Here is a 59,849-nt window from a genome sequence, read left to right on the forward strand (position 1 = left end):
GGACGGAAGGCAATTGATGCCTTTGAGATGCGGCGAACGCTTCGTATTTCTTGGACGGAGCACAGGACGAACCAGTCAAGCATCCAGAGACTGCAGATAAAGGAACGGCTCTCAACAATATGTCTGAGACGAATTCTGCAGTTTTTTGGACATATTGTCCGGCGCGGACCGGACAGCCCGGAGAGACTGGTGGTCTCCAGAGAAGGCGAAGCAGAAGAAGAGCATCTGGCGCGCGCTGGAGCAACGAAGTGAAGGATCTGACTGGGGGGGGGGGCACTATTCATTCTGCTCTGAGAGAAGCGGAAGATCGAGAAGAATGGACAGTCTTGGTCGCTCAAAGGAAGACGAAATTCAAAGGTGGTCACGACTTTCAGCCACGAGGGTACGACCAAGAAGAAGAGAGAAGGTCTGACGCAATGACAGGTTTGAAGGGGCTCTAATGAAGAATTTTCATGTGCAATAAACCGCTATCGGATATTACAATTAAAAAATAGGTTATCAGGATTTTTAATGATCCCATTATGAAGTAAGATGTCGGAACTTTATAACGAATCGATGGCATCGTCTGCTTCACGGAAAGCAGCTGCTCTCAAATGTTGTAATATTCGTATTTGTTCCTTCATTTGCCGCCCTTTACAAGTGGGCGCCCCTAGGCAACTTATGACTTGTCTAGCCCAGCGGGATGTCAGTTGCTGACACTTTGTACTTTATAAAATGTAACAAATTTTATTTTTCATTCGAATGACTTGTTTACTAGTAACACAACAATAATTGTAAATCCGTCTACATACGTTATTCTTGTAAAAACAGCGTTCATAATTATAATTATGACTTTTTTGTAGTTGGTAAATATAAAAAAAAAAAATATTTTGAGAATATCTAGTATTTTTTATGCCGTATAGCTTAATTTATTACGCATTTAACTATAATTGGCAACACTCATGCGAAAAGCTCTAACACGCAGAACAGATTAATAAATCTAATTCAGATAATATACGAGTATAGGTAGAATCAAAGGCGACTCTACCTTAAGGGTTCATAGGGACCATCCCCACATCGTTATCATGTCAAAAATACACGTCCGATATTTTTATTATTGTCATAATATAACATCTACTTAATTACATTACATCTCGTTGTGCAAAGGATGTGAATGCATTAGCGTTAGTATACGCATACTGGAGAGCGGATCAAATAGCCCCTAGGTGAGTAAAAATTCTCGCTGTATGTCTTTGTCCAAAACTGATAATGATAAGTCTATAATAATTATTATTATTTTTAAGCACGCTTTTTAGCGTAAAATACCGACCCAGGTAATTATATTATTTATTCTGAAAAAATACTCATTTCCTCATTCATAAAATGATATTATTATAAGTAGCTTAGTGTTTAATGTACCTATAATATGAGAAAGTAGGTGGGTAAGTACATAATATTATATTTAATCCACCACCTAGAAAGTTGTCGAGCCGCCACTGGGTACAATAGTTTATTTAAATATTTGTATTTTTTCTGTTTCTCGGAGGGGGTTCGGACCCGAAAACCCCTTGTGAAAAGCCCTTGTGTGCGCGCCTGCATTTTTGCAGAAAATTTTTATGTATATTATGCTAGGACACGATTCTCGCATTTTAGTGCTGTGGCCTGACTACAGGCGGCCTTGGGGATCGCGCTTATCTGGTAAATAGCCATGTTACCTTACAGTGTCTAGTAAATCCAATATTTTGACGTTGTAATACAACCAAACAAAATGTAAAACCTCCCTCACTTTGGGAGTATCTTTCGTCGAAACGGGCTGACAGAGAAGACTATAATATCCTGAAATCCATACTGATCGAATACTCTCGAACCAAAACAATACAATAAGCATTTAGTTTGCGTAATCAATACGAAAAACCACAGAACAGATTAATAAATAGTATTCAGTTAGGCTATACCCCAATATAGTACATTTTGAAGCAGGGTTTTGAACATGTGAGTGTCCTACGAAAATTAAACACACGTTAAAGACGTGCAATAATTTGTGTTGTAACCTTCAAATACACCAATATTGAATAAGTGTCAGTGCATAAGCCGAGAGCAGTTGTCAGTACGAAGGACATGCTTAAAATGACGTATTATTGGCATGTGTTTAAGTTTATCCCATATTCTTCCACACTCCACACCCGTTAAGTATTCTAGTTCTATTAATTCTGTGTTCCCTGGTCTAGCCGGAGAACGGTGGAAACGAAGGAGAAAGGAGAAGGCCAATTATAATTATTCTTGCTCAATTAGAAATTCAAATTCAAATTCAAATTTATTTATTTATTTTTCACATCTTACCGTTAACATTACAAAATATAAATTTAAGACGTTCACAACATGACATTTAAGAACAAAGAAATAGTATTAAACAGTGTAAAGAAGAAATAAATATATGCAGTATCACAAAAACAGTATGAAAAGTAAAGTAAAAGGTACAAACATTATAAAGCATGGAAGCATACCGAATGAGCAAAGGGACCCTATTTTAAGAATTTATAAAACAACGCCCATATATACTCATCTCACGTAGGTGGAATATATCAACATCCGAAGCGATTTTGTCGATCAGAGTTATTGCCCTCCCAATTGGCATCACCAATGGCAGGTTAGTTCTGCACCTTTGGAGAACAAACAACTGATGCTTCCTATATTTCTAAGATAGTTATCAGGGACACACAAGTCAATACCACTGAGAACTACGCAGAACTTCTCGGTCCTTCCCCATTTGATTGAGAACTTCAACATTTGTCACCCGGTCAGTCCAAGGAATTTTGAGGATGCGCGCCTATACAGCCACATCTCGAAAGCTTCAAGTCTCCGTGACATCTCTTGTTATAGCGTCCATACTTCCATACCATAGAAAAGAATTGAGAGAACATAACAACGTACCATACGCAGTCTCAGACCTAGGTTAAGATCTCGATTGCTAAGGAGGCGTCTTATTTTGAGAAAGGCACTCCTTGCGATCTCAATTCTAGTTTTTATTTCCTGAGACTGGTCCCATTTCTCATTGACCCATGTACCTAAATATTTATAATGGGTCACACGTTCGATTGGTTCGCTGTTAATGACAAAATTTGTGTCGGTGTCTGGTGTCGCTGTTTTTGATACTAGTAATAGTTTTGTTTTTTTGAGGTTCATTTTTAAACTATAAGAATTACTGCCCTCATTAACCTTTTCTACCAGTTGATGTAAACTCTTTAAAACGATCGATATTTGATAATTACTTAATAAACCAACAACTCTCATCTTGTTTGCCTCATTTTAAATATCTTTGCTCATAAAATGACAATAATGTCAAGGCACTAATTATTTTTAGCGAATGTTTTGCATAATCTCATACATAAGCGTCATATGAAATCATACGGATCAACGATTTTGCGATAAAGGTTGTTTACGCGGAATAAACTTCTGCATCATAATGAGACTCTATATCAAGGGTAGTCAATCTGCTCCCTACCGCCCACTAGTGGGCTTTACAGCTTTCATGGTGGCCGGTAGGGGTTTTAAAAACATTTTCATTTTGTTTTCATAAAATTCCCTGTGTCATACAATTTCACCACGTTTTTATTAGCTCGTATTCTTGTTTGTCCAATACAAATCTTGTTTAACATACATAATTTTGAAAAACACTTTCCGTGAAAATATATTATAACCAATAGAAAAAATATTTTTGAAAAAAGTAAGCCACCCCGGTAGGGAATCAAACCCTGCATCTCCTGGGTTTACGCCCCGCCCCGTCCGTCGCATTTACCTCTATGCTACAAGGCGACGTACTAATTGCGACAAATTTTAGCTACTGGCCTTTTTAATACCTACTCATCAGCGTCCTTCTAAATCAAGCTACTTTGGAAATCGGTTTTTGTTTTATTAAATCAAAGTAGATACCTATTACTTCAATTACTAACCGATGTCGTGGATTTCTCCACTATTTTTTATGATGTAACTTACTTGAACTTGCTAATAATTTATAATTAAATTTTATTCAACGAATAATTCACAAGATTTAACAGAATGGTACATTCTTAAATTTTGTGAATCATTCGTAAAAGAAATAGTTAATTATAAATCTTGTTTAACTAACTTCCCGACTAGCTAGACGTTTGAAACTTTTAGAATATAATATCAGAAAACGACGACAATGTATTATTTTAATACTTTTAGCCATCTTTAAGCAGAATTGAATTCATTTTCAGTTAATTCTGTAATTTAGTATGGAAAGTTATTTCGGAAAAAATTCGTAAAAAGTAAAACACTATTATTAGTTGCTAAGGGGTTCCTAGCAACTAAATTATTAATATATACGTGCGTTACTATGGAAATCAAAATGATATTTCAGTATTCTATATGTATTCAGTATTTCTATCAAGTAAAAAAAAAATATTTATTAATACATGGAATTGTCAAGTTTATATGATTCAACAGAAAATTTAAAAACGTGGTATATAAAAAGTTCTTTTTATCTTGTATTATTTTTGTAAAGTAATAATGAGACCAATCAAAATCAGTGCCTGTGATGCCTTTTATTTGGCAGAGAGTTTCAAGAGATTTAATGATGTTTATTGAAGAGAAAATTTCATCACTTTCCTGAATCGTCATCTATAAAAGAGATGTACCTGACCATTGCCGACTGAAGAGGAAAATCGATACATTCATGACTGGTCCTACCTTTCCGCCCCTCTCGGTGTCTATGGATGACCTGTCATTGCCTGTCATTGTCTATATTGTGCTCATACTGACGCATCTGTCGTGTTCTCTCGTCGGAGTATTCTTAGTTTCAGATTTCTTTCAGATTATTTTAACGTATCTTGGAGACCTTGGAGCCCTTGGAGTTCATCTGATTTAGTGGTTCTGTGTTATTAATTGGATGTGACGATCAAAGTAAGTAAACTTCTTCTGTGTATAATAATATCATAATACACTAGGACGTTTGTCAATGTGACAGTCGATTCTAAACGACAATAACTAATAACTTATTTATACTCTTCAGTCATTATAGAATACCAAACTCTCCTTGCAAGTACGTTATCAATAAATGGTATGGCAGTAGACCACTCGTTGCTTGTGCAAAAAGTTATGCTCAGGCTTTATTAATCTAAAGATGACGGTGACCTGACTCCAAAGGATATTGACAGATTCAGTAGCCACCTCAACGAACTTAAATACTCCCACGTGACATCATTGGTTTATATTATATTTTATATTCGTTATTAATAGAGTTCGCTAAAGGCCTCAAATGGAAATAGGCTGGACCATTGCCGACTGAAGTAGAAAGCCGATACATTCACAACGACTGGTCCTACTATTTCCGCCCCTCCCGTTGTTGTCTATGGATGACCTGTCATTGCCTGTCATTGTTCTATAGCATGCTCATACTGACGCGTCTGTCGTGTTCACACGGGGAATGGTTTGATTTGAATAAATAAGTTACATGATAAATAGTACACTAGCATTAACACAAATGTAATTCTTAGATTTTTGTGTGAAGGACTAGTCTGACTTTAACAGTTGATGAATAACAGGAATGTATATTATTTATAAATAACACTGATAGTTAATATGTTTGATTCGAGAATTTTTTATAATTCAATTTGAAACGAGAAATGGCGAATCAATATGTCAAGCAATCTGGGATCTAGTTTTGACAGCTGAACAGTGGACCACTCGTTGCTTGTGCAAAAAGTTATGCTCAGGCTTTATTAATCTAAAGATGGCGCTGGATGGACACATAGCTCGCAGAAGATACAATCGTTGGACAAATCTAGTCATCCAGCGGTACCCAAGAGGTACAAAACGTCCGCAAGGTAGACCTAGAGGCCGATGGATCGATGGAATGATAAAGTTCTGCTGAAGTACGTGGCAACGCAACGCACAAGACCGAGAGAAGTGGAATCAGATTTGAGAGGTCTTCATCCAGCAGTGGATTGATTCAGGCTGATGATGATGATATTCGTTATTAATAAATTACAATGGCAGGATGTTGTGGGTAATATTTTTTAAATTTTCTGATGAATGAGTTGCGTCAAATAAAAACGCCTTTAGGTCAAACATACCGAAACATGGTTTAGCTCATTCGGTGTACTTCCTTGTATCTAATTTTTTATTTTTTATTTACACTTTTCTACTGTTTAATAGAGAGGTTAGAGCGGACCCTTTTTTGAGTAGCTCCGCTTCGGGACCTAATACTTGCCCCAGCTCCGCTCCAGGGTCTGCTCCTCTCCGGGTAAAAAGTTTTAATATTATTGATATTATATTTCTACAAATATTTAAAAAAAATAGTTTTAAAACAAGGTTGATTATTCGTCATTTCATTATAAAAGTGACGTTATTTATCATTCAGGAGTGTTGCCGTATTTCAAATAATTCCAGTGTTGCAAAGTGTCAAATTTAATATAATATTTTCATTGGATTTTAGCACGAAAATTTAATAATAAAAAAAACATCCGGCGCAGTGGAGCACTACACATTTTCGGTGCTCCAGCTCCGCTCCTGCTCCAGGTAAAACCCCACTGCTCCACTGCTCAGTGCTCCTGCTCCGAGCTACGCTCCAACGCTCTGGCTTAATAACTTAATACTGATCTATAATATCTATAATACTTACTGTTTTAACAATATTTATTTGTTTCTAAATGCCATGTTGTGAACGTCTTAAATTAATAATTTGTAATGTTCACTATATGTAAATATAAATAAAATTTTGAAATTTGAAATGACATCATTTATCGACTACCCCTTAGGAATATACCTAAGCTAGATTCATGGTGGGGGCCAAGGGGGGGAGCTGACAGGGCTCTAGCCTGGGGGCCCAGGCTTAGGAGGGGCCCGGCGTGGCAGGTCAACCAGTTAAGCGATATATACACACACACCACAAATTTGCTTGCAATAGCAAAAAAAAATCCTATATAAAATGCTATTAGACGGATAAAGTTTTTTTTTATAATTACTTTTAGTGTGTTTCCTGACTAATAAAAATGACTATTTATCCAACATGGCGAAGGTTCACATGTCACTTAGCTATCACAAAAAGGGGTCGCGATCAGAGCTTCAAAATAGAGTGCCGACAATTCAAGCGGATTTATTTAAAAATACCAAAAATCCCGAAAAATATACATTATACCCTTTATTTTACACGGAACCCTGGAGTTCCTTGGGTATGTCATTTGGGAAACACTACTGTAGAACGCCACACTGCCCTTAACCTTAGCGATATGTTGGGGGGCCTGCCAAACATCGTGGCCTGGGGGCCCGCTTCAGGGTGTGGGGGCCATGGCTATTTTACTATGCAATCAGAAAATAATAATCTATTTCCTTTAACTAGTATAGTAATTCACAATGCTTATTATTGCCTAACATTATTATATATTACATAATATTTTATAATTCGGTAAGTAGGTTGGTATCAATGACATTAATATGGACGAATCATCTGGAAAAGAAAATGACACTCACTTTATTGTCGGGTCTGCCGAATGGCATAATCTGTTCTAACGCCATTACAATAAAGGTGATATTGCTATAAATTCATGATGCTTTTTGTTGGGTCTGCCGAATGGTTCGGTTCGAACGGGTTCGCTCAAATGAACGTTGACGTTAGAAACACTGCTCTAACGCCATTACAATAAACGTCATATTGCTATAAATTCTCGATGCATGATATCGCATAATGATATTGCGTGACGTCTACCAAAACAATATAATATTTCGATCCTGCTTGTCTATATTAATATGTAAATTATTTTTTTATGCAAAGAGAAAATAAACCTTTTAGATTTTAATTAAAAATATATCCGACTATCTGACTAATCAAACATTCCGCTTTACAGGTTTTCTTCATTCTCAGAAAGAAAAATAGCCAAGTGACGTTTTTGCACATCTACCATCACATAGCAATGGTGTTTTTGGGATACATGTCACTGAAATACATCCCCGGTAAGTTGCTAAAATACCTATTCTATAAAATTAAAGCCTCTTTCAACTTTTCTCAAACGCTTCTCAAGCTACAACAACTGTAATCCAGTTTTTAGGACTTCGAACCATCTACGTCGGTCGAACCACGGTCGTTTCTGGAACTAAACCCTCCACCGCATTTACTTTCCCCGCGCCCATAATGCATTGTGTCTTCGACATCGCGTGGAGTTTTATTAACATTAAAATGCCCAAACAATTAAGGAAGCAGAGGAAGCGTATTATTTCGAATTGTAAAAAGTATTTTTAGTAGAAGAAGCAGAAATTCTGCAATCTGTAAAAACCAGCGTTGTGATGTAGAAGATTTGATATATATATGTTGGTCTATATGTATTAACAGTTACGTCCTGTGAGGGTAGACATGCCATGTGTTGCTTGGGGGCGGCAAACGATGGAATGAATACGATCTTTACAATTTTGACAGCAGTGGCTGTTTTAAATAAACCGGCCGATGCGGATGCTTCATTAGAAAGTACCGACATCCAATGACATTAATAAATGGACGAAGCATCTGGAAAAAAATGACACTCACTTTTTTGATGGGTCTGCCGAATGGCATAATCTGATCTAACGCCATTACAATAAAGGTGATATTGCTATAAATTCCCAATGCGTGATATCGCATAATGGAAATTTCGTGACGCCTACATATACGAATTTACTTGCTAGCTACTGTATTGAGTGCGTCGTCCATTAATAATGTCATTGGTTGGTATGTTATGATCTTATGATTGAAATAATTGTAAATTGATTTAGCGAATAATCATAGCAATGCCAAATTACAAACCCATTAAAATATATATGGGCATATACAGAGTGTTTGGTGCCTGGTAGTGGGTAAAAAATGCTTTTAGTGGACGGATGACAACAAACAAATCGTCTCTGTTCTGGCAGAACACACTAACTGGAGAATACTAGTTTTGAGTAATTTGACTTTAAAGTTGTTAAAATGTTTGAAATGGTCTATCATGTGAGTTTATTAAGTAATCGTAAAAAGGATGACTTTAAAATAAAGACTGTTTATTTATTAAGAAGGTTTCCAGACGGTAAACTTTGAAATAACGAACATTTTGGTATAACTAACTCAATATGTCATTTTTTCGAATTAGTGTCTTCTGCCAGAACAGTGACGAAATTTGGGTACAGGTTTAATTAAACTGACATTTACACAGAGTATAATTTTTAATTAACTATTTTTTTTATTCTACGAATAATTCACAAGATTTAAGAATGTAACATTATAATTATTGAACATACATAATTTTGAAAAAATTTGAAGAAAATACACTAAAGCACCCAGGAGGAATCGAACCTGCATCTCTCGGGTTTCGCGCCCATGCACAAATTACCACTATGCTATAGGCGTCATACTTAATTCCGACAAATTGTAACCAATGTATCTTGAATTATTCGTTGAATAAAAAAAATAGTTACTTAATTAAAAATTATTAGCACGTTCAAGTTACAACAAAAAATCTTGGAGTGATCATGACGTGTGTTACTAATTAAAGAAATACCTATTTTAATTTAAAATACAAAAGCCGATCGCCAATAGTAGATTGAGAGGTTTTAAGATTTTAAAACACGTGGTTGTGCAATGTGTTTTTTTTATTATTGTGTGTCGATACTCGATAACTTTGTGGATTTATTAAAAATACAATGAATACCCTTAATTTTATCTGGTCACCATTTGGAAAACGCTATTGTAAACCGTTACGCTACGCTAGGCGCCAAATATCCTTGTCTGGGGGTCCGCTTCAGGATGTGGGGCCATGGACTCGATACCAATCATAAAATAGAAACAAATAAGACATGGAATAGATAGGTGCATAAGTACGATATATATTTTTTTCTCGACCATGTCCGATCCTAATAGGATCATATGGGCCTCCACAGAGTAGAGGTTTGTATTAACATATTTTGTTTTTTTACGAGAAATGGATGTCAGCCACTTGCTCAACCTATTAGGTCCATAACCTGACTCACACACAAATTGAAAAACAATATGTGTACTTGCCAGACCCAGGATTCGAACCTGGGACTCACGGCGTTATAGTCCAACGCATAAGCCGCGCGGCCACCGTGGGTGTATATTTACTTAAATTAAATATTTTCTTTTATTTAATGTTGACTGATTTTTTTTCTTTCGTAAAGGTTACTAAATTAGTCAGCACACGGAGAACAACACGTACAAGAAATCAACGCAATAAATTTATACAATATACTGAAATGAACGAACCGAACTACCGGACACCACGTATATTATTTTATTAGATAATATTATATTGCTTTTTAATTTGTAGCAAAGTAGAGATAATCCGGAAATTTTTGCACGGTGATGCAACTCTTGTACTTATTCAATTTGACAATTATTATTTTTTTGGAATAATATGTAGTTAATAATATTATAATATGTCAGCAAAATAATGAATATTTTTTTAAGTTTTCAATCCAATATTTACTATTATTACTTTTTTTATTTATTTTCAAACGCAAAAAACTCACGTTCAAGGAAACCAAATAACTCACATATTATACAAATATTGTTAGGTACATTTGTATGCGACTTAAAGTACATATATGTAGTTAAAAAAAACAGCTCAATTAACATGTCACGTTCTGTTCAACAACAATGTATTCTAAAATGTCTAAAAATGTGTTAATTATTTATGAAATGTATTAAAGACGCTAACACAAAAATGAATAAAGGAAAAAGAATTTACTAGCTAAGAATATGGAAGAATGAATAAAGAAAAAAGAATTTACTAGCTAAAATTATGGAAGTATGGACGCTAAAACAAAAGATGTCACGGAGACTTGAAGCTTTCGAGATGTGGCTGTATAGACGCATCCTCAAAATTCCTTGGACTGACCGGGTGACAAATGTTGAAGTTCTCAATCGAATGGGGAGGACCGAGAAGTTCTACGTAGTATCAAAACCAGGGAACTACAGTACCTCGGCCACATTATCAGAGGACAAAAATACAGCATTCCTCAACTTGGCATTCAAGGAAAGATCAATGGGAAGCATAGCAGAGGACGGCGCCGCATCTCGTGGCTTAAGAACCTCCGTGATTGGTACGAGTGAAGCTCCACTGAACTGTTCCGGGTAGCAGACGACACAGATAAGATCGCCTTGATGGTGGCCGACCTCCGGTAGGGGATGGCACAATAAGAAGAAGCTAAAAATATATATATTTATATCAGTGGCGAAGGGTGGAGGTAGGCTGTTAAGATCCGACATAAACAGTGCTCTTTAAACTTTGTTAGTCATACGTATTTGTTTTTATTTAACTAAGCTACAGTCATTTACAGATGGTGTTAATTAGTTTTTAAAAATCAATTAAACCCTGCCTAACCAAACCATAATAGTTTTGGTATATTTTGGGCTCTCCCACAAAATTGTGGACACTTTTTCATTCATACTTATTTTTTTTCGTTGACTTAGAAATACATTTTACACAATGTATTGTTGGATTTTTTTAACTAAACCAAACTATAATAGATAAAAAATATTATTCTATCCATCTAAAATGATTTATTTATATATAGACGAGTGTTTATTGACTATTATCTATTATGGTTTGGTTTCGCAGGGTTCAATTGAATTTTAAAAACTTACGGATTTGACGGAAAACTTACAGTTTATTGATCACATTCTTTTTTAAATTTACATATTGCAATGACAGGTAACGAAATATACACGTGTAACCTCATTTTATTATTTTATTTATTATAGAAATACGTTAATTTTCAAAACACATTGACATTTAAGTTGCATATAAATATATCAAAAGTTTCTCAATGCCAACATTTCCATGTTAGTCATTGGGTCGGCTGGCAGTCTCAAATCTTCTTTGAACATATTTACGTACGAATTTTTAATTCCGAACCTCCAGAAGCACATGTATGGAAAATATTGCGACATTAAAAACGTAGTAAAGATCTTCAGATTGAAATACATTCTTCCCACGTAAGTGGAAATAATCTTTGCGAAGGACGTGATCAAAACAGTCACCATTGTCCTGTTATACCAGCCCAGTTCTCCGTAAAATTTGTCTCCTGTAACCTTTTTGCCAGAGTTTATCTTCTTATTATCCACGTCTCTGAAACCTCCTGTTATTCCATACAGCTTTCTGGCTTTCAATGCTTCATTTTTCTGGAATAAAGCTTCTCTTTTCTCTTCATCAGTGTAGTTAAAACCTTCAACTCCGATTAGTCTGTACGTGAAGTACAGGAACGATCCTTCTGAGATGCTGGGGCTTAAATACCACATTCCTTGTATCAAAATAGAGACCATGTAGTAGAAATATTCAGGAGGATCCTGGAACAGTGGCTGGTATATTTCAGTGCAGATAACATTGGAAACGTCTATGGTTTCTTCTAATGATGGTCTGCAAAGATTGTACCTGTGAAAAAAAAACAACACGGTTATATTAATAATATTTTATTGAAGTTATACCTACTTCTTTTGGGTCGTTTGGCGGTATTTCGGTTTTAGTATATTAAATTAAGGTAGGTATCATATAATTCCTTAATTAATACTAACCGACGATTAATTAATTGATACTACCTTAATTTAATGTACTAAAACCGATAGCCAACATTATAACGCAATTCGATAAGCATTTCATGTAACAACTACAAGTTAAAATCATCGTAGTTCAATAAGATGCCCGTAGCTTAATTGGAAAAGCATACTGGCGCGAATTCAGCAGATACAGGTTCAAGTCCCGTCGGGTATCGTATTTCTTTCTACAAAATGAATGAGATTTTTTAAAATTATGTATATTCAGTATAAAGAATGTTACATTCTCAAATCTTGTGTCTAATTCGTTGAATAAAAGAAATAGTTTGGTTGGGCCATTTATGTTACCATTCCACTCCTTATCTCCTCACCCACTTCCTAATCCCCAGTGTTATTGTCACCAGACAATCAATAAGCAATTACGGGTCATGAGAGACGGTGTTACAAAGAACATTGAGTAGCATCTCGATAGCGGGCGCGAGCGGGCTTCTAATAGATTTCCGTCGCTTAAGTGATTGACTCAATAGATACAGACTCATTCAGAATATATCATCATCATTCATACAACCTCACATATAATCCATGAAACTGTGTCACAAAGTGCGTGAGTGTACGAACCGGGTGACCCAAAACAACAATACCGCGAGAGCGAAATTTGAAACCAGACCACGGAGCCATCATACATCATCGCAAAGGTCAGTGTCTGGCATTCTGTTCCATCGCCCCCACCTCTAGATCCGACCTCCTCGTCTTCCCACAAAATAATTACAGTCCACTTAAAAAGCTTAACCATAGTTTACAATATTGAGAAAGATAACTAAAAAAGGTCAATAGGACATTCATTATCATAAAGACTTTTATATCATCAATCTATCAATAATTAATTATCTTATGTCATAAACTAATTATTAGGTTTACTGTGATTATAGATTTCATAACAATTACGTTATGTCGGTAATCGAATTGCGTATAATAATTTTATATACAGTGACATATACTGGGGAGGGGGGGCAATATACAACTGAAAAACAATCTAAGTGAACAGATACTAATATTTGCAGTATCACACCGCAAATTTTATAAATGCTACAAAACGTGCCTCTGTGGCGACTAGGTCGAACGGCTCGATGGGTTTTACGATGGGTTGGTAAGCGTTCGAAATGGAAAATTTTACGAACCGGTGCGCTCGATAATTTTACGAAAATATCAGCTATATTATCGTAGTAGATTTTTGGGTTACCACCGTGTGACCTTCTTCCTTCTTTACTACTATAAAACATTAATTGTAAATGTGATTTATAAAAATAAGTGTGTTATTTTTTTTATTATATGAAATATCTAGCTCATACGGTCAAATTAATATTTCCACGAGACGGAGCGATAATTTCGTAGAATTTGTGAACCGGAACGGCGCTCCGGTGCGTTCCGGTCCATTTCGAGCCCTGGATTGGTTGGATAAACTCAAGCAGCTTTTCCTTTTCCGTACAAATTTCAAGAAGATCTCAATGGGTGTGCTTTGCGTTTGCTTTCGGAATTCTGACACACGGACACGTTGGAAAGCTGACAAGACTGAGCTTATCATGGACGAGCCAAGCGGGAGTGTTGATGGTGCGAAACACCCGGGTGGCAGGACTCAGGGGGCGGCAAAAGTACGATTTTTTTAAAACATATATTTTATTGAACTACACAAACTGATTCTTCCGGTGAGATACATTGTAAACCTGACTACTGCCTACTGCCGAAGGGCGGCGCTTACCACAGGGCGGCAAATCGAAGAGTAAAAACGAAATATACAAACATTTCATACATATGGGCTGGGCACATAGCTCGAAGAAAGGACAATCTTTGGACAAATTTAGTTATCCAGTGGTATCCAAGTGATACAAAACGTCCGCAAGGTAGACCTAGAAGCCATTGGATCGATTGAATGATAAAGTTCTGCGGAAGTACGTGGCAACGCAACGCACAGGACCGAGAGAAGTGGAATCAGCTTGGTGAAGCCTTCATCCAGCAGTGGATAGATTCAGGCTGATGATGATGATGACATACATATACTTATTCTTATCTTAATCTCGAGATTCGGGATTTCCCGAAATGATAAATTTTGAATTCTCGAGTTTCGGGATATCTAGAAAATAATTCTTGAGAATTCTCGTGATCGTGAGATTTTTAAAAATCCTAAAATTAGTGTAAAAACGGACGAATTCCAAAAAAAACATGATTTTTATTTATTTATGTAAGAAGACAAACAAAATAGAAGTAGGAAAACAAAAATAATTCAAAACATTAAATATTAAAACAGAATTTCAAAAAACAACTGTCAATCGTTGCGTCTGACAATCGCGTACGTTTTTGAGACACAAAATTTTCTGATGTTGCAAAAATTGCGCTCATGTTGAGTCGACGTCGGCTCAATTCTGTTAAATGCCCCGATCAGTCTTTGAACGTTTTGTGTTTTCTGTCCACTTTTTTCATATGGAAAATCGTTTTTTCAATTAATGATTAATTGATAATAAAGAAATCTGACGAAAGATTTTCGGGAAAGAAATTCGGGAATAAAAATCTCGAAAATTTCTCGAGAATTCCCAAAACCCAACTCTAGTCGTGTGCAGAACTCCCGAAAAGCATTCGTTCAAAGTCTCAATAGTCAGTGTGGTAGTGTAATAAATAAAGCATTTCTGCAAATATATATTTTTTACAGGGCGACAGAAAATTAACATAGCCATAAATGTACCACATTTAAAGCAATTATATCATAACTTAACTTTGTTTCACGAATAATAAAAAAATTGCCTGCGGGTAATTAGCATAATATGTCTAATTAGCGATTTATTTTAAATATTTTGAGCTTAATTTAAGCATTTTCAATGACTGCATTATTATTATTATTATTATTATTATTATATATGATATAATTTAGAATGTTACATAGTTAATATGGGGTTAGCAATTTTCAGCTGACACCCAGGCGGCAGCCACCCATGGCGTTCATATCAGTAGCGAAGGGTGGAGGTAGGCTGTTAAGATCCGCCATAGATAGTGGACATTTCACTTTGTTAGTGATAGTATTTGTTTTTATTGAACTAAGACTACAATTTATAGATTTTATTGGTTAGTTTTTAAAAATCAATTAAACCCTGCCTAAACCAAACCACAATAGTTTTGGTATATTTTGGGAGATAGGGCAAAACTTTTTCACTCATGCTTAGTTATTTTCGTTGGACTAAAAATACATATTACACATATTGTTAGTTCATTTTTTTAAATTCATTAAGCCCTGCCTAAACAAAACTATAATGGATAAAAATATTATTCTACCTATAAAATATTCAAAGATATGTTTAGTTTAATTGCATAATTTTGACTATTAGCTATTATGGCTTGGTTTCGCAGGGTTTAATTGCATGTTAAAAACTAACCAACACAGCACAACACGAAATTTCATGTAAAAAATCCAAGCTGAAGTCAGTAGGTACCCACCAGCGTTCATTACAATAAACAACTTCTTTTGTAGTTATGAATGCCATGCTTGTTTCAGGGATTTTTACGATGGTTTTCAGATTTTTTATGTTCTACTAATATGTCATTGGTTCTACTTCTATTTTTGTTTGAATTGCGACTTTTTGTGCTATGTGACCGTTCATTTAAAAATACCTATTCTCTGATATAACGAGTAATGCTTATAACGAACAAATTCATCGGCCCCATCTTCCTCATAATAACCAAGTTCGACTGTACGTAATATCACCATTGATATACTACTAGATGAGGAGTTCCCATACAAGTGTAATTTTAAAAATGTACCACAAAAGAAAAAAGAAGATATTACGAATATCGTCTTATAATATTTACTTGTAGGTATAATGCGTTAAGACCGTTTACATGGATTCCCGAATTTCACCCGTATTGCCCTGGCTGTGAAACTAAATTTGCGTTCTTGGAATAGTGACCCTAAGGCATAAAGCCCATTGACGCAGCGAGTGCGGCGCTCGCGCAAAATTTCTACAAGTGGCGCGTAAATCATCGAAAATACAACGTAATCAAATACGCCAGCGCACACTGGACTTGACGATGTCTTGTGCCCCGCCTGCCGCATGAGTCACCGTTTTTCTCTTCTCGGCGATACGATTTAATGAAAATACAAAGAAGTCCATTCATTGAACACGGCTACCAAAATCACGCTGCTCGAAGCGTCGTCGATCGACGGGCGAGAATCCATTATTTAATAACAGAGAACTCATTGTTTAATTTTATTGCGTGACCGATATTTCGCTGGTAGAATAATGTCATCGTGAATATTAATTACAAGCCCCGAAATAATATAATATTTTTATTGCTTTGTTATGAGAGGCGCTGTAATAATAATTATTTTGTGCTGCTTGAGCCGCTTATTACATAGGTGAAGGGTAATGCGCGGGTGGGAGGGGGCCTACTCAGTAGTGAGCGCGTCGAGCGCTTTCTTGGTGGGCTTTATGCCTTAGGCGTAAAACCCACTTAACGCAGCAAGTGTGGCTCTCGTGTAAAATTTCACAAGTGGCGCGTAAATCAACGAAAATACAACGTAATCAAATACGCCAGCGCCCACTGGATTTGACGACGCATTATGAGCGCCCGCCGCATGAATCATCGTTTTTGGCTTCTCGGCGATACGAATGAAAGAAAATACAATGGAGTCCATTCATTGAACACAGCGAGCGAAATCACGCTCTGGAAGCGTCGTCGTTCGACGGGTGAGAAGTCATTATTTAATAACAGAGAACTCTTTGTTTAATTTTATTCCGTGTCCTATATTTCGCTGGTTGAATAATGTCGTCGTAAATATTAATTACAAGCCCCGAAATAATATAATATTTTTATTGCTTTGTTATGAGAGACGCTGTAATAATAATTATTTTGTGCTGCTTGGGCCGCTTATTACATAGGTGAAGGGTAATGCGCGGCAAGAGACGTGTGGTTATGGTTATGAATAAACGCTTCATACGCCGACTTCGCCCGCTCGACGCGTTCTATGGGCACTATCGCATGGTGTCTGCAACCCAAAGCTTGCAAGCTACCAAAAATTAATGTCTGAGCGGACAGAGCAAGTCGTCATGCGCTGACTATTAGTTAGAGTAAGATGCAAGCTAGATCGGGGTTACTCATAATTATTGCCAGGTCGTTTTCGAGACGAATATTAAGTGAGATTATATCGAGTTAAGTCCACTGATATTAAAACAGTAAGTTTTAACACTGGCCGAGTCGCTGAAAATCGGGCGTCATTTTAAGAAGCATATGATTCATCCAGTAATATATCAATGAATATCACTAACAAAGATTAGTGTGCACCATTTCTGGCGGATCTTAACAACCTACCTCCACCCATCGCCACTGGTTCATATACTATTAGAGCCTCCAGTGAAATCATCAATTACTGTCAATAATTATTGTACACCTAACACCAAGAATAAGAGACAAGATAATGAAGAGTAATTTAAAAAATGAGATCGACAAATCGGGTAGTGCCAAAAATAATAATGTGGTAAGCTTGCCGTCAAAATGTTTTGACATAATATATTTAGTGTGCATATCTCAGACGTACATGGAATATAAACTGTTGGTTTAAGCAATGTTAGTTTCTCTTATTCGAGGCACATCTCAACTTAAATACAAAAGCAAACATTACCTTACGTTTAACTAATGCAAATAAAAACTGGAAATTCCAACGATAACTCTGTCTAGGGATAGCAATACCGAATGAAAATATCAATACCGGTTTTTCGGTATTTCTAATTGAATACCGGTATTTCTTAAACATTAAAAAAACAGAATACAGCTATTAAAATCTTTTTAAAATATTATTTTATAGCAAAAACCTATGTATAAAAACCTACATTTACCTACGTAAAAAAATATGTATTGATCATAATAGTGATTTTTTACAAATAATTTAAATATATTGATAATTTTACCTAAATCCCTCAAAAGTTAATCGAGTGCAAATAAGTCCGTCTGCAGGAAAAGCTTCTTAAATTCAACGCTTGTACAGTCATCAATAATTATAGAATAATTGAACATTTTTGTCACGGATGTTTTCTATTTCGAAATAATATTATGATAATTCATCGCGACAGTTACTTATAAATATATATTTGATGAAATTTGTTTTATTATTTTTCACCTGTGTTGGATTCACTCAATATGTTTGCATTTTAGCAGCACATAACTAATTATAATTCATTTTCAAAAACGTAAACGAGTGTGCTTTCTTAATACTGAAAATTCCGGTATTTTTGATTTTCAAAACCGATATTTCGCTATTGATAAATAATGGAATACCAGTTTTGAAATACCGGTATTGCAACCCCTAACTCAGTCAGTCAGTGTAGACATAATGCGTTCATTATATTATATACCTCAATATGAAAGAAAATATTGATGACACTAAAACAAGTGTGTCCGTTCTAGGACATATCCTGCACGACGCATGTATAGTTTTACCTCAGTGGATATGGATAGACATTGGGCCAAACATCGAGTATACACAGTGTGAGCATAATATCCCCCCCCCCCCCCCTCCACAACTCTAAGTTGGAAAAATCTGTTTACAATATTATGACAACCTATTTTCAGGTTCGAATCCTGGGTCTGGCAAGTACACATATTGTTTTTTTTCAATTTGTGTATGAGTCAGAGTATGGACTTAATAGGTTGAGCAAGTGGCTGACATCCATTTCTCGTAAAAACATAATCTGTTAATACAAACCGCCACTCTGTGGAAGCCCATAAAGGATCGGATGACACCCAGGATGGCCGCGTGGCTTAAGCTTTCAACCACTTAATTCATTTTCTACAAAATCTTACTTACGACACACTATAGCTCTGAGTGGGAAATCCAATCCCGAGCCAAAATTCTGATCCCGGGATTTCGGAATTACAATCTGACAATCCCGGGACTGGTCCCGGGATTGGCATTTTTTCCATTGTTAATATAAAATGTTTATATTTACAAATAACATTGATAAAATCGGTCAAAAATAAATCTAGTATAATTTATACTATTCAAGACACTTATTGTTAATATTGTATATCTACGTTCAATCTTGAAAATACATAAGTTTAATGGAGTAAGTAATATTGTAATATAAATAATATTGTGATTTTAATATGAGATTGCTGTTTCTGATAGTAAAGACTTAATGGATGGGTTAGCAAGATTTAAAATAGTAAAACAAATCATGGTGTACTTATGGCCTTTCCGCTTCATAAATCTAATTAGTCAGCCAAATATGAAACTGCCGTAACACGTATGAGATCATGGTGGAATTACTTTGTTAATAGTGCGAACTGCGAAGCATTGTTTTTTTCCAATCTTTCTCATTTTTATTAATTTATGTGAAAAAATAAAATGAATCTGCAACTTACACATGTGTATAAATCAAACTCCATTCAAACTCAGTTTATTTTTAATGTAGTTATTTGTTATTAAAAGTATGTTTTCTGTTATATTTTCGTTTTTAATTCATTTTCCATATAAAATGATAAAAAAATCAATCGCGAAAGTTTCGGGATTATGTTTATCAATCCCGGGATTAATAGGTATCGAAAATAGCTCGGGATCCCGGGATCCCGGGATTGGAATCCCTAGCTCTGAGGAACATATTATTATATTTATAGGAGTAAGTAATATATTGCAGGTTAATTCTTACCTGTCCTTAATCCCAATCAAATATCCAATAGTCCTCCAGAAGTGCGTATAGGCTTCCATATCCTCGCTGTTGCTGTTGTAGATGCCCAGGAACTTGGGTCTGATTAGGGCCAGTCCTACGAACCCGAACTGTCCCAGCACCAGGTCTCTTTGGGAGATATGACCGTCTCCCCGCTTCTGGGAGGTTCTGCTGGATCGTAAATGGCGGACTCTTACTGTCGTCAAGGAACGCCAGGCCCTGTTCGCGAAATATTAAAAAATATGTTAATTTACATTATTTACATAATTTACATATTTCCCAGACTCTACGCCGGCTCGCACATTAAAACTCGTCCCGTCTGCAACGTGTCGAATACGCCGATCTGCATCATCGTTGTTCACAAAACACACGTTGGCAAAACGGAGCTCCGCAGATTGGTCGAATGCAACTTTTATTTCAACTTTAACAAATCGCATGCGCTTCGGGCTGATAGTCGAAGACGCCTGAACGCATTACGAATTGGTAATTTCTATACCGGCTCGCCGGTCGCCACGTCCAAATATCTATACGTTTTGAGAGGTTACCTGCGACTGTCGCTAGGTAGATGTGAGCGGTTTTCATATGCAACATCGGATCGACGTTCCTAGATGGTTTACGATGACTACTTTTTTAATAAATCGATTTTTTTAATAACATAGACCAGGGGTCGGCAGTTTGTCAAGTGAGAAGAGCCAAATTGTCAAGGAAACAGGATTAAAAATGTACCAGAGAGCCGCATATATGTAATATACATATTTTGTATAATTATGGATAATGATTTTTAGGGGAAAAAAGAACGGCGTCTATATATCGCTTTTGATAGCTTTACTATTATCTGGCAAATAGCTACTTATTTTTAATTGAATATATGATTGTAAATTATCATCCATTATTCTGCTTCTAATTTTATTTTTTATTTTGTTCATAGATGAGCATGTTTGTTATGTAGAGCCAAAGATTGTGAGAATACCAAAAGCTAGTTTTTTTAACGCTTCATTTATTCCTTGTATCAAATAATATTGTTTCTATTTTAGGCAGTTGTTTTATAGCTGTCCATTTGTGCTGATAAATCAAAACTAATTAACTAATATAAGGCTGCTTGAGATGAGGTGAAATTGGAGTTTATATCTGAAGAGCCGAAAACGGCAGCGCTCGAAATGGAAAAGTTTACGAACCGGAGCGCTCGACAAATTTTCTGAAGATATTTACATAGTCATCAAATCGTATGTGTATTTTATAAAAATAAGTGTGTCAGATTTTCTATTCTATGGCCCATCTAGCTCAGATGGTCAACATATTTTTTCTACGAGACGGAGCGATAATTTTTCAAATTTCAAATTTCAAAGTGCGTTCCATTCCATTTCGAGCCCTGCCGGAAAACGTATATGCAAAGAGCGGCAAGAGACCAAAAAAAACGATTTATTAAAAAAGTGTATCGACCTTTAGTGTAATCACAATACCGAAGGTCGATTCGATATAAATAAAAAAGATATCGAGTTTAGTTATATACATATTTTTATTTATGAAATAATCAATGACATTTAATATAATCGATATATTTTTTTATTTAAATATAAAATAGGTAGGTACAGCAAGTGTTGAAATGAGGAAAGAAGTATTAGATTTTGCAATATCTCAATCTGTTGCCTCAGTATACCTACTTAATATAGTTAGCCTCGAAATATACCTACCTAACCTGCCTTTGGAAGACTGTCAGTTTACCAATATAGGTATATTCCGCTCTTTATTCAGTTATTAACATACATAAGAGCAACGCATTATTCAGACATGATTTGCTTGTACATTTTTATTAAAATAAACGTTTGAAGTAAACGTAGTCAGTGACGTGCCTAAGCAAACGCGAAGTCAAACCAGAGACACAGCGGAGAAATACGAAGCTTGCAATTAGAGACATTTTTTTTGATAAGTTACAATTTAAACTGTATTAATAATTAATAAGTCACTGTTCTGGCAGAAGACACTAATTCGAAAAAATGACATATTGAGTTAGTTATACCGAAATGTTCCTTATTTCAAACTTTACCGTCTGGAAACCTTCTTAATAAATAAACAGTCTTTATTTTAAAGTCATCCTTTTTACGATTACTTAATAATCTCACATGATAGATCATTTCAAACATTTTAACAACTTCAAAGTCAAATTACTCAAAACTAGTATTCTCCAGTTAGTGTGTTCTGCCAGAACATTGACGAAATATGTGTCTGAAAACATTAAAAAGAAAAATATGTTTTATTCCAAGTCAAAGATAAACTTAGGTAGGTACCTACAAGTTAAAGAAATGTTTTAAAATGTGATTTTGTTAATGGATCCCATCTTATTATTACAAATTATTATATATTTAAAATATAAAAGCCGATCGCCAATAGTAGCTCAATTTAGAAAACGCTTTAGAGAGTATTAAAAGCCATTAGTTAAAATTTGTCGCAATTAAGTATGACGCCTTTAGCATAGTGGTATGTGTGCATGGGCGCGATACCCGAGAGATGCAGGTTCGATTTCTGTGGTGTGTCTTACTTTTTTCAAAAAGATTTTTTCTATTGGTTATAATATAAGTGTTTTCAAAATTATATATGTTCAAATCTTATTTAGGTATGGTCCCAATATTGAAGCCCAGTGCCGTTTTTTTCCTGCTATTGACGATTTATACGCCTATTGAATGTATTATTAGTGATTATTTATCTTAATTATCTATAAGGTAGGGTTTTTTACAAACACTTCAACTATTTATATTTTATTTATTTTTATACTAGATCCTTGACTATTAATGTATAATATAAGTTAGATACAACTGTAGTGCAAGTTCGCATGGTGCCTGAAGATGCCGAAAGGCGAAATACGGGTCGCAAAAACTACTCAAATGGAATAGTACAAAAGTTAAATCCAACAGAATTGAAACTATGATATGGAAGTATTTATAAATATTGGTCTGTTGAGTTGTGAATTTGTATATTCACCTCAGTATTATAGGTTTTAAAATATATTGTTAGATACTTACGTCGTCCCCGGCTTCAGGTCTTCAAAGTACCAACTGTTGAGATGAAGCGACGTGGAGAAGTATCTTCTGTAGGCCCCGAGGACCGAGGAGGACCTCTGTGACTTCGTGAGGATCGTCAAGATGCTCGGAACAGCCAATACGCAGATCATACCACAGAAGGTTGCCGTGAATTGAGCAAATAAATTATTTTTTATGAACTGTTGGCCCCTGGTAAAAAGAAAATACTTTACTAATTAGACATTAGATTTATTATACTACAACCCTTCCAGTACCTAAGTATTTAAGCATCTCATAACTAGGGAGCGGATTTATATGCAACAAAAAACATGATTATATGCGTGCACATATACACTTAAAATCATCATCATGCAATAAAACCAAAGAAATATGCAGTTAAAAAATTTACATTTTATGTGGAAAAAATTTTTAAATACCCCATCAATATTACTGATAAAAAATCGAATAACAAATTAATAATCTTTTAATCAATATAATACAAAAACAAAAAAAAAACACAAGTAACCAATGTAAAAATAATCACTAACAATTTTCAAAATAATTGGTTTACAAGTAGGTAAGTATAAATAATTAAATAAGAAATGCAATGTAAACTATACACAACTAAAAAAAACGACACACTTAAGGGGGGACGCGCGCCGCGTAGGTAAAAATGGAGCTTTTGTGGTATTTTCAAAGCATGATCCTGGACATTCGTTGTAGATAATCTATTTATATAATATTGAAGCCTTATTATCCTTTATATTTATTTTAAACATTTGATGACTGTATAAAGTATTTTTATTACATAAAATAGTATTCTTTTAAACCTCTCGGTCTAATGTTTTAGAATATAGTCATATTTCAGTACATCCATGTGCAGTGGTGTTAAGATTTTTTACATTTTTTAATTTTTAAACGCATTTATAAAACCATCGGTATAATTTATATCGACATTATAATAGTGAAATATTTACGACTCTGTGATCCCAATTTTGACAAGAATTAGGCATTTTATTATTCAAAAAATGGGCAAGATTAAAACATTTGAAGATAATTCTAAAGACACTGATTGTAAGCTATGTCTTTGACCATTCAAGTGTGATAAACATCCGACGAATAATGATGCCTTTCAATGATGCAATTTCATGCCCATCAAATTTTTGACTATCAGATACATACTTAATACAGGTAGATCGGTAGGTACCTATTTTAGTAGTGTGAGAAATAAAGCAACATAATTTACAAACAAGACAGTTAAATGCTCACACCCCGTTAACACACGCATGGATTTACTGTTGACAGTGAGTATTATCGCGGCCATAACAAGAAAATGTATGGGTAAACATGTATCATCCTGCAGTTGCAAGCTTGCGTGCATGAATCGAAAAAGTTTGACAGCTTCTGAATTTTCATTCGACAGTGGGGATTTTTTCAATCTGCACCTGCGCAGTAGAACAATAGTGGTGAAACCGCCGGCAAGAAAACGAGCTATACTCATTTTGAGGTTAACCGATTTCATTATCTGTCAAATAGTCCGATAAAATGACAAAATCGCGTCTCGCTTACTCTTGAAGAATGAGATTGGAGAGACATTCAGCACGTGTAAATAGTTATTGTCATTATAGTAATACGCACTATTTCTGCTAGTAAATCCATGCACGTGTACAGGCGCTAAAACATAATTTTCTCAAATTGTAGTAAAATAAAATACTTTATTTTATCTCACAATAAAATTTCATTGTTTCTCACAACGGGTAATGACATATTTCCAGTTTTCAGTCGCCACAATGATTCGTAAACAGTGGAAAAGCTGAGTCAGAATCAGTCAAGAACTTTATCCTTTGACATTTCCTGCTCTCCCTTTCTGGCGACCAGACTATTGTTTTATTGTTTAGGTATACAATAATATGTAATAATGATTAATTAATATCGTACATAATTATTATATGAAATGTTTAATGATTAATAAGGATAATATTTCATCTTTATTGTGGTTAGGAGATGAATATAGATCTAAAATTTTGTTATAACTTAAACGATCAAAAAAATTTGTACTTGATAGAAATAATACTGAAATGTCATTTTGACATGTCATATTAATTTCCATAGTAACGCACGTATAATATATTAATAATTTTAGGACCCCAGACCCCTAGCAACTAATAATGGTGTCGAAATAACTTTTCATACAAAACAGAATTAACTGAAAAGTAATTCAATTCTACTTAAAGATGGCTAAAAGTATTAAAAAAATGCATTGACATCGTGTTCTGATATATTCTAAAAGTTTCAAATGTCTAGCTAGTCGGGAAGTTAGTTAAAAATCGATTGCAAGATTTGTACCGGACAAAGAACCACCGGATAAATAAGAATACGAGCTAAGAAAAGCGTTGTAATAAAAATGCTAACATTTCTGGAAATACACTAAGGTATAAAATGATGGAGTAACATACAATTGAGTCACAACTCACAATTTGCAATTATTTTGACATTTTTTAATTAAATATACAAAGTCATTCTAAAGGCATTAATCTATTTTAATAAAAATAGTTGGGGGGTATCAAAAGTCATTTTAAACCATGTGAAAATCATTGACAAAGTTGACTGTTGGTGTCATAACTCACATTTTTCAATGAATAATGTTAGTTCTGTCACCGTGGCCTTTCTAACCATTTAGGGAGTTCTATTTCTCATCGTGTGCTGAGTGTGTGCAGCCTAGGAGTATTAAAGATATTTAAAAAAAAATGTAAATCGACTCACTCACTCATTTATATTATTAAAGGGAGTTCAACACTTTTCTTCTAATTACCAAAAAACTGCTCTGGTGGTTTTTTGCGATTATCTCAAAAACTCGATTTTTTGAATATGTGAGTTATGACTCTAGGCAACTCAATTGTACTTTATATTAATAAAAATAAAAAAAAACATTAGATGGGTTGTTACGGCTGGAGATGACTAATTCAATAACCGATAAGTTGGGTGAAGAAAAAAATATTGAACAATAAATTTAGACCCACTGGGATTACGGTTACTAATAATGCCTCTATATGTATACATAAAATGATGAAACTTGTATAGTTATAATAATAATAATTATATACAGTCCTACAAACTACAAACTAAAGAACGGTCAAAAATGGAACTACGAACCACCATATGGATGCCATTTTGAAAACGTCGTTCGAATGTCAGATTCTGTCCAGTTGCGAGTCTCGATTAGGTAGATTTTTATGACAAATTATATTTCGTTCAGCACGCGTCATTTGCACAATCCGCGCATCGCATAGCCACGATCTTTTTAGACCATGCCACAACTAAAGTATAGCCTTAAGATAAGTTTGTAGGTCTGTAATACCAATTTATCAGTGCTCGAAATGCACCGAAACGGACTGGAGCATAATTCTGGTTCACGGAATCTTCAACCCTACCACTTTATCTCGTGAAAAAATTAAAAAATACGTTCTGGTATGTGAAATAGTGAGAGAATAATTCAATTTATTTTATATATTTCTTTAACTTGACGAATGGAAACGAAAATTGTAAAATAGTACTTAATATTTTTGACATGACATAGCAAATCGCTATTTCTTCAAGCAATAATGATATTTGTGACATTCAAGCACTGAAATTTTGCAGTATTTCATTAAAATACATTATTATAGTAACAGAAATAACATTAATTTACTGTAAAATCTTTTTTTTGTTACATTTTCATGGTGTCGGTTTTACTAGTCAATTAAAAAAAATATGGCCCAACCTACTTGCTTGATGCAAGTGTGCGGATCAGATGTTTAAAATATTTTTATCGTGATTGGATTCAGTCACCACTGACGTGTCTATACTCCTTATTAGGTTTATAAGAAACTCACGCATAAAGAATCCACAGCATCGACATACTTAATATTATGTGGCTACCTATCCAGAATATAAATTGTACAAATAGAAAATGACCATTACATAAAAATATGCAAATCATAATTTTCACGTCACATTTCCATTATATTTTTACTAATAAGTTGACACTTTCTAACAAAGCAACATCATCCTCAGAAAACCGCCGTTACTCTCCATATTTAAAATATTCATATTCGTTCCTTCATTAATTGTCGCTCTTTTTAAAATGCCGCACATATAGAAGGCATGCCCTGCTCACTTCCACGAGACGTCACTGGTCGTGAAAATGTTGAGTATTGGCCCTCCCTCACCCTGCAGCGGTGCAACAAAAGAGATCTACGTGCTGCAGGTCTGGCATAGCAGGAGGTGCAAGAGTTGGCGATGGATCGAGGGAAGTGGCGCGAATTTGTGCTTGCCCTATACCCCAATGCTGGGTCGTGACAGGGTGAAAGAAGAAGAAAAAGAAGAATTGATCTTATTTTAAGCACTCATTACAATCACCGTGCACAGAAGAGCACTAAAAGGAACTACGCCTCAGTTTAAAGCTCTGGATTCCAATATTTTCTTTCTCTCACTCTTGCGACAGGACGTGAGTGATGCAATACGAATAAATTGATACAGCGAGGTCATTCCGGCTTCCTTGTGGTGAATTAAACTTGGAAACCTTGGAAAAACGACTATCAAGTAGGTTGGTGAAGGAAATAAAAGAAAGGAAGCTTCCTAGATATATCAATGATTTTTACACCGCGATTATTATGGGTCCATGGTGAAATCGACCAAAACCTATCCCACTATCGACAGGTCGGGAGCCGGACGAAATCCCGAAGACCGAAATCCAGAATGGTGAAATCCCGAATGGCCGAAATCCCGAAAGCCTAAATCCCATAAGCCAAAATCCCAAAGGCCGAAATCCCGAATGCCGAAATCCTGAATGCTGAAATCCCGAATGACCAAAATCTCGTATGGCCAGAATCCCGATGGCCGAAATCCCGAAAAATATTATAAATATAAACATTTTTTTGTAGAACAAATGGGTTTTTGTCTCTCCTACAAAAAATAGCGCAATCTTAACACTTGTCTTGAATTGCGCAAATTTTACAAGAGAGACAAAGTCCCATTTTTCCACAAAAAATGGTTTTTATGTCTCTTATAAAATTTGCGCAATTCAAGATAAGTGTTAAGTTTGCGCAATTATTACTGTTTGTATTTTTTATTTTTCGGGATTTCGGCATTCGGGATTTCGGCCATTCGAGATTTCAGCGTTCGGGATTCCGGCCTTCGGGATTTCGACCCAAACCCTGACAGGTCGATCCTGATTGACGCATTGGACATGCCTGTTGTACCTGATTAACATATCAGTCATAACACCATTAGCAATAACCAAATGTCAATCTATTATTATATGGATGCAGGAAAGTTTTCTCAAGTCGAATGACATCTAAGCATCTTGTTTATACCTACCTAATAATACAACTTTTTGTGTAGTAAAAGTTATTGTATAATACGAGGGCTTAGTGTCAAACAACACTATCTACAAAAGTGCAACTTTACAGGAGAGCCAAAAATCGTTATTTTAGATTCTTGTAACTCAACAAGGGAAATGTTTATTTAAAACCTAATATTAATATTTTATAATTTATTGTGTATTGTACATTTATCTTGCTTATGATGATGTTAAAATTTATAGGGATAGTTTTTAAAAAAAATGAAAACAAGGGTAACGTATGTAGTTAACGTTAAACTTTACTGACGATTTAATAAGAAATTAAAAAAGATTGACATAACGTTGTTTGACTATCATGTAGCCGTAAATGTAAAATAACGTTATGTCAAAAAAAAAAAAAAAACACTTTTTTGTAGATAACGTTGTCTGACTTTAAGCACTCGAATATATATAATTAATATTATTATTATATAAAAGCGATAAATGAAATCGACGCGAACCGATAAAATGTTATATTATTATGAACCTTATCATTTATGAATAAATAAATAATAATATTATGACGTATACGTCATAATATTATGATTTCAGTGAAAACTTTTCTTTATATCATTAAATACTCTGACATCTGTCGTAGAAAATTATAACTTACACGGAAAAGGAAAAAAAATAGATAACTGTTTTACCTAAAATAAGTTCGATAATATGGAAAACTATAGAAAATCCATCTGAAAATCGTTTTTACTAACGACATCTATTGGTCATTATTTAAAGCTAAATTTACAACCAATTTTCCGCGATATTATTGTGTCGTAGTGAATAAATAGAACTTTTATAATAATATAATACATTTTTTAAAAATTCAGCCGTCAACAGTTTTACTTATTAACTGGGGGGGGGGGGATAAAACCATTAAAAATGTGTTTATCGGGTATTGTACCGCTCCCTGTATACTGGCCCGGCTATACGCACCCCTAACACCTTAGTATACTCCTGCGTATTCATCATTCACTCAGTTCAGGCGGTAAACTTATTGTAACAATTAACCTCTCAATACATAAATGTGATAAACTACCCTCGATAGCCGCCGATAGCAGCTTTGTGTATAGAATAGATGCACTGAGACGTACTGTGTCGAAGGTGATCGTCAAAAAATGGAGAAAGCCTCAAAATCCCCTAAAATATTTCAAGTGGTGCCAAATTAAAGATTTCACGTTTTTTGTAAAAAAAAATCTTTATATTACAACGTTTTTATTAGGTCGTATTCTTGTTTGTCCGGTGGTTGTTTATCCAGTACAAATCTTGCAATCGTTTTTTAACTAACTTTCGACTAGCTAGACACTTGAAACTTTTAGAATATACCAAAATACGATGCTAATGCATTATTTTAATACTTTTAGCCATCTTTAAGTAGAATTGAATTCATTTTCAGTTAATTCTGATTTGTATGTTTCGGAAGAAATTGGTTAAAAGTAATATTTACTACTCACTATTATTGGTTGCTAAGAGGGTCCTAGCAACTAAATTATTAATATATACGTGCGTTACTATGGAAATCAATATATAGATAATAATGTAGAATTTAATTCATTTTCAGTTAATTCAGTTTTGTATGAAAAGTTATTTCGGAAGAAATCCGTATAAAATAAAACACCATTATTAGTTGCTAGGGGTCTGGGGTCTTAGCAACTAAATTATTAATATATACGATATCAAAATGACATTTCAGTATTATTTCTATCAAGCACAATTTCTTTTTGATCGTTTAAGCTAGTCAAGTCAAGTTTATATGATTCAACAGAAAATTTAAAAACGTTGTAAGTATATAAAAAGTTCTTTTTATCTTGTAATTATTTTTAATAACATCGCATGTGGTCTCATTAACAGTTTCCATCTATGGTCTCCAAGTGTCTGGAGCCTCGAGTGCCTACGATGGATAGTATAATCATCTAAACATTCTAAGCCATGATTGATATACGAACCTTTTGAATTTTGCTTCATCAAACCATGGCGGCAATTTTGTTTCCAGATCTTGAAATCCACAGTCATCACAAGGGCGTTGATGTGCCTCTCCATTTATCAGGGCCTGGATGTGCTCCTTTACTGGCAACACTGGAATTATTAAGAAATATGAATATAACATTCGTAAGTAGGTAAATACGTTATTCAGTATTGAATTAATATGTAGCTGCAGAATAATAAGCGATCGAATATCTATTGTTTATAAAAATATCAAATTACTTTGCAGTAATATATTCCCAAGCCATTTCCAGTAAACAACTCAAGCTAGACCAGCAAGTCGATTAGGCGAAATAAGAGACGGTGTATTATTACATCATATCATACTATTACATTATACTATTACGGTGTATGAGCTGAATAAACACTTTTCATGTATTATATTTTCGTACAACTGTATTAACAAATAATATTTCTTTTCACTACTCAATTTAAAACGCTGATTCTATATTTAGTTTAATATGATTATGTAACAGAATTTAATGTTAATGTACTACCTTTTATTGTATAAATAACGAAGAACAATTTATCTCAATGTCACTCGAATCAGAGTACTTAGCTAGTAACTATCATTTGTATAATATACTATTGTACCGATACGCTGCTAATAAATCTCGCCCTGCAACATCGTAGACTTCGTCATTATCATCATCCTCTACCTGCACATCGAACACACACACGAGTGACCCCCAACAAATACAACGCGTACTGTGAAGTTAATGGTCAGAATTCGGTAGAAATCATCGCCCACTGAAGGCGGTTACATGTAAATTGTACGTAAAATATTTCACCGTGGCACAATTCGCCGTGAGCTTTCTTAACGGAAAGAGATGGCCGCACTTGTGCGTATGCAGTTCACTGTAACACACTTCACCGTGAAATTTGGTATCGGATATAATATATGGCCGTATACTAAAGACCGTCCAACCTCTTTGGCTCGTATAGTACTGACATAAAATTAACCTCTCAATAAAACACGGTTCTTGTCAGTTTACTATACCTCAGTTGAGGCACGGTCTTAAAAGACCGATCGTGGCTAGGCGATGCGCGGATTGCGGGTCGCGGGTGCAAATGACGCATGCCAAACGAAATATAATTTGTCATATAAATCCAACATGCGTCCATTTAATGCTCTGTTTATTGTTCTATCAGTTACAATAATAATATATTCATTGACACGTTGTCTTTTTAAATTAAATGGGTAACGTTTTTAGTCATCTTTACACGATTTAAGAATTAATACCCCCGTCGCCATCACGAAACAAATTGACGTGTTCCCAGCTCGACGTTCTCTCTCCGAATGGCAGCGAGTCCAAAATTTCGTCGCGCCTATAGTTGAAAATTATTTGCCGTTTGACTGATGTATCGCCTTAACAGGAAGCCAGCAGCAAACAATTTTTTAAAATAGCCGATATGCTGGATTATTTGTTAGGTTAGGTTAGGTTTAAATTCTTGAATTCATATATTTTGCCAAAATCAGCAATGAAAATTGAATTAATGTTCGTATTGAATCTAATAAAATTGGAGACCGTATAGTATACGGTCATTTCTTTATGATAAGAAAGCTCACGGCGAACTGTGCCACGGTGAAATGTTTTACGTACAACTTACATGTAAACATTGTAACCCAACAAAATAGGTACCCACTCACCGGCTTGGATTTCGAAAGATATACAGGGGGTCACTGAATTTACAATATGAACTGTTATGTTATAAATGAATTCTATTATTATTCTATAAGATTTAAATACACTGATAACAATCCATTTACTTACCTTCTGTGTCCATTTTCACTGCTCTGCTAACTAACGCCTAACCTGCAATATAATAGAATAACTCTTTTATGAAATGTAATGGATGTAAATAGACGCATTTCCAAAAATGAATTGGTGATATTTTTTAAATTACCAATAGATAAACCAATTTAGATAAAAAGTGTACCTACACGTGCCCTTGAAATACGCTTCGTTTAATGAATTAAAAATGCGTAGGTACCTACCTACCTACCTATACGTTTTTGCATGATAAAGAAGAATGAACTAAATAATTATTTTAGCAGGCTACGAAATTATCATTATTTTGTTTATTTAGATAATTGTTTTTTACAAAGATTATAAAAATAATATATTGGCCGATGTTGCTACATACGTAATCTTAATTATTATTTTTTATCTATTTATATGGCATTTTAAAGAGTTTGATGTTTATTTTATTTTTATTCAATTGAATTTGAATATTCGAAGTGTCCAAAGAAAATTTGGCGCTCTTTTAATTTATAATATTTAGACAATAGCAGTGTTGCCAAAAAATGTTTAAAAAAAACTACATGTGGGGACATTCGATCAACATAAAATCTTATATTTTGATATTTTATTGACATTATTGTAATATCGTCTATCATTATTCTTGATAATTTTTCCGTACCATACCCGATCCTAATAAGATAATATGGGCCTCCACATAGTTTGTATTAACAGATTTTTGTTTTTACGAGACATGGATGTCAGCCATTTGCTCAACCTATTATAAACAAATTGAAAAGCAAAATGTGTACTAGTCAGACACAGGATTCGAACCTGGGCTTCACGACACTATAGGGCCGCGCGAGATTGATTTCGCATTATTTGTAGCCATTGATTGCAAATTACTAATCATTAAAATTCTATGTTTATACTACATTACATATTAATAAAATGTAAATGTAAAAGCCAGTCGCACTTGACCAAAGTTTTGAAGCCAGGTTCACTTTATTACTTTATGACGGTCAGGTCATAAAAGGCGAGCAACACAATGTGATCCGAATGTCTTCAATTATTATTAATATCGATATCGCGTTTCGTTTAAGTGACAAATTTTAATGCATACTATGATACAAAATGTAATAAATGAAAATAAAATAATATTCTTTAACACGTGTTTGATAATATCACAATACATATTAACTTCACCCAGAAGGCAACCCACCTCGCGTTATTTTTGTGTTCCCTAATAATATATAGTATGTGAAATTGAGTTTTTAATTGAAGCAATAGAAACTAAACAGTAAATAATAAAATTAATGTTTACCTTGTAAATATTTCGTCCTGAGTTCGACAGATCAATAAAAATATCATTTAAATTCGTGTTTTAATAACAAATTTACTTATACATGCGAAAGATTATTTTTTAATCATTTGCCGGAAGAGAGATAGCAATAATTATTTCATACCCTCCGATTTGGTTGGGCGTCTGGGTCAATTTTGTTGGTTGGTTTTGTTGGTGAGTTGACTGAATCCATCCGCAAGTGTTGTGAATAGGGTTTTCAACTATATTTTTGAGACAATTCCATGACATAATGACCCTAAACAATTATTTTTTTAACATACGTAGGTACGTTAACTTATATTTTTGTTTAATAAAGTTTAATAAGAAAATTGTCAAATCGTACACACTTGTCTTATTTTTACAAACAATAATAAGATTTTGTGTCGTTTTGCCACAAAGTTTTTAGGCGATCTTAATATTACATAATTAATTCTGTTTAATGCATCGCGATAAACAAAGCAATTAAATACACTTTAAGCGATGATTTCTTGGCGCAACCGCTGTCATATTAACAGACTCCAAAAGTGCTTTACAACATCTTGCCGCAGCAACTCGCTCACATAACAGTAAAACCATAGCATACCACACCCTTGACCAGATCGACGCCAAGAAAAATAGAGGAGGAGATCTATGCCTTCAATGGATCCCATCGCACATGGGCATTGGGGGCAATGAAAGGGCGGATGATCTGGCAAAGGAAGCTGGCCATTCAGGGGTACCATATCAGTGGATACCAGAAAACCTGGACTGGAATGAGGCTATAAAGAAATTGTGCCAAAGTATGTGGATAGATTTTCACCATAGGGTATCATTAGAAAAGGGGAAATGGAGTAAGTCTATTCTACCATCACCACGAGAGGTGCCCTGGTTTGTAGAGTCTCATTTGACGAGGAATGAGCTTAAGTTAATACTGAGGCACACAATGGGCAAAAGATTTGATGTCCTCATGGGAAGAAGCGAATCGCAACTCTGCGATGAATGTCATGTTTTAGAGGACATTGTACATATAGCACTACAATGCCCTAAATATAAACTTCACAGAGTACAGTTGCGAATTGCGGATATCTATGAGAATGTCGACGAATTGAAAGGTGTCCTGGGGGTGGGTAAGACGGAAGAGCTAGGCAAAATTGTAAAGTTATTTAACAGAATAGGAGTGAGGACCTGATCGACGGACCCCCTTCTAGAAGAGAAGAGGCGATATGACAGCGAGTCGCAGTCATAGCCTCAGTAAAATCACAAAAAAATCTGTTTAATGACAGTTTGGTACCATCCTATAGGATTTAGATTTAATATTCCAGGATTCGGCTCCCAACATCTTCAATGTCTGTGGATATTGTATGATATAATAATTAATCGGTCGTAAATAATGCATTGTAGAACACATTGACGTCCTATGAGCTTAGAAAAGCCATGTACCTACTGCATAATCGCGGCAGATAAAGGAAGGGAAAATAATAATACCTATAATTTTGACAGGATGTTACGAATAAATTAGTTTTTAGTAGTAGTACGTATCAGATGTCTAAACACTGTTATTGCATTAAATTTGTTCGTTTAAGATAGGTACTTACGTATCTATATAAGGTATATGGCAAAAAACTCACACACTTTAATATGTTTAAAAAATTATTATCGAGCGCTCTGTTTCATAAACTTTTCATGTTGGGCAAACCAAATCAGGCCGTCTGTAGGGGTATTTACAATGTTGATACAATAATAATTTAAGATAACAAATTAATACTATTATATCGCCCGTTATCTAAATCAGGTGTACATCACGTCACGCCACCATATAGCAGGTCTGAAGTCCAATTAGGTATCATAGAGGATTTTCCTAGAACACGCGTTGTTTATTATTATCAAAAATGCTTCTAGTATTTGCCATGATGGTTTTACTGTTTGTTCATTGTTTTGTATGTACTATATGAAATTGTTTTATCTATATTATAATATAATATGCGAATCGATAAAAGATTATCTTATGCAAGGCTTCCTAAACAGTGTTCCTTTTAAATTGGTATTTTATATCAAACATAGCCAGTGACGTACCGTGGGGGTAGGCAGATTGAGCGTCGCTTGGGGGCGGCTGTTACTCAAAGGACGGCAAATCGAGGAGAATCATTAGGTATATATAAAAAGCTACCTTAATTTAGAAATAACGGAAATATCTTTCCATTAAAAAAATCAGCTCACTGGTAGGAAACAAAATATATCTATTAATTAGATAAGTACTATACAATTTTCAACAGGACTTTATTTTTTGTTGGGTTCGCGATGTCTATTTCCTTCCGTTGTCCTTGGACGTGACGTTCTTCACAGTCACTCGCGAGTTATGGAAGTTTACAGGTGTATTTTTAAATGTACCTGTCTGAAACCGTAGACTCGCAATACTGTTTATTGAAGCAGAGATGGCATTTTAGGCTGCGCGCACACGGCAAAGCGACTGCGCGCAGACGGCAAAGCGAAGTTTCGGATTCATCCGCCAAACGACGTTTGCGTTTTGTTTCCGGGCCGATTGCGTTTCAAATGCGTCGATATTTCGACGATGCTGTCCAAGAGAAAACACGGTTTTCAAGGGGATTCATAAACGCCTTTTTTTGAAACTGCACCCTGCTGCGAGAGTATTTATCTTTCATTACAGTGGCGTACAAGGGTAAATAAATCAATATAAAATCAGTACATAATATTGCATTATGCCTACATTTATTTTCCCACTATTGCTTCTTTTGGAGCTAGTCTGTTTTATATCGAAAGCGTTTTGAAAATGACCTATTGTTGAGCCTATTATATACCATCATCATCAATACTATCGACCGAAAGCCATAATATATAATAGTAAAAAAATACGAAATCTATCATATATTTGGATATTTTATAGATAGGATAATACAATTTATCTATTACAGTTTGGTTTAGGCATAGCTTGATGAATTAAAAAAATGAACTTACAATATGTGTAATACGTATTTTTAATCTAAAGTTAAAAAAATAAGTAAGAATGAAAAAATGTGCACAATTTTGTCATATCGCCTAAAATATACCAATACTATTATGGTTTGGTAAGACAGGGCTTAATTGATTTTTAAAATCCAACCAATACCATCTGTAAATTGTCATCTGTAGATTTAGTAGTATAGGTGCCTCTATCTTGTTAGTAATGTATCCATACAACACAATTCTTAGATATTGGAGTCATGAAAGGATGGTAAAAAATACTGTATAAAAAAAATGTGGCGGCATTTTGGCACTGCCTAGGGGCGGCATTTTGTCTAGGGACATCACTGAACATAGCGACACCAAACACCAACACAAGTTTTGTCATTAACAGCGAACCAATTGAACGTGTAACACATTATAAATATTTAGGAACATAGGTCAATGAGAAATGGGACCAGTCTCAGGCAGTGACGTCCCGTGGGGGTAGGCAGATTGAGCGTCGCTTGGGGGCGGCAAATCGAGAAGAATCATTAGATATATATATAAATGGCTACCTAAACTTAGTAATAACGGAAATATCTTTTCACTAAAAAAACAGCTTACTGGTTGGAAACAAAATGCATAAAATAACATAAAAGGTTTAATGGGACTGTATTTTTTGTTGGGTTCACGATGTCTAGTTTACTTCCGTTTACCTTGGACATCACGTCCTTGGTGCCCAAAAATGACACGTGCAGATTTGGAAGTTATCAGGTGTATTTTTAAATATATCTGAAACCGTGAACTCGCAATATTGTCTATTGAAGCAGAGATGGCATTTAAATTAGATTTGGATGACAAGGGCACGGAAAGTTTTTTTTATTTTAATGGTTTAGTGTTGAGACTATAAAAATAGTGTATTTATGATTAAAAGTAAGATAATGGAGTCATGAAAGGATGATTAAACAATGGGGCGGCATTTTATCTAGGGACGTTACTGATCTCAGGAAATAAAAAAACTAGAATTAAGATCGCAAGGAGTGTCTTTCTCAAAATGAGATGCCTCCTTAGCAATCGAGACCTTAACCTAAGTCTGAGACTGCGTATGGTACGTTATTATGTTCTCCCAATTCTTTTCTATGGTATGGAGGTATGGACGCTAAACCAAGAGATGTCAAGGAGAGTTAAAGCTTTCGAGATGTGCCTGTATAGACGCATCCTCAAAATTTCTTGAACTGTCCGGGTTACAAATATTGGAGTTCTCAATCGAATGGGAAATGACTGAGAAGTTCTACATAGTATCAAAACCAGATAACTACAATACTTTGGCCACACGGTGAGAGGACAAAGTAAAGCTTATCATCCAAGGAAAGAATAACGGTAACCATAGCAGAGGATGACGCCACATTTTGTGGCTTAAGAAGCTCCTTGATTGGTATGAGTGGAGCTCCACTGAACTGTTCCGGATAGCGAATAACAAAGCTAAGATCGCTCTGATGGTGGCCGACCTCCGCTAGGGGATGGCACAATAAGAAGAAGGATGTGTGAGCTGTAAGGCCGTATCCTGTTATATTTCAACACGGAAAGGGCACAACATAAACCAAAGGATAGGGAAGCAGACAAGGGTACGCGATGTGATAGAGGTCGCCAGGCACATACAATGGCGGCGGGCTGGACATGACGCTCGCTGAGTGGACAACTGTTGGATAAAAATACCGACATATAGTTGCACCGAAGGGGTACTTAACGACCACAGGGTCGCCGTAAAACCCACTGGATAGATAGATATAACAGCGAATAATTGGGCACCTCAAAGAGAGAGGAAATTAGGGAAGGTTCGCCGTATCACTATTTACCGAGAAATGTATCGGAAATATACGACCGTCCAACCTCTTTGGGTCGTATAGCGCTGACATAAAATTCATGTCTAAATAAAACACTGTTCTTGTCGGTGTACACTTTACAGGAAGCCAACAGCAAACAAATTTTGAAAATAGCCGATATACTGGATTATTTGTTAGGTTAGGTTAGGTTTTCATTCTTGAATTCGTGAATTTTGCGATATCAGCTATGAATATTCAATCAAATAAAATTGGAGATCGTAGGTTACCCCTATGGTATATTATATGGCCATATCTTTCCGATAAGAAACCTCACGGCAAACTGTGCCACGGTGAAATGTTTTACGTACAATTTACATATAACTGTGAATCAACCCCGGCCGATGATGATCATTGTGGTTAACAAAAAAAATATATTTTATGATACAGAAACGCTGACGGTTCTTTATGTTATTCAACATTATCTTGTCTATGACAACGATCTACGAAAAGTGAAAGTAATAAGATAAAAAAATGATTATCATGCTTACAATCAGATTCTTTCTATAATAGTATGTGATTACGTCATTGATGACAAGTATTTACTAATATTTTTTAATGTATATAGAGCTATAAAGAAAACAATTTGCCTACAAATCATTTAGAGCTGTTATCTAGCTTGCAAAATACGCACCTGGCGTATAGCGTTAAATCTAACGTTTTTTGTCATCGCAAACAGATGAAAAAAATATAAAAAGGTTACACCGATTTGTTTGAAAATCAGCATTCTTGCCGCATGTACATTTATTTAACTTATCAATAATTTCAGCACTCGAAATGGAACATGTTACGAACCGGAGCGCTCAATAACTTTCAATAAATTGTGTGTGGGTATATTTTATAAAAATAACTTTTAATTTTTTTCATATGACCTATCTAGCTCAGATGGTCAAGTTATTTTTTCCACGAGACGGAGCGATAATTTTGGAGATTTCATGAACCGGAACGGCGCTCAGGTGCGCTCCGGTCCATTTCGAGTCCTGAATTAATTTAAATGTTAATATACAGTGTGTGCTTCCCGTAATCACATATGCGTATGAAACATGGACCGTAAGTAAAAGAGAGATCCAAAAACTTAAATTAGCACAACGTGGTATGGAGAGGTGCATGCTAATGCACATTGCACACACACTAATGCAAATACACTGTTGTTTCATTTTTTTTAATTCATTAAGCCCTGCCTAAACCAAACTATAATAGATAAAAAATATTTTTCTATCTGTAAAATATCCAAAGTTATGTACGATTTAATTGCATAATTTTTACAGTATTTTTTGACTGTTATTTATTACGGCATGGTTTCGCAGGGTTTAATTGATTTTTAAAAACTAACCAACACCGCCTGTAAATTGCAGTCTTAGTTCAATGAAAACAAATACATTTATGACTGACAAAGATTATTTATGACAGATCTTATCTTAACAATTCCACAAAACACCCTCCACCACCCGCCGTGTCTGCACAGCCGTGGATTATGCACGGCCGCCTTCCACAGCGCTGTATTGCGACATAATGAATATTTTTTAATTGCTCATATTTCGTCCGGAACGGAGCCGCACGGAACCGATTATTTGCAACCATGCACCTCGGTGCTTAAGACTGACTCTAGGAAAGTGAGAAAATGAGGTCCAGTTCTGCTGGCCGCCGGCGTGATGCGCCATGTGTACCCGCGTACTGATGCTCAAGATTTTAATCTGATTCTACGGAAGAAACGAGATTACCCTGCTCTCCATACAACGCTGCAAATTTTTCAAATGCCGCAAAATTGACCTCTGTTGCAATCAGGTCCGCGTGGCCAATTGGGCCCATGTGAGGACGGACCCTGGCAAACAGCTCCGCTCGTTCGGATTCCATAAACGGGCAATCCCAGAGGACGTGTTCTGCGTCTTGTTAGTGATGCCCGCAGGTACAACCCGGCCCATCTTCGATTAAGCGAAACCCATGAAGCTTGGCGGCGAAGTTGCCATGGCCGGTGAGGAACTGGCGCCTACCTCTACCCTTCGCCACTGCAAAATAGTCAACCGTTTCTAGGGTGTGGAGTATAGGTACTTGCAGCTGGTAGAAGGTTGATCGTTGGGCCGATCGATAACCATTACCGATTGTAATACAATTAGTATGCAATCGAACTTGGTTATTACGAGGAAGATGGGACCGACTGAATTTGCTCGTTATTAGCATTACTCTTTATATCGTTATATAACATTTTTCGCGCCGCGTTCTATTTAAGCATATAACATAAAAAATCTGAAAACCATCGTAAAAATCCCCGAAACAAGCATGGCATTCATAAACTACAAAAGAAGTTGTTTATTGTAATGAAGTGCAGAGCCGCTGGCGCTGGTAGGTACCTACCGACTTCACAAAGCTTGGATTTTTTACATGAAATTTCAACCATATGCGTGGATACTTTTTCAATGTTGTCGGCGAAAACACCAATTAGATACTTAGACACTTAACTAGTGTCATAAACGTAATCCGTTTCCGGCGGCATCGGTCTAGTTAACTGACCGGTCGGATTTTATTGCTTAGGGTCGAAAATGTTGTTTTTAAACGATCGACACATTAACAGTTTTGCTCGGTATACCCGATAAGTAGCTCGTTATAAAAGTGAATAAATGTATGAAAGAAAAATCATAAACTAAAATTTAAAAAAATGTTTCCTCATTACATCCGAGATCTCGCTATTTCCGTGAACGTATTAACCAAGTTCGACTGTATTTAGTAAAATTTAATAAAAAAAACTCTTCAGAGCAAATTTCCACTTTTTATTTGTACCTATATATTTTTTACTTATGTGTAACTTAATATTTAGTTCAGTGTTAATAATATCAACGCTGCTTCTTTCTGATGTACTCCTTGACGTAGAAGTCGGTGAACATGAACGTCATGAATAAGTTTTGCGGCAGGAAAGCCAAGGAAATCCACTTCGGGTATCCGCAGCTCGGCCTGAACAAAATGTGGGTGAAGTGGACCAGCAAAATCACGAATTGCGCCTGCAAAGAAACATAATTGATTATGTATAATTATTGTTTTTACCCTGTAGCGAAGGGTGACTTTTGGAAAGAGGTAAGCTGTGGAGATCTGAGAAAAAGAGCACACATGTCAGGTATACTAACGAGAAATAAGAATATAATACGATATTACTACTAATTTTCAATTTCAATTTATTTATTTATTTTTACATATTGTGGACATTACAAATTATAAGTTTAAGACGTTCACAACATGACATTTAGAAACAAAGAAATATTATTAAAACAGTTTTATATACAGTATAAATGTGTAAATACAAAAAATACGAAGTATATAGGTACAAGGAAGTACACCGGGTGAGTTAAGCAGACCCTATTTTAAGAATTTAAAAAAACAACGTCCACCTAAATTCACCCTCACGTAAGTGGAATATATCAATATCCGAAGCGATTTCATTAAACATGGTTATTGCCCTCCCAATTGGCATTACTAATGGCAGGTTAGTTCTGCACCATGGGAGAAAAAACAACGGATGCCCTCGATTCCTAAGGTAATTATCAGAGACACACAAGCCACCACCAAGAATGGCAGAGTTCACATTTACGCCGCGTATAAGTCTGAAAAAATATGTAACTAAATAAAGATCTAAAGATTCTAAATTTTAAGCTACAGTATGTAAGCACCCCTAAGAGAAAATCAGTCGGATAGAGCCACGGATAATATCCATACAGCCGAAAGTAAAGGAGTCTTAAAAATTTCTTTTGGACTCTCTCCACCATAAGGCCGTACTTCAACTGATGCGGGGCCCAAACGACAGACCCACTCTCAAGTCTGCTTCTAACTGAGGAGTTATAGAGAATTTTTAGTACCGTAACATCCGAAAAGACCCGGGAAGTACGCAAGACAAAGCCCAACATCTTTAGCGCCTTTTTACAAATGGTATCTATATGACCACTAAACGTCAGTTTACCGTACACACTAATGACAACGACACACTAATTCAATGAAACTTGAAAACTCACTGACGACATAAAATTGAACGATAAATTTAATTTAAGTACATATTTTTCAAAACATTTATACACATCAAAAATCATTACATAACATTTCTTTTTAATTTTAAAAACTATCTAAGTATATTTATTAATAATATGCATCCAACCTTCTTGGATCGTATAGTACTGACATACAATTCATGTCTAAATAAAACACGGTTCTTGTCGGTTTACACTTTACAGGAAGCCAGCAGCAAACAATTTTTGAAAATAGCCGAATATACTGGATTATTTGTTAGGTTAGGTTTTCATTCTTGAATTCATGAATTTTGCCAAAATTAGCTATGGAAATTCAATTAATGTTCATTATGAATCTAATAAAATTGGAGACCGTATAGTATACGGTCATCTCTTTCAGATAAGAAAGCTCAAGGCGAAATGTACCATGGTGAAATGTTTTACGTAAGTACAATTTACATGTAACCGCGGTAAATACCTACCTGGGCTGCAGTCGTGACCTAGAGACACGCGCACTCATTTATGGTTTGAGTCTTTCCTACGCTTACCACCAGCATGTATTTTTTTCCGACCATGTCCGATCCTAATAGGATCATATGGGTCTCCACAGAGTAGAGGTTTGTATTAACAGATTTTGTTTTTTTTTTTACGAGAAATGGATGTCAGCCACTTGCTCAACCTATTAGGTCCATACCCTGACTCACACACAAATTGAAAAACAATATGTATATTTGCCAGACCCAGAATTCGAACATGAGACCCACGGCGTGATAGTCCAACGCTTAAGCCGCGCGGCCATCTGTATTTAGGTCGTGATATAGATAGAATATTATGTACTTACTATTTGTATCTGCGTCAGGTGCTTCTTCCACCAGATGTTCTTTTTGTACTCTGGATAGTAGCAGGTTAGAAGATAGTACGTGTACATCACTGCGTGGACCATGGTATTGATTATGCCAAGAGCTGCACCATGGCCCGCTGGAAAAACGAAAACAAAAATAAGTAAGGTTTGTGCATTCAGAAACTTGAATGAGACACTTCATTATAGACAGTTATTACCTAAACGTCACCTGACATCGTTTGGACGTAACAAAGGTTTGGAATTTAAAAGAATTTAATTGATTTGAATTGAATTCTAGACTTTGGAGGTAAACTGACTGCCAAGAATAACGCAGCATTTCATGTGATGTTTTATATTTATTATGGCTAATTAATATGAATAAAGCAGTACAATAATAATATTGTCAGTTTTTTTTAAATACCAACCAGTTGTTGGATTGCATTATGAATAAGTATTTAATACACAGTGACGTCCCAAGGAAAAGTGCCGCATTTAGGCAGACTTAAAATAGAGTCCCTTTTCATTTTTAGTCACAAATTGCATGCAAAATTGTACCTATTTTATTATCTTAAAGTTGTAAACAAACAAATGCAACAAAAATCTTCAAAAAGAGGATAAGAGCACTTCTACGAAACCTACTCTCAAACGTGGAAGTCGCTGACAAGTTTGGAGGCATAGTTTTTCAAACTAAGATGTCGGTACTTTCTAATGAAGTATCTCCATCGGCCGGTTTATTTAAAACAGCCACTGATGTCAAAAATTGTAAAGATCGTATTCATTCCATCGTTTGCCACCCCCAAGCAACACATGGCATGTCTACCCTCACAAGGCGTAACTGTTAATGCATATAGACCAACATAATATATATCAAGTCTTCTACATCACAACGCTGCATGCGCTGACATGTGGTTTTTACAGATTGCAGAATTTCTGCTTCTTCTACTAAAAATACTTTTTACAATTCGAAATAATACGCTTCTTCTGCTTCCGTAATTGCTTAGGCATTTTGATGTTAATAAAACTCCACGCGGTTTCGAAGACACAATGAATTATGGGCGAGGGGAAAGTAAATGCGGTGGAGGGCTTAGTTCCAGAAACAACCGTGGTGACGTAGATGATTCGAACTCTTAAAAACTGGATTACAGTTGTTGTAGCTTGAGAAGCGTTTGAGAAAAGTTGCAAGAGGCTTTAATTTTATAGAATAGGTATTTTAGCAACTTACCGGGGATGTATTTCAGTGATATGTATCCCAAAAACACCATTGCTATGTGATGGTAGACGTGCAAAAACGTCACTTGGCTATTTTTCTTTCTGAGAATGAAGAAAACCTGTAAAGCGGAATGTTTGATTAGTCAGATAGTCGGATATATTTTTAATTTAAATCTAAAAGGTTTATTTTCTCTTTGCATAAAAAAATAATATACATATTAATATAGACAAGCAGGATCGAAATATTATATTGTAAATACTAAATGTGACATATCGTCACCTTACTAATGTTACATTATTTATTGAACATACATAATTTGGAAATACCCCAGAGAAATATATTTAAGACCTCGTAAATCCGGTATTATGGAAAAATTAAGTTTGTGCGACAAAATTTAAACAAAAATCATTTCAAATTCTACCAAAACCTCGGTTCTCTAGACCAATGGTTCTCATGTGCGGCCACCAGAGGATTTTTCTGTGGCCGCCAGCATCATTTTCAGTATTTAATTTAATTAACTGGGCTAACGTTAAATATATGCGTTATTGGAAGTGATTCATGATCAAGTACTTAAAAACCATTTTAATAATACCACATTGACCAAGAATCAAGTAAATTCAAAGAATTCGCAAAAAATGCTTTATTAATATTGTCGATTTTTCCTACTACTGTATACTGTGAAAGATCATTCAGTGTAATACATTTCATAAAAAACAAATATCGAAGTCAGTTGATAGATGTAAAATTATAAGCAGCCATGCGGCTCGCATTGGAAAAAATGAGTATTGAGGAACTTCCATTTGCATTGTTTTTAAATAAATAGATATGTACTAAAATGTTCAAATGTCTTTAATAGACTTGTCTATAAATAAATTGATCAATTTTTTTAGTAAATAAAATGTATCTTTAATTTTAAAGTGAAATTTGGTGCGGCCACCAGACGTTTCCATAGAACTGTCAATGTGAATTGTGCGGCCATAGTGAGAACCACTGATCTAGATTAGTACCTATGCTGTCCATCTATCGATAAATTTAAATAAACTCGTCGGTCTCGTGGTTTCAAACATGGAATTAAAACCTCGTATTTCACAACCAGTGTTAGCAGATTCATCAATTATAGAGGTGTTAAAAATATTGTTTTATTCACTCATTAGCTCTGGGGCGTACATAAACATATTACAAAGGCCCCTTGATTCGAATACAAAGGCCTCCTTATTATATACGACCGCGACACCGGCGTCCCGTCTGAAACGGGGGTTAGAGCCGTTTCACACAAGACACCTGTGTCCAGCCACCGGTGTGTCCATTTTATGTATATTATGATAAGACAAAAGTCATGTTCAACTGCTTTGCGGGCCAAAAAGAGATCCTCATCAATGGCACTCAGCTCGACAAGGTAAAAACTACATTTATCTGGTTCAACAAGTCTAATGTCTATAGATGGATGTATATTTGATGAAATTGTTCGTAGAGTAAAAGGTAGTCTGGAGTGCTTTTGGCCGCCTGAATAAAGGACAAAAAGAGGAATGAGTGAATAAGGAAGCAGACAAGGGTTGCGATGTGATAGAGTTCATTAAAAGCCTCAAATAGAGATGGGCTGGACACATTGCTAGAATGAGAGACAATCGTTGGACGAATTTAGTCATCCAGTGGTATCCAAGAGGTACAAAACGTCCGCAAGGTATACCTAGAGGCAGCTGGATCGATGAAATGATAATTTTTTGCGGAAGTACGTGACAACGCAATCCACAGGACTGAGAGAAGTGGAAGCAGCTTGAAGAGGCATTCATCCAACAGGGATAGATTCAGGCTGATGATGATGATGATAAGACATGATACTCGCAATTTAGCGTTGCGGCCTGACTACAGGTGGCCTTGGCTTTTGACTCGACTTGTGATATTCCTCGGTTTCAGGGCACCCGAGCTAATCCCACATCCCATTCATCTGTATTTTTATCTGAAATATAGGTTTGTATGAATTTACGTGTGCGATTTTAATTTTAATATCCCGGTTCTTGAGGAGGGGTTCATACATCCAAATGCAAGGGTGTTGTTTTGTAATTGATTTTAGAAGCTACTATCTATATATATCCTCACGATCTCGAACCACCCCCTCGGCCCACACCGCAGGGGATCGCACTTGTCTAGTAAATAGTCATGTTACCTTACCGTGTCTAGTAAGTCCAATATTTTGACGTTATAATACAACCACACAAAATATAAAATTTCTCTCTCTTTGGGAGTATCTTCCGTCGAAAGGGGCTGGCAGAGAATACTATAATATCCTGTAATCCATACTGATCGAATACTCTGGAATCAAAACAATACAATAAGAAAATTCTGAGAAACAACTGCATTGGGTATAAAGTCCGGTTGTCACATTTCGCTTTGGGATCGGCGAATAATTGACAGTCGGGGGCTTGCTCCTCGCTACTTAGTTTGAAGTCTCTATAATCTAGTTTATAGAATAGGTAAAGAAACTGTACGCTGTGTGTAATCGTCCTCTTAGAATATCAGTGGCGAAGGGTGAAGGAGGCTTTTAAGATACGACCAGGGCATGAAATGGAGCGCCGTTCCGTGTCATAAAATCAGTAATATTGTCGTTCCGTCTCGTGGAAAAAATAATTTTACCGTTTCAGCTAGAATAACAAAAATTTAACACACTTATTTTTATAAAACGCACATTAAATTAGATAACTGTGTTATTATTTTCAGAAAATTAACTGCTCTGGTTCGTAAAATTTTCCATTTCGAGTGCTGGATACGACATAAATAGTGGATACTAAACTTAGTCAGTCATACGTATTTGTTTTCATTGAACTAAGACTACAAATTGCAGAACGGGTTGGTTAGTTTTTAAAACTCGTAAACACTGCGTAAACCAAGCCATAATAAATAATAGTCAAAAAATACTTGTCTATCTATAATTATTATCTAAAATTATACCATTAAATCATACATCATTTTAAAGATAGAAGAAATACTATTATAGTTTTGTTTAGGCATAGGTTGATGAATAAAAAAAATTTATCAACATCATATTCTGTAATAATATGTATTCTTAATTCAAATTTGTTTTCATTGAATTAAGAGCGTGATTGAAAGAATGTGCACTATTTTTGTCGGATCGCCCATGGCATACCTAAACTATTATGATTTGGTTTAAGCAGGGTTTAATTGATTTTTAAAAACTAACCAAAACCATCTGAATTTTGTATTATTAGTTCAATGAAAACAAATATTATAGACTAATATCTCATTAGTTAACTCCATTAATTATTTTTCTTAGAATTGATTATTTTAATTTTTATTGATTATAAAGAATAATGATCTATTATTAGGTTTTGACGATTTATTATAATAATATGCTATCGAGTATATTATTAGGTTTTTTACTGACACTTCAACTATTCATAATTTGTTTATTGTATTTTTTGTGACCTCTGACTAGATAGGTAGGTAATGGAGTTTTTACCTACTTTATTGTATTGATTTACTATAATAAGGTAGAGTTAAGAGGGTTCGTTGTCAGTGTGTGTTTACCTTTTGTGAGTGTACACGACGCCTGAAGATGCCGAAAGGCGAAACCCGAGTCGCTAAAAACGACTTAAATGGAATAGTACAGAGTTTGAATCCATTAGAATTTAAATTAAAATTCCATCAAGTACCTTCGGTCGATAGTATTAATATTGAAAACAAATATGTATGACTGCCAAAGCTTAGTGTGTACTATTTATGTCGAATCTAAACAGCCTACCTCCACCCCTCACCACTGCCGCTTTCCATCCAAGTTGTTGATTATTCGATTCCACCCCCCGGTTTTAATAGTGGGTCACTGTCAACTGTCGGAATTAGCAATTATGCACCGTAGCCTGCTTATAAATCCAGAGTCAAATTCAAATTCTCGTAAATTATAAATTCAGAAATGAAATTGAGTGCTCGCAATAGAGGTGTCTGCAATGGTTCCATGAATAAACAGAACGGTGACAAAACAGAACATGAATAAACAGAACGGTGACAAAACAGAACATGAAAAAACAGAACAGTGACAAAACAGAACAGCGATAAATAGAACTGTGGCCTTTCAGGAAATATAATATAACATTTAATATTGAAATTGTCGTATCTCTATAATAATATGTTGTATAGATTTTTCAATACGCCGTAAAAAATCAAACTACATATATAATTTCTGCATTCCTAATCGCTGGAAAGCCTCAATTAAACGGGACTCAACTCGGTGTTGCTGACAAGCTAGATATATCTCGTCTTCATTCATCTAAATATTTTGAAAATGTTTGAGTGACTAGGTACAACGAAATAATGAGTTTATTAATTTTGTGGAGTTGTGCATCAAAATCCAGTAGATAAATTGACGTGTAGCTGTCAGTATATTATTGATCAAATATCTATTTTCAATGTATCAAATTATTCGACCGCAATAATAAATTTCCAGCGACTCATATATCTGTAAACAACTATTTACCTGTGTCAGCAGATTGATTGGCAATATTAAATACGGTATCGCAATGGAAAATTAGTTTAATATCCATTCCCATAGTATCATATTATATTACGACTGTAATAAATAAATAAAATTCACAGCTACTCGTATTTAAACCGCTGACTCGTTCAATATAATTATGTACTGGAATATAATGTTTAGGTATTAATTTTGACTGTATAAATTACGAATACTGATTTATCAAAATGTCACTCGAATATACGTTTCCAGTATGTTACCATCGCAGTCTCTATATCGCTTCGCCCAACATCTGATTGTACCGAGATGCGGACCTCGGATCCGTACCTATCATAGGTTTAGTATTGTAACATAACTGCTGTAACATACTATTGTACCAACCGTTACGCCCAATAAAACTCGCTCCTGCACACATCTTCGACTTCTTCATCATCATCCTCAACACCATAACCCACACATCGAACATCACAGACGTTTTTATACTAAATGACCAACATGCAGTGATTACATAATATATATTAAATATTTATATATTATATTTCGTTTATAAACTTAAGTTTTATACGTTTTTAATTAATAAATAGATACGACAAAAATTAATGTTTTATTTTTCCCTGGCTGTTTTGTCACCGTTCTGCTTCAGCACGTTCTGTTTATTCCATTTCTGTTTTATCTTGTTATGCTTATTCATGTTCTGTTTTGTTCGGTTACCATCTGCAATTGTCTGTTTTATCGGGTTTCAATTAATGTTATACAAGTAAAATAAATAAAATTACCTGTATTGAGATGTACAGCGACATGCATATTTGAAATAAATTGTAGGCTATCATTACTTTTTCTAATTTGTAAGGTTCTCGCTTTTCCATAAATTTGGGACCCCATTTTTTAATAAGCTTATGATATAAAAATAAAAATGTTACCAAGATAATTGGGTTTAATATAATCGTGTATTCTCTGGTTCTAGGATCTGAAAAAAAGATAGAATACATCCTTTTATATATTATAATCATGGCCCCCACATCCTGAAGCGGCCCCCAAGGCTAGGATGTTTGGCGGGTCCCCCTATCTATCGCTAAGGGTAAAGTCAGTGTGACGCGCTGCAGTAGCGTTATCCAAATTTAATGGTGTATTTTTAGCATTTTTTTAATATTTTTAATATGTACTTACATCCATTTGAATTATGGAGTTGTTGAATATCTATCGACACACAGTAAAAAATTGCATCGTTCACCTAAATAGTCTTAATATTAATATCATTAAAGGAAAATAGCACCGCAGGCGACTTTTTTAACCATTAGAGCAAATTTGTGATCTGTTTTTATCTCGGTATGGTCGACTCGTCACGCCGGGCCCTTTCTGAGCCCGGGCCCACAGGCTGGATACCTGTCAGCCCCCCTTGTGGGGGCCATGATTATAATTATATAATTTGGCGAGAGTAAAATAATAAATAAAACAGAATCAGTCATGTAACTGGTCACACTGGAATCGGCAAGGTATCAATCCAAACACATGCCGGACGAAGTATGAAAACAACCTATTTGGCAGGAAAAACGCTAGATTTTGTTAAAATAAAATTGCAAGTAAATTTACTTATTCTACCAAGAACAGTCAATAGAATACATTTGCCTTCGCATATCGAAAAAAAAGTGTACATGTGTGCACATTTTAACAGAATCAGTGACGTCCCGTAGGGGTAGGCAGATTGAGCGTCGCTTGGGGGCGGCAGTTACTCGAAGGGCGGTAAATCGAGAAGAATCATTAGGTATAATATTGAAATAGGTGCACAAACTTAGTAATAACAGAAATATCTTTCCATTAAAAAATTTATCTGACTGCTTGGAAATAAAATGTATAAACTAACATAGAACAGGACTGTATTTTTTTTCAGGTTAACGATGTCTAGTTTACTTCAGTTGTCCTTGATCACCAGCAATGACACGTGCAGATTTGCGAATTATAGGTAGGTACATACTTACCTAATTAATTTATCCAAATATTTTTGCCGGTCACTCGCGAGTTTTGAAAGTTGTCAGGTGTATTTTTAAATGTATCTGAAACCGTGGACTCGCAATACTGTCTATTGAAGTAGAGATGGCATTTAAATTAGATTTAGTGATATATTATATTTTGTTAGTAATGTATCCATACTACACATTTCTTAGATATTGGAGTCATGGAAGAGTGATAAAAAACATTGTACAAAAAATGGGGCGGCACTTTGGCGCTGTCTAGGGGCGGCATTTTATCTAGGGACGACGTCACTGAACAAACAGAAATATTTCGAAATTGACAACAAATATATACCTAGTTTGAAGACGTCTACGTATATTATTGTTACGACAATATAACGAATATATCGTAACGATAAAATAATATACATATTTCTGTATTCGAGAATTCTCGAATCACGAGATTTGCAAAAACCAGAGAAATTATTACAAACGTTACTCTCACGGGACATCAGTCTAGGGAATCCAATCCCGGGATCCCGAGCTATTTTCGATACCTATGAATCCCGGGATTGGTAAACATAATCCCGGGATTTCGGGATTGACTTTTGTCTTGATTGATTGATCAATTTTTATGGAAAATAAAATAAAAGCGAAATATAACAGAAAAAATACTTTTGATAAAAAATAACTACATTAGAAATAAACTGAGTTTGAATGAAGTTTGATTTATACCCATGTGTAGGTTGCCGATTCATTTTATTTTTTCACATAAATTATTAAAAATGGAAAGATTGGAAAAAAACAATGCTTTGCACTTTTAACAAAGTAATTCCACCATGATATCATACGTTTTACAGCAGTTTCATATTTGGCTGACTAATTAGATTTATGAAGCGGAAAGGCCATAAGTACGCCATGATTATTTCCTTTACTATTTAAATCTCGCTAATCTATTCATTAAGTCTTTACTATCAGAAACAGCAATCTCCTATTAAATTTACATTATTGTTTATATTACAATATTATTTACTCCAATAAACTTGTGTATTTCCAAGATTGAACGTAAACAATAAATGTCTTAAATAGTATAAATTATACTAGATTTATTTTTGACCGATTTTATCAATGTTATTTGTAAATATAAAAATTTTATATTAACAATTGAAAAAATGCCAATCCCGGGACCAGTCCCGGGATCCCGGGATTGTCAAATTGTAATCCCGAAATCCCGGGATCAGAATTTTGGCTCGGGATTGGATTCCCTAGACATCACTGTGTTGGGGTCACAAGGTGAAGAACATATAAACTTTAATTTTCGATCAAATTCCACAGTTTCCACCGGTTATTTTCATTCATATGTATGTCCCACACATTACGTAATATCATCGCATCGTTAATTACAATTGAACCAGTTAATGGCTGAACTCAGTTTAACCTTTTTACAAAAAACCGAATATCGGGTCAAAAAATCAACATTTTAATTTAAATGGGGCACATTGTATCAAGGCTGTCAAAAATATAAATTAATTACGTATTGTTATCGAAAAATTGAGGTCTATTGAAATATTCATAAATTACTATTACTGACGAACGCATTTTACGTTCTGTTGTATCACTTCCTTTTTTTTTTTTTTTTTTTAGAAATTTGAATATTTACGTATTTAGTTGCGTAGTGTTGAAAAGCAGTGGAGGCTTAAGAGCATACATAAGTGAAACGGAAAATAATTTTCAACAGTAGGTGGGACGAAATTTTTCACTCGTCGCCAATCGGAGACCGACAGTCGAGGTGTAAGCACATCAATTTGTTTTGTGATGACGTCGGAGGAATATATTCTTAAATCGTGTAAAGATGACTAAAAAACGTTACCCATTTACTTGAAAAAGAAAACATGTCAATGAATATACTATTATTATTACTAATATAACAATTAACATAAAATTAAATGGACGCGTGTTGAATTTTTATGACAAATTATATTTCGTTCGGCTCGCGTCATTTTCACAATCCGCGAATCGCCTAGTCACGATCTTTTTAGACCATGCCTCAACTGAAGTATAGCCTTGAGAGTATCGAAGCCCTCGTGGTGAAAAAAAAATATTATAAACATACAGTATAATATCGCCAGGGACGTTTTCAGGTAAGAATATGCCCACTTTGCGAGAATGACTTTATAGATGAAGATTGTCAAAAATACACATATTTTGCAAATGTTCATACTTTCCCATAAAGCGACCACATCGTTTACTTGAAGTAAAAAAATCAATCTCTTTTTTACAAATTCGAAATAATATCTTATTAAACTATATAAGACCCACGATGGCCGCGCAGCTTAAGCGTCGGCCTATAACGTCGTGGGTCCCAGGTTCGAATCCTGGGACTGGCAAGTACGCATATTGTTTTTCAATTTGTGTATTAGTCAGAGTATGGACTTAATAGGTTGAGCAAGTGGCTGACATCCATTTCTCGTAAAAACAAAATATTTTAGTTAATACAAACCTCCATTCTGTGGTGGCCCATATAATATGATCTTTAATAGGATCGGGTATTGTCGAAAAAAAAACTACATAATTATGGTGTATGATAAAAATAGCCAATAAATATTAATTCGGTATTGTTTGGACACCAGTGGCGAAGACTCTATACTAGGCAATTATTTAAAGCCTACCTTCTTAAGAAAAACATTTTTTAATTTCATATTGACATATTAAATAATATAATCACATAATAATATATTCAATATGCCCAACGACATCTATCGTATAATTGTCATAATAATTTTACGATCTTTTCCACTATTTCAATAAGCACCATTTATGGCATGTCTCGAAGGTTTAAAAAAAATAAGCGACATCTCGTTTCGCTTTAATTATTGTATGGATTACGTTCGCGTGAATCGAAAACGTTTTTTTATATGAAGTTTGTTTCTCATAATTTCAAGACGTCTGCGGCGGCCCATATAGATTGGTAAGCTATTTAAGGAGCGCTTACGCTTACATATTACGTAAGTGCACATTTATTCAAAATAATTTATAAGATAATTTAAAAAAATAATTTCTAGGAAAGTAATCACATATAAATATTGATTGTTGTTAAAAATAATAAATAATTTAACTCGTGATTTTTATTTGTCAGTTAGCTTATTCATAGACTAAGACAATTTATTCAGCCAATTATGTAAGTTGAAATCTGATATTGTATCTAAGTCTGTGTTTTAAATATAGAAGTATTTTAAAATGTCTAGTTTACGGGTAAAATTATAAATTGTTATGGATAACAGATTCACAACAACGGATATTTTGAGCGTATCTTGCGTTTATATTTAAGAAAATACATAATTCAAATTAGATGCTTAATTTTATACCATCAGTGAGCTTTTGAAATTTCATCGGTTTTTGTGTACCCACCTATTCATCAGTAGTTATGTCAGATTATTTTCTTATTTCCCGTAAATACATCTAACAAGTGTGCTTTCTCCACAGCCTACCTGTTTCCAAAAGTCACTCTTCGCCGGTTGGACACAACATTGTAACTGCAAAATGTTATTAAGTAATAGCAATTTTAAGATTTGAATAAAATTCCCCCATTATCTAATCTCGTTTTAATTTTACCACGTTTTTCTTAACTCGTATTCTTGTTTGTCCGGTGGTTGTTTATCCAGTTTCCAATCTTCCAATCGATTTTTAACTAACTTCCCGACTAGCTAGACATTTTAAACTTTTAGAATATATCAGAACACGATGCCAATGCATTCTTTTAATACTTTTAACCATCTTTGAGTAGAATTGAATTTATTTTCAGTTAATTCTGTTATGTGTGAAAAGTTATTTCGGAAGAAATCCGTAATCCAATCCACTATTATTGGTTGCTAGGTCCTAACAACTAAATTATTAATATATACGTGCGTTACTATGGAAATCAAAATGACATTTCAGTATTCTATATTTGTTTGTTTGTTTGTTTGTTTGTTGCAAAATAGCAAAATAATGATTTGTTGACAATTGCCTTATTTGGCCTAAATTATTAATACATAGAATTGTCAAGTTTATATGATTCAACAAAAAATTTAAAAACGTGGTAAATAAGAAGTTCTTTTTATCTTGTAATTATTATTATCTGATATTAAGAATACATTTCAAAATAAATCAATGAATAAGAATTTGACAATAATTCAATAATTAGATTTTCAATTATTCCACTAATTAGGAAAATAATGTCACTTGTCAGTGATCCAAATATGAAAATGTCACGTTTTGACCAAATTAACCGCTGTATTTGTTCATATTATATCATATTTCCTTTCCAATCATGTCCGATCCTAATAGGTTCATATGGGCCTTCACAGCGTGGAGGTTTGTATTACTTAACAGATTTTATGTTTTTACGAGAAATGGATGTCAGCCACTTGCTCAAACTAAGGTCCATACTCTGACTCATACACAAATTGAAAAACAATATGTGTATTTGCCAGACCCAGGATTCAAACCTGGTACCCACGACGCTATAGGCCGACGCTTAAGCCGCGCGGCCATCATATTACAATAGCGTTTTTTTTTGTATTTTCAAATGAAATACAGAATATGTCAATTTATTATCAAATTGAAGATAATACTATGGTGACCCACTTTTTTACTCTTAACGTAAAATTACTAAAAAAGGTTATGCCCATGGCCCCCATAAGGGGGGGCTGACAGGGCTCTAGCCTAGGGGTCTGGGCAGGAGGGGGGCCCGGCGTGGCGGTCGACCAAATAAGTGAGATAAACACACGTCTTAAATTTGCTCTAATAAGTAATAAAAAAGTCGCCTGCGGAGCTATTTCACTTCAGGTTTAATCACATCTTAAAATATATGATTGGGCGACGCAATTTTTGGTTGTGTTAAAAAATCTGCACTGAATTTTATTTGACCTCGAAAACCATTTGGAAAACGCCATTGTAGAACATCAGACTGCCTTTAACCTTAGCGGTAGGTAGGGAGGGGCGTCAATGATTCTGACCTGGAGGCCTGCTTTAGGATGTGGGGACCATGGTTATGCCCATACACCACCGTTATGTAGGTACCTATCCAATAAGATAAAATTCTTCAACAAACGTCTATTATATAAACGGGGTTATTAAAGAATGTTAATATTTATTTATAATTTATTAAAAATAATTAAAAACACTTTTGAATCAGTAAGTTAAATTGTTTGCATTGTATTACTTCATCAAAAGCACTACACCCCTCTTAATGATAATCGGAAATGGTTAAGGGGGGACGAGGTGGTTGGATTGAATATTAAACAACTTCCCGGCACCATTTTATTGAGCAATACACCACTGGATATCCGTTGTTTTTATAGGTCAATACACTTCTCGGTCAACTCTATATACTGCAAGGTTGATTGCAGGGCTCGAAGTGACGGGAGCGCAGCTCTGGTTTGTAAAAGCCTTAAAACTATCACTAGGTATTATTAACGATTGCGGTTTGGTTATTATTGCTTTTCTCAAGTTTTACTACGAAACTTTTCGGTAGCATGGACGTGGAACATTCAGTTTTCGATTCATCATAATATAAATATTTTCTAAATTGGCGCCATGCAGTTTTTCTAATTTACGTTCTGGCCGCGGAGCTCCTACTTAATTTGGGGAGCATGGGCTATAGATCCTTTAACCCCGTGGTAAATCCGGTACTATATGGATGTATATACACACCCTCGACACCACTTGGGCTAACCGGGTGACAATTAAAGTTGATTGTTGTTTAATTTAATAAAACGCATTTTTTTTTAGTACTTATTCCACTTTTAATCAATAAATTAGGACCGGTTTCGTCCGCCTCAGAGGGACATTTTCAACTGAATACATTTTTTTAAAAAACAATATTATTTATCAAACAAAATCCAAAGCGACAGAAATAATATAACAATAGGTACATAAATTATCCGTCCAATAATACCTTCCAAATAAATAATTTATATCTCTAGCCTGGGGGCCCGTTGAGGCGAGTCGACCAGCGGGTCTATTCTATACAAAAAGCTGCTTTCGTCCGCTAAAACCGCTAACGTATGTTTGTATCAAATTATTAACACGTATTGTAACAATTACAATTAGCTGGTATTAATTGTTGCAATAAATGCTATATTTTAACGGCATGCCCCCTGCCTGTGCTGAAATTTAGAGCATGAGCGATAGAGAGAGAGCGAGAGAGAGACAGTTTCGACTGATTAACTGATCACAATACAATTACAATTTTAATATTTCAATATAAAATGTATGTAATAAATACTAACACATTATCACATTAGCACGTTAGCGGTCGATAGTCGCCTTTTGTATAGAATAGACCCGCTGATCAGTAAAATAAACACACTACACAAATATGCTTCAATAGATAAAAAGTCGCCTGCGGAACTATTTTCCTTCAATAATATTATTAATTAAATTATATGGTTGTACGATAAAAATTTTAATTGTGTATCGATACTCGACAACTATATAATTAAAACGGGTGTATTAAAATATACAAAAAATCACTAAATATACACATTAATTTTACCGCGTACACCATTTAGAAAACGCTGCTGTAGAGCGTCACACTGCCTTTATACTTAGCGATAGGTAGGGGGGGCTCACAAAGATCCTAGCCTGGGGGCCCGGTTCAAGATGTGGGGGCCATGCCTGTATGAACCAATCAAATCAGACGCACAACACGATTGAAGTGTTAGCAGGTAGCTGATTCTTTCTGTGTGATTAATTGCTATTTCAATTCGACTATCGCTCACAAAGATCGTTGAATCTGGTTGGGTCTGCGATTCTGATGGTCTAATCGGAGATGGTACAATGAGAAGAAGATAGATTATAAAACAACACGACGAGAACATAAAACACTAATTTGACATTAATTAAGGCTAATACCTCAGTTGAGGCATGGTCTAAAAAGATCGTGACTAGGCGATGCGCGGATTGTGCAAATGACGCGAGCCGAACGAAATATAATTTGTCATAAAAATTCAACATGCGTCCATTTAGAGCATATAATGCGAAGAGCCCTAGATCATTGGCAAGGCGGAATAACAATTGGTGGCCAGAAAATAAGCAACTTAAGATTCGCAGATGATACCACACTAATCGCTGCTGATGGAAGAGAACTCACAGAGCTGCTACACCGGGTAGAGGAAGAGAGTCACAAATACGGCCTCCTTATTAGTAGGAATAAGACCAAGTTTATGGTTGTTGATCGGGCCAACCTTCTACCAACACCAAGTACACTCCAAAACCTCGAAACAGTCGACGAGTTTGTATATCTTGGATCGACCATCAGTGGAAAGGGCGGATGCGAAGCGGAAATAAGAAGGCGCACACAGATTGCAAAAAATGCGATGACACGCCTTACCACTATATGGAAGGATCGGGGAATTTCGATTGCCACAAAAATGATGCTTGTGCAAACATTAGTGTTCTCGATATTTCTATACGGAGTCGAGTCGTGGACCCTGAAGGCAAGATAACGGAAGGCAATTGATCCCTTTGAGATGTGGTGTTGGCGCCGAATGCTTCGCATTTCTTGGACGGAGCAAAGGACGAACCAGTCAATCATCCAGAGACTGAAGATAAATGAACGGCTCTCGACGATATGTCTGAGAAGAATTCTGCAGTTTTTTGGACATATTGTCAGGCGCGGACCGGACAACCTGGAGAGACTGGTAGTTTTGGGTAGCTTCCAGGGAAGGCGAAGCAGAGGAAGAGCGTCTGCGCGATGGAGCGACCAAGTGAAAGAGCTGACTGGGGGCACCATCCATTCTGCCCTAAGAGAAGCAGAAGATCGAGAAGGATGGAAAGTCTTGGTCGCTCAAAGGATGGAAATTTAAATGTGGTCACGATCCTCAGCCATGAGTGCACGACCAAGAAGAAGTCCATTTAATGTTCTGTTTATTATTCTATTAGTAACAATAATAACATATTCATTGTCATGTTTTCTTTTTCAAGTAAATGGGTAACCTTTTTTTAATCATCTTTATTTTACACGACTTAAGAATTAATACCCCCGTCGCCAACACGAAACAAATTGACGTGTTCACAGCTCTACTTTCGCTCTTCAATTGCCAGCGAGTCCAAAATTTCGTCGCAACTATAGTTGAAAATTATTTGCCGTTTCACTGAAGTATGCAATTAAATAAATTATTGAAAGAAATTGAAATTTGCTTACCACTTAGGTCGTGATTGACATAGTGATACATGTCAGCCAATTTTTTGATCAAAAGCGCCATGATGTAATGGTGCTAATCACTCATCAATGGAGAACAAGAAACACTTAGTATTCGGGCAAAATGTAATTTGTCACTAGAAATTGTATCGCGATTCGTTGATTGTTGCAAGCCGACAAACCATCGCAGTGCTTGTTCGAGAAATGGGTGAATGCAACAATGGTAAAACTCGTTAAATAATGCTAAGTATTCTACAATATTCATGAAGTGCTTTGAACTCATACACTATATTGCCTGGTTTAGCATTTTATGTCAATGGCGTACTTCCGCAGGCACCAGTAATATTAATTTTAGTGCATTACCAGGATTTTGGAACAGTTGATATTCAGCGCTCGAAATGGACTCGACACTACGTCTAGTGAAAAAGCTAAAAATGGCGCTCCAGTACAATAATTTACATTTTATTACAACGTTTTTATTAGCTCGTATTCTTATTTGTCCGGTGGTTGTTTATCCGGTACAAATCTTGCAATCGATTTTTAACTAACTTCACGACTAGCTAGACATTTGAAACTTTTAGAATATATCAGAACACGATGTCAATGCATTCTTTTAATACTTTTAGCCATCTTTAAGTAGAATTGAATTCATTATCAGTTAATTCTGTTTTGTATGAAAAGTTATTTCGGAAGAAATCCGTAATCCAATCCACTATTATTG

At 35.2% G+C, this 59,849-nt stretch overlaps 2 protein-coding genes across 6 annotated transcripts; both read right to left on the reverse strand.

Annotated features, from left to right (window-relative positions):
• Nucleotides 1-11,423: 11,423 nt before the first annotated feature.
• LOC147069787 (uncharacterized) lies at nucleotides 11,424-38,897 on the reverse strand. 5 transcript variants are annotated; one of them, XM_085950339.1, is made up of 6 exons: nucleotides 38,786-38,897; nucleotides 32,367-32,408; nucleotides 30,555-30,684; nucleotides 23,235-23,441; nucleotides 20,200-20,436; nucleotides 11,424-12,395 (listed from the first exon to the last, which is right to left on the reverse strand). In XM_085950339.1, the coding sequence occupies exons 2-6, from the start codon at nucleotides 32,377-32,379 to the stop codon at nucleotides 11,777-11,779; spliced, it is 1,206 nt and encodes a 401-aa protein (XP_085806465.1). In that variant the 5' UTR covers nucleotides 32,380-32,408; nucleotides 38,786-38,897; the 3' UTR covers nucleotides 11,424-11,776. The 5 variants fall into 5 exon arrangements, with proteins under 5 accessions (XP_085806465.1, XP_085806463.1, XP_085806464.1 ...); XM_085950337.1 differs by lacking the exon at nucleotides 38,786-38,897 and adding an exon at nucleotides 32,599-32,624; XM_085950338.1 differs by lacking the exon at nucleotides 38,786-38,897 and adding an exon at nucleotides 32,591-32,624.
• Nucleotides 38,898-41,302: 2,405 nt separating this feature from the next.
• Nucleotides 41,303-59,192, reverse strand: LOC147069788 (very long chain fatty acid elongase AAEL008004-like). Its single transcript, XM_085950877.1, has 6 exons — nucleotides 59,132-59,192; nucleotides 49,771-49,961; nucleotides 46,681-46,821; nucleotides 44,524-44,629; nucleotides 43,302-43,438; nucleotides 41,303-41,467 (listed from the first exon to the last, which is right to left on the reverse strand). Exons 1-6 carry the CDS (start codon nucleotides 59,190-59,192, stop codon nucleotides 41,303-41,305), a joined length of 801 nt encoding a protein of 266 aa, XP_085807003.1.
• Between the last annotated feature and the right edge of the window lie 657 nt (nucleotides 59,193-59,849).

Source organism: Rhyacophila brunnea, unplaced genomic scaffold, assembly GCF_057557595.1.
Source record: "Rhyacophila brunnea isolate RB1 unplaced genomic scaffold, BYU_Rbru_1.0 scaffold_23, whole genome shotgun sequence".
Taxonomy (NCBI): Eukaryota; Metazoa; Arthropoda; class Insecta; order Trichoptera; family Rhyacophilidae; genus Rhyacophila; species Rhyacophila brunnea.

Bases quoted from the DNA above. Each gene is read 5' to 3' on its own strand.
- LOC147069787 (XM_085950339.1), bottom strand. The intron at 23,442-30,554 runs GTTCGTATATCA...TCTTTTTACCAG, and splicing joins GATGAAGCAAAATTCAAAAG to GGGCCAACAGTTCATAAAAA. The intron at 12,396-20,199 runs GTAAGAATTAAC...TTTTTTTCACAG, and splicing joins TTGATTGGGATTAAGGACAG to GTACAATCTTTGCAGACCAT.
- LOC147069788 (XM_085950877.1), bottom strand. From the start codon at position 59,192: ATGGCGCTTTTGATCAAAAAATTGGCTGACATGTATCACTATGTCAAT. The intron at 43,439-44,523 runs GTAAGTTGCTAA...TCGTTTTTCCAG, and splicing joins ATCACTGAAATACATCCCCG to CGGGCCATGGTGCAGCTCTT. The intron at 41,468-43,301 runs GTAAGTACATAA...GTTTCTTTGCAG, and splicing joins ACCTGACGCAGATACAAATA to GCGCAATTCGTGATTTTGCT.